Genomic DNA, 60,948 nt, shown 5'->3' with positions numbered 1-60,948 from the left:
TAGAGCCCCCGCAATCTCTTCCTTTGCCTCACACAGCAGTGTAGGGGCTGGGAAAGGGGGGAGGGGATGAAAGAACAAAAGGGAAGGTCTGTGATAGGATAGAAGGCAGGAGAGATTAAGAGACATTGAGAGACATTCAAGGCGGGAGGAGATGGTAATGGGACAGGATAAGAAACAAAGGATGGCTCTAGATGGAGTGTAAATTGCGCTGGCAGAATGAAAGACAGCTGCCCTGTGGGAGAGAAGAACAGAAGGCCAAACAAAAAGTGTGGATATAAAAATATATATATGATCGGGGCCGGGGCTATGGTCTGAAGTTGTTGAACACTGTGTTGAGTCCTGAAGCCTGTAAAGTGCCTATTCGAAAGATGAGGTGCTGTTCCTCAAGCTTATGCTGAGCTTCCATGAGCAGCCTATTCAGTCTCTGGTCACATTGCAGTGACCTTAGTTACGATACAACCAGCCAGCAGACAAAGTCAGAATTGCAAACCGTGGAAAATTTTATTGACTTATACAAATACCATGAACCAACAAATCCCACGCTGCCTTTCTCCAGTGATCTCTCTGCTCCTCTAGTGCTCCTACAAACTGCTCCGCCCGTGGATTCAGCATGGGGGGGCTGGAAGGCTCCTGTGACTCAGTCGGGGGGCTGGGGAGATGCTCATGGCCGGCGATCTCGAAGAGCTCGGGTGCGCGGGGGCCGGACCGCAGACTGCAGGGTCCCCGCTGCCGCCGGGGCAGTCGGTGGTCCAGGAGGTGGCGCGGGAGCAGACGCACCGCCGCCGTCGTTGACCCGGGGCTCGGCACTGCCCATGACCTGGGGGAGTGCGGACTGCAGGAGGTCGGTGACGCGACTGAAGCCCCGGTCGATGCGTCCCCCCAGCCTCTCCAAGCCGGAGGAGATGGTGCAGGCCAGAGCGTGAATGGCACTGGTTTGAGCCTCGACCAACGATGCCAGCGCTGGGGCCACGGGCTCCTGGACAGAGGGCTGGGCTGCAGCGTCCATAGAGCTGGCCACACGCTCCATCGTAGACTGCAGGGCGGTGATGCCTTGCCCCACAACGCCACACAATATGGAAGCGGACTCCTCCACGCTCTCCGACAGGGTGAGGCAGCTCCGAGACAGGCTGTCCAAAGCCTCGAGCAACTGATGATGCACATGGAAGATCTTCCTTTTGAAGGCTGGGCCGCTGTAATCCGCCTCACTGTGTTCCTCAGCATAGCTCGAATCTGAGCTTGCCCTCCGGCCATCGGTCTCCTCCACTGTCCTTTCCACCATGGCCAGCTCCTGCTCGCTGTTGTTGAACAATTCGCCCTGCGTAGATCCTTCTGTCTGGCCATGTCTCCCAGCGGAGCTGCCGACTCCTGGCCTGGTGTACTGGAAAGACGGAGCTGGTGAGGGCGCATCCTCGATAAAGTGGTCCTCCTCCATCTCTTGCCCAGTGAGGTCCAAGTAATGGGACAGACCTGGAACAAAAGGGAGAGGGACAAGGGTCAGCGAGCACTGGGAAGGGTAGGCCTCAGCAGCACAAGGCAGCTCCAGGGTGACCACGCGGCCTGTGCGCTGGCTTAAGAAGAGAGAGAGAGAGAGCAGATAAGAGAAATAGGAAGACACCCTGTGGTACTTGGCCCCCAGCCTCGCCATTCTCCATGCAGCTCCGGCTGTAGATCTCAACGATGTCCAGAGCTTCCTGCTCCATAGGGGTAGTGGATGGGAAGGAGGATGGCCGTTCCCCGCTACTGCTCGGATTCCTCGGCTTCTGCGCCAGCTTGTCCTGTAGAAAGAGTGGCAGCGAGTTAGCGAGTCTTGGTGTCAGCGGGTTTAATGGTAATGTTCGGGTTAGGGAGCGAGTTAGTGCCTGCTCACAGTACCGGGTCGTGCAGAGGTGGTGAGGCAGCTCCGTACAGTGCGGAGGCTGCAGGTTGCAAGCAGGAATATCCTTATTTCAGGAAGGATATACTTGCATCGGAGGCAGTTCAGAGATCATTCACTAGCTTAATTCCTGAGATGAAGGGGTTGAAATATGAGGAAAGGTTGAGCAGGTTGGCCCTATACTCATTGGAATTTAGAAGATTGGAGAGCTGATCTTATTGAAATATAAGATACTGAGGGGCCTCAACAGGGTAGATGTAGAGAGGATGTTTCCCCTCGTGGGGAAATCTAGAACTCGGGGGCACAGTCTCAGAATAAAGGGTCGCCCTTTTAGAACTGAGATGAGGAGGAATTTCTTCTCTCAGAGGGTCGTAAATCTGTGGAATTCTCTGCCCCAGAGAGCCGTGGAGGTTGGGTCATTAAATACATTTAAAGTGGAGATAGACAGACTTTTGCAAGATAAGGGAGTGAAGGGTTATGGGGAGCGGGCGGGGAAGTGGCTTTGAGCCCAGGATCAGCCATGATCTTATTGAATGGCGGAGCAGGCTCGAGGGGCCAAGTGGCCTATTCCTGCTCCGATTTCTTATATTCTTATTCCATTAGCCTTTTCAATTATTATTCGCACCTGTCAACTAACTTTCAGTGAATTATGCGCTGGGACACCTGCATTTCTCTGCTACCTCCACAGCTCCTAGCTTCTTGCCATTTTGGAGAATAATCTGATCCACCTTTCCGATGTTCAAAGTGGATGACCTCACTCACCCACACTGAACATCAACTCCCACAATTTTATCCGCTGACTTCACAGAAGCGTAGAAATTTACGGCACGGGAGGAGGCCATTCGGCCCATCGTGTCCGCGCCGGCCAACAAAGAGGCTCTCCAGCCTAATCCCACTTCCCAGCTCTCGCTCCGTAGCCCTGTAGGTTACGGCGCTTCAAGTGCATATCCAAGTACTTTTTAAATGTGGTGAGGGTCTCTGCCTCAACCACCCTTTCAGGCAGTGAGTTCCAGACCCCCACCACCCTCTGGGTGAAAAAGGTTCTCCTCAACTCCCATCTACCAATTACGTTAAATCTATGCCCCCTGGTTATTGACCTCACTGCCCAGGGAAATAGGTCCTTCCTGTCCACTCTATCCAGGCCCCTCACCATTTTATACACCTCAATTAAACCTCCCCTGAGCCTCCTCTGTTCCAAAGAAAACAACCCCAGCCTATCCAATCTTTCCTCACAGAAAAATTCTCCAGCCCAGGCAACATCCTCGTAAATCTCCTCTGCACCCTCTCTAGTGCAATCACACCCTTCCTGTAATGTGGTGACCAGAACTGCACGCAGTACTCTACCTGCGGCCTAACTAATGTTTTGTACAGCTCAAGCATAACCCCCCTGCTCTTATATTCTATACCTCGGCTAATAAAGGAAAGTATCCCGTGTGCCTTCTTAACCACCTTATCTACCTGGCCTGCTACCTTCAGGGATCTGTGGACATGCACTCCAAGGTTCCTCTACACTACTCAGTGTCCTACCATTTAATGTGTATTCCCTTTCCTTGTTAGCCCTCCCCAAATGCATTACCTCACACTTCTCCGGATTGAATTCCATTTGCCACTGTTCTGCCCACCTGACCAATTTATTGATATCTTCCTGCAGTCTGCAGCTTCCTTCTTCATCATCAACCACACGGCCAATTTTTGGACCAACAACAGCAACAACTTGTATTTATATAGCGCCTTTAACGTAGTAAAACGTCCCAAGGCGCTGCACAGGAATACTTCAAGACAATAAATTTGACCCCGATCCACATAGGGATAAATTAGGGCAGGTGACCAAAAGCTTGGTCAAAGAGGTCGGTTTTAAGGAGCGTCTTAAAGGAGGAGAGAGAGGTAGCGAGGCGGAGAGGTTCAGGCAGGGAATTCCAGAGCTTAGGGCCCAGGCAACAGAAGGCACGGCCGGCAGTGGTTGAGCGATTATAATCAGGGATGCTCAAGAGGGCAGAATCAGAGGAGCATGCTCGAGGGGCCGAATGGCCGACTCCCGCGCCTACGTCTCATGTTCAATTCGATGTGAGTGCAGCATGGTGTTAAAATCGAAGGTCATCGTACCCTTGCAGTCCGAGTGAGGTCGTTGAACTTCTTGCGACACTGCAGCCACGTCCGGGGCGTGATGCTTTTCATATTGACGTAGAGGGCCACCTCCCTCCAAGCCTGGCGCAGTGTCTGCCTGGGCATCTTCCTCCCGTCCGAGGGGAAAAGGACCTCTTTGTGTGCCCTCACCTGCTCCACCAGCACCTTCAGTGCTGCATCACTGAATCTGGGAGCTCTGGGCTCTGACATTCCTGGGGCCGGATTTTCAAGACTCCAGGTTCCCCCACACTCCCCCAAAAAATAATATTAATCTGCAATGGTATCCTTGCAGAGAACGGAGCGCTTTAAATCAGCGCCGGAAATCCCGCCCTCCACACCGGCGTAATGGGCGCGGCGTTAGATGCGCGCAGGTTGAGATAGGCGCCGCGACCGCCGGAAATCCCACCTTCCAAAACAGGCGCACCACGCCCTCCCCACTCTGCCGACCAATGAGAGTCAGAGGCGGCCCGTCCGTCACTGTGAGCGGGGCCAATCAGCGAGCCGCGGCGCTGGCTCCGCCCGAAGTGCGCCCGCCCGCAGTGAAATTGGCCGCTCGGCGCGGCAGAGGCAGCGAGAGATCGCGGAGCCGGAACCCCGGAGCGGCTCAGGCTCAGGGTCAGGCTCAGGTTCCCCTCTGCACAGGACAAGAGCGGAGCCGGGCTGGGACTTGGGCTGGAGCCGGGGATCACTGGATAGGAGTTAGAGCCTCTCTTCACAGGTCAGTGCAGGCTGGGCTCGTCCGCGACACCCGCAGAGCCCCGGAGCTCAGTGAAAGGGGAAGAGAGAGGGGAGAGAGGGCAGGGAGGGGGCAAGAGAGAGGGCAGGGAGGGGGCAAGAGAGAGGGCAGGGAGGGGGGCAAGAGAGAGGGCAGGGAGGGGGGCAAGAGAGAGGGCAGGGAGGGGGGCAAGAGAGAGGGCAGGGAGGGGGCAAGAGAGAGGGCAGGGAGGGGGCAAGAGAGAGGGCAGGGAGGGGGCAAGAGAGAGGGCAGGGAGGGGGGCAAGAGAGAGGGCAGGTAGGGGGGCAAGAGAGAGGGCAGGGAGGGGGCAAGAGAGAGGGCGGGGGGAAGAAAGAGGGCAGGGAGGTGGGGAAGAGAGAGGGCAGGGAGGGGGGGAAGAGAGAGGGCAGGGAGGGGGGGAAGAGTGAGGGCAGGGAGGGGGTGAGAGAGGGCAGGGAAGGGGTGAGAGAGGGCAGGGAGGGGGCAAGAGAGAGGGAAGGGAGGGGGAAGAGAGGGTAGAGAGGGGGCAAAAGAGAGGGGAGGGCGAAGAGTGAGGGCAGGGAGGGGGGAAGAGAGAGGGCAGGGAGGGGGGAAGAGAGAGATGGTAGGGAGGGGGCAACAGAGAGGGGAGGGAAGGGGGAAGAGAGAGGGCAGGGAGGGGGGAAGAGAGAGGGCAGGGAGGGGGGAAGAGAGAGGGCAGGGAGGAGGCGAGTTAGTTGGTAGGGAGGGGGCAACACAGAGGGCAGGGGGGGAAGAGAGAGGGCAGGGAGGGGGCAAGAGAGAGGGCAGGGAGGGGGCAAGAGAGAGGGCAGGTAGGGGGGAAGAGAGAGGGCAGGGACGGGGGGAAGAGAGAGGGCAGGGAGGGGGGCCAGTCAACTGGCCCTGGGACTCAGTGAAGTAACTACTAACACTACAAATGATAATCAACCCCAGGACAGTGACATCTCAGCACAAAGAATTCGGCCCAACACAATTATTACTAATCAAAAAGAAAAATATTTGACCTATTGGACAGAAATGACAAAAACCCAAAACAAACTCGATTGCTATTTGGCCCTAAACAGACAATACACCATGGCTGAATACCTGACCATGGTAAAAGATAGCAAACTGAGAAAAACCTTGACAGTGTACAGACTTAGTGAGCATAGCCTGGCCATCGAAAAAGGCAGACACAGGCAGACCTGGCTGCCCAGAGAGGACAGGATATGCTCCCACTGCAGTCAGGGAGTGGTGGAGACAGAGATGCACTGCCTCACAACTTGTGGAAACTATCAGGACATAAGGGGGAATTTCTGCCAAAATTCATAAAAATATGCCCTGAATTCAAAAATTTGAATGACGACCAAAAACTCCCATATCTATTAGGGGAACAGAGAAAATGTGTAACTTTAGCAGCAAACTATGTTACAGCTTGCCATAAGCAGAGGGACAGAGAGTGAGCATTAAATCTAAGAAAAGATTATATGTACATTATATGTGTGCATATTTATTTATACATGGGTATATTTGTCTGTACACTGTATGTCTAGACCTGCGTGTATGTGTTCAACCATACATGTTTTTCTGTGCGTTGGCAACATAAGGGCCCAGTAATTCGGGTCGGTGGCTTGCCGCGCGTGCAAGCCCCTGATATGCACTTACCCGACGCGCTGACATTTCACCTCCAGGGACGCCTGGAATTCGTGTTTGAAAAAGAAGAATCCCGGGCAGCGTCTGACGTCACGCCGCCCAGGAGTGCAGCCAGCGCGAAGCCTGTAGCGCGCTGTGCAAGTGAGACACGCCCCTTGAGGTCTCAGTTTAATAGGACACGCCCCCAATGTTTCTCACAAGCTGCTAAGCATTATTACATGCAAAGCAGCATTTTAAATAGGTTTTTGGTATTTTTATGAAGCTTTTGGTAACTTTTATAAACTTTTAAAAGCGTTTACATTATTTTGAAGAATCTGAAGTAGTTTTAAACAGAATTAAAGCAATTTAAAGACTTTTAAAAGCCCCAAATAAATTTTTTTAATTCCATTTATTTATTTACCAATGTCGTCGTCATACGTGTCTTCACACTGTTCCCTTTGGGGAACTGTATGAAGTGGTGGAAGGATTTATGGCCGTGATTAACACTCATTCCGTGACCGTAACCATCTGTGTACCAGCCATTAGGGCGGTTAGTCCTATGGCGAGAGGGTTTTACGGGCTCCCACAAGCTATACAAGGAGGGGGTGCCACCCACACCCACGGACGCAAATATCCCACTGGATGTCAACCCAGAATTTAGAGCCGGAGCTCCGACTCCACTTGCCGGGACTGTCTGGAGTGGGGTTCGAAACCCTACCCCGTCTGGCCCAGCGGCGGGGATCCTACCGCTACGCCAAAGGCCCAATCCGATTAGCAACGTGAAATGGCTGGAATGAGCACAATTCACAGCATTAAAAGAACTCACAATTGAACTGATGATGACCTCAGCAATCTCCTCAACGAGGTGGAGGCGCAGCGCCTGCTCATCATTGGTAATGAGAAGTCAAAGGCGCCGCAAAAAGGACAGATGATAGCTTGGTCTTTCAAGTGGCAGCATAGGGCTCCAGTCACGGGGAGGGAAAAGGCGCAGGAAGCGTATGGGTGTCACCTTTTGCGCGGAGTGGGCCTTTTGCGTAGCGGTAAGCATCCCCGCCGCTGGGCCAGAAGGAGTAGGGTTTCGAACCCCGCTCCAGACAGTCCCGGCAAGGGGAGTCGGAGCTCCAACTATAAATTCTGGGTGGACATCCAGCGGGATACTTGCGTCCGTGGGTGTGGGTGTGGGTGGCCCCCCCCCCCCCACCTCAGATGGTTTGTGGGAGCCCGTAAAACCCTCACGCCATAGGACTAACCACCCTAATGGCTGGTATGAAGATGGTTATGGTCACGGAAGGAGTGTTAACGTGGCCAGAAATCCTTTCACCACTTCATACAGTTCCCGAAAGGGAACAGTGTGAGGATACGTATGACGATGACCTCTTGCGCAATGCACCTCCTTGGACCCTCAGTCGCAGATGCGAGGGGGCAAATCGTGCAATTGTTAAATTTTTCATTTTATTGACATGTAAAATGTTGGCCCAGTAATTCCCTTCCAAACGTGCGAGTACGGTCGGGGTACTTACGCGTCTGTCCGGAGGAAATGCCGGTTTTCAGCATGCACAGCGCATGCGGGGAAAACCGGCATTTCCTGTCCTCTGAACGAAGGGGTTCAGAGGCAGAACGCGTGCGACTGTACAGGCAGCGCGTGCGCTGTAAAATTCGCCACTTTCATTCATGCTTTCAGTGAGGTCAAGTCCTTACAACTTACACATGAAAAAAGCATGAGTACAGTTGCTCCAGAGGCTGCGGTTGTTTGGGAAAGGGAGGAAAGGTATTTTAAGAAATGCTGAGGTAAGTTTTAAAGTTTATTTTTGTTTTTTAAAACGGGTTTTCAGTACTGTAGGTAGAAGGATCAATTATGGCTATGTGAATTGAATTTGCTGTGTTTATTAAATGTGAAAATGACTCCAACATTTTTAAGAAAGAAACTTTTCATCAGTAATATATTCTTTTAAGTAATTATGTATGTATGTCTGTATATATTCCTTTGCGTGTATGTATATATTCCTTTACTTATGTGTACGAATGTATGTATTTAATTATGACTTTCAGAGAAAGTAACTTATTGGAAAATCATAATTAAAAACATACATTCATACACATAAGTAAAGGAATATAAAACATACATACATATACGTAAAGGAATATATGCGGACATACATACATAATTACTTATTACTGATGAAAAGTTTATTTCTTAAAAGTGTTGGAAATGTTACATTACTCATTTTAGAACACTCATTCTCACTTTCAATTCACACAGCCACAATTGCTCCTTCTACCTACCGTACTGAAAACCCGTTTAAAAAAAAAAATTTAAACTTTAAAACTAACCTCAGCATTTCTTAAAATAACTTTCCTCACTTTCCCAAACAAAAATATTGCCTTTCAGAAACTCCACGATAAAATATATCTTCCTCCGCAGCCTTGGAACAACTTTACACATGCTTTTTTCAAGTGTAACTTGTAAGGACTTACCCTCACTGAATCCATGAATGAAATCGACGAAGTTCACTGCGCACGCGCTGCCTGTGCAGTCGCACGTGCTGTGCCTCTGAACCCCTTCGTTCAGAGGACCGGAAATGCCGGCGTTCTCCGCATGCACGGTATTTCCTGAACGCCGGCATTTCATCCGGCCAGATGCGTGAGTACCCAGACCGTACTCAGGCATTTGGACCCGAATTACTGGGCCATTATGTATCTTGTCATCATGCCAATAAAGCAATTTGAATTGAATTGAATTGAGGGGGCAGGGACGGGGTGAAGAGAGAGGGCAGGGAGGGGGGGAAGAGAGAGGGTAGGGACGGGGTGAAGAGAGAGGGCAGGGAGGGGGTGAAGAGAGAGGGTAGGGAGGGGGGAAGAGAGAGGGTAGGGAGGGGGGGAAGAGAGAGGGTAGGGAGGGGGGGAAGAGAGAGGGCAGGGAGGGGGCAAGAGGGAGGGCAGGGAGGGGGGAAGAGAGAGGGGAGGGAGGGGGGAAGAGAGAGGGCAGGGGGGGGGAAGAGAGAGGGGAGGGAGGGGGAAGAGAGAGAGCAGGGTAGGGGGGAAGAGAGAGGGCAGGGAGGGGGGAAGAGAGAGGGTAGGGAGGGGGGAAGAGAGAGGGCAGGGAGGGGGGAAGAGAGAGGGCAGGGAGGGGGCAAGAGGGAGGGCAGGGAGGGGGGAAGAGAGAGGGCAGGGAGGGGGCAAGAGAGAGGGCAGGGAGGGGGCAAGAGAGAGGGGAGGGAGGGGGGAAGAGAGAGGGGAGGGAGGGGGAAGAGAGAGGGGAGGGAGGGGGAAGAGAGAGAGCAGGGAAGGGGGGAAGAGAGAGGGCAGGGAGGGGGAAGAGGGAGGGGGGAAGAGAGAGGGCAGGGAGGGGGGGAAGAGAGAGGGCAGGGAGGGGGGAAGAGAGAGGGCAGGGATGGGGGGGAGAGAGAGGGCAGGGAGGGGGGAAGAGCGAGGGCAGGGAGGGGGGGAAGAGAGGGCAGGGAGGGGGCAAGAGAGAGATGGTAGGGAGGGGGGCAACAGAGAGGGGAGGGAGGGGGGATGAGAGAGGGGAGGAAGAGAGAGGGGGAAGAGAGAGGGCAGGGAGGGGGGGAGAGAGATGGTAGGGAGGGGGCAACAGAGAGGGGAGGGAAGGGGAACAGAGAGGGCAGGGAGGGGTGAAGAGAGAGGGCAGGGAGGTGGGTAGAGAGAGGGCAGGGAGGGGAGAGAGAGAGGGGAGGGAGGGGGGAAGAGAGAGAGCAGGGAAGGAGGGAAGAGAGGGGGCGAGAGAGGGGAGGGAGGGGGGAAGAGAGAGGGCAGGGAGGGGAGAGAGAGAGGGGAGGGGGGAAGAGGGAGGGCAGTGAGGGGGGAAGAGAGAGATGGTAGGGAGGGGGGCATCAGAGAGGGGAGGGAGGGGGAAGAGAGAGGGCAGGGAGGGGGGGAAGAGAGAGGGCAGGGAGGGGGAAGAGAGACGGCAGGGGGGTTGGGAAGAGAGAGGGCAGGGGGGGAAGAGAGAGGGCAGGGAGGGGGGAAGAGGGAGGGCAGGGAGGGGGCAAGAGAGAGGGCAGGGAGGGGGCAAGAGAGAGGGCAGGGAGGGGGAAGAGAGGGCAGGAAGGGGAAGAGAGGGCAGGGAGGGGGCAAGAGAGAGATGGTAGGGAGGGGGGCAACAGAGAGTGGAGGGAGGGTGGGAAGAGAGAAGGCGGGGAGGGGGGAGGAGAGGGCAGGGAGAGGGGGAGAGAGGGCAGGGAGGGGGGAGAGAGATGGTAGGGAGGTGGGCAACAGAGAGGGGAGGGAGGGGGGAACAGAGACGGCAGGGAGGGGGTGAAGCGAGAGATGGTGGGGGGGCAACAGAGAGGGGAGGGAAGGGGGGAAGAGAGAGGGCAGGGAGGGGGTAAGAGAGAGGGCTGGGAGGGGGAAAAGAGAGTGCAGGGAGGGGGGAAGAGAGAGGGCAGGGAGGGGGAAAAGAGAGTGCAGGGAGGGGGGAAGAGAGAGGGCAGGGAGGGAGGGGAAAGAGAGAGGGCTGGGAGGGGGCAAGAGAGAGATGGTAGGGAGGGGGGCAACAGAGAGGGCAGGGAGGGGGAGAGGAGAGAGGGCTGGGAGGGGGCAAGAGAGAGATGGTAGTGAGGGGGCAGGGAGAGGGCAGGGAGGGAGAAGAGAGAGGGCAGGGAGGGGGAAAAGAGAGTGCAGGGAGGGGGGAAGAGAGAGGGCAGGGAGGGAGGGGAAAGAGAGAGGGCTGGGAGGGGGCAAGAGAGAGATGGTAGGGAGGGGGGCAACAGAGAGGGGAGCGAGGTGGAAGAGAGAGGGCAGGGGGTTGGGAAGAGAGAGGGCAGGGAGGGGGGAAGAGAGAGGGCAGGGAGGGGGGGAAGAGAGAAGGCAGGGAGGGGGGAAGAGAGAGTGCAGGGAGGGGGCAAGAGAGAGGGCAGGGAGGGGGAAGAGAGGGCAGAGAGGGGGCAAGAGAGAGATGGTTGGGAGGGGGACAACAGAGAGGGCAGGGAGAGGGAGAAGAGAGAGGGCTGGGAGGGGGCAAGAGAGAGATGGTAGGGAGGGGGGCAACAGAGAATGGAGGGAGGGGGAAGAGAGAGGGCAGGGAGGGGGGAAGAGAGAGGGCAGGGAGCGGGGAGAGAGATGGTAGAGAGGGGGGCAACAGAGAGGGGAGGGAGGGGGAAGAGAGAGGGCAGGGAGGTGGCAAGAGAGGGGGCAGGGAGGGGGCAAGAGAGAGGGCAGGGAGGGGGCAAGAGAGAGGGCCGGGAGGGGGCAAGAGAGAGGGCAGGGAGGGGGCAAGAGAGAGGGGCAGGTAGGGGGAAGAGAGAGGGCAGGGACGGGGGGAAGAGAGAGGGCAGTGAGGGGTGTAGAGAGAGGGCAGGGAGGGAGGGAAGAGAGAGGGCAGTGAGGTGTGTGGAGAGAGGGCAGGGAGGGGGGCCAGCGAACTGGTCGTGGGACTCAATGAAGTAACTACTAACACTACAAATGATAATCAACCCCAGGACAGTGACATCCCAGCACAAAGCATTCGGCCCAACACAATTATTACTAATCAAAAAGAAAAATATTTGACCTATTGGACAGAAATGACAAAATCCCAAAACAAACTCGATTGCTATTTGGCCCTAAACAGACAATACACCATGGCTGAATACTTGACCATGGTAAAAGATAGCAAACTGAGAAAAACCTTGACAATGTACAGACTTAGTCAGCATAGCCTGGCCATCGAAAAAGGCAGACACAGGCAGACCTGGCTGCCCAGAGAGGACAGGATATACTCTCACTGCAGTCAGGGAGTGGTGGAGACAGAGATGCACTTCCTCACAGCTTGTGGAAACTATCAGGGCATCAGGGGGAATTTCTCCCAAAATTCATAAAAATATGCCCTGAATTCAAAAATTTGAATGACCACCAAAAACTCCCACATCTATTGGGGGAACAGAGAAAATGCGTAACTTTAGCGGCAAACTATGTTACAGCTTGCCATAAGCAGAGGGACAGAGAGTGAGCATTAAATCTAAGAAAAGATTACATGTATATTATATGTGTGCATATTTATTTATACATGGGTATATTTGTCTATACACTGTATGTCTAGATCTGCGTGTATGTGTTCAATCATACATGTGTTTCTGTGCGTTGGCAACATAAGATGTATCTTGTCATCATGCCAATAAAGCAATTTGAATTGAATTGAATTGAGGGGGCAGGGAGGGGGTGAAGAGAGAGGGCAGGGAGGGGGCAAGAGGGAGGGCAGGGAGGGGGGAAGAGAGAGGGCAGGGAGGGGGCAAGAGAGAGGGCAGGGAGGGGGAAGCGAGAGGGCAGGGAGGGGGGAAGCGAGATGGGAGGGAGGGGGGAAGAGAGGGCAGGGAGGGGGCAAGAGAGAGGGCAGGGAGGGGGAAGAGAGGGCAGGGAGGGGGCAAGAGAGAGATGGTAGGGAGGGGGGCAACAGAGAGTGGAGGGAGGGTGGGAAGAGAGAGGGCGGGGAGGGGGGAGGAGAGGGCAGGGAGAGGGGGAGAGAGGGCAGGGAGGGGGGGAGAGAGATGGTAGGGAGGTGGGCAACAGAGAGGGGAGGGAGGGGGGAACAGAGACAGCAGGGAGGGGGTGAAGCGAGAGATGGTGGGGGGGCAACAGAGAGGGGAGGGAAGGGGGGAAGAGAGAGGGCAGGGAGGGGGTAAGAGAGAGGGCAGGGAGGGGGTAAGAGAGAGGGCTGGGAGGGGGGAAAGAGAGAGTGCAGGGAGGGGGCAAGAGAGAGATGGTAGGGAGGGGGCAACAGAGAGGGCAGGGAGGGGGAGAAGAGAGAGATGGTAGTGAGGGGGCAGGGAGAGGGCAGGGAGGGAGAAGAGAGAGGGCAGGGAGGGGGCAAGAGAGAGATGGTAGGGAGGGGGGCAACAGAGAGGGGAGCGAGGTGGAAGAGAGAGGGCAGGGGGTTGGGAAGAGAGAGGGCAGGGAGGGGGGAAGAGAGAGGGCAGGGAGGGGGGAAGAGAGAGGGCAGGGAGGGGGGAAGAGAGAGGGCAGGGAGGGGTCAAGAGAGAGGGCAGGGAGGAGGAAGAGAGGGCAGGGAGGGGGCAAGAGAGAGATGGTTGGGAGGGGGCAAGGGAGAGATGGTAGGGAGGGGGGCAACAGAGAATGGAGGGAGGGGGAAGAGAGAGGGCAGGGAGGGGGGGAAGAGAGAGGGCTGGGAGGGGGGGAGAGAGATGTTAGAGAGGGGGCAAGAGAGAGGGCAGGGAGGGGGCAAGAGAGAGGGCAGGGAGGGGGCAAGAGAGAGGGCAGGGAGGGGGCAAGAGAGAGGGCAGGGAGGGGGCAAGATGGAGGGCAGGGAGGGGGCAGGGAGGGGCAAGAGAGAGGGCAGGGAGGGGCAAGAGAGAGGGCAGGGAGGGGGGAAGAGAGAGGGCAGGGAGGGAGGGAAGAGAGAGGGCAGTGAGGTGTGTAGAGAGAGGGCAGGGAGGGGGGCCAGTCAACTGGCCCTGGGACTCAATGAAGTAACTACTAACACTACTAATAATAATCAGCCCCAGGACAGTGACATCCTAGCACAAAGCATTCGGCCCAACACAAATATTACTAATCAAAAAGAAAAATATTTGACCTATTGGACAGAAACGACAAAAACCCAAAACAAACTCGATTGCTATTTGGCCCTAAACAGACAATACACCATGGCTGAATACCTGACCATGGTAAAAGATAGCAAACTGAGAAAAACCTTGACAATGTACAGATTTAGTGAGCATAGCCTTGCCATCGAAAAAGGCAGACACAGACAGACCTGGCCGCCCATAGAGGACAGAATATGCTCTCACTGCAGTCAGGGAGTGGTGGAGACAGAGATGCACTTCCTCACAACTTGTGGAAACTATCAGGATATAAGAGGGAATTTCTACCCCAAATTCATAAAAATATGCCCTGAATTCAAAAATTTGAATGACCGTCAAAAACTCCCATATCTGTAGGGGAACAGAGAGAATGCATAACTGTAGCGGCAAATTATGTTACAGCTTGCCATAAGCAGAGGGACAGAGAGTGAGCATTAAATCTAAGAAAAGATTATATTATATTATATGTGTGTATATATATTTATACATGGGTATATTTGTCTATACACTGTATGTCTAGATCTGCGTGTATGTGTTCAACCATACATGTTTTTCTGTGCTTTGGCAACATAACATGTATCTTGTCATGCCAATAAAGCAATTTGAATTGAATTGAATTGAGGGGGCAGTGAGGGGGGTGAAGAGAGAGGGCAGGGAGTGGGGGAAGAGAGAGGGCAGGGAGGGGGGGGAAGAGAGAGGGCAGGGAGGGGGGACGAGAGGCTGGGAGGGGGCAAGAGAGAGATTGTAGGGAGGGGGGCAACAGAGGGCAGAGATGGGGGAAGAGAGAGGGCATGGAGGGGGGAAGAGAGACGGCAGGGAGGGGGGAAGAGAGAGGGCAGGGAGGGGGGAAGGGAGAGGGCAGGGAGGGGGGGAAGAGAGACGGCAGGGAGGGGGGAAGAGAGAGGGCAGGGAGGGCGGAAGGGAGAGGGCAGGGAGGGGGGGAAGAGAGAGGGCAGGGAGGGGGGAAGAGAGAGGGCAGGGAGGGGGAAGAGAGAGGGCAGGGAGGGGGAAGAGAGAGGGCAGGGAGGGGGCAAGAGAGAGATGGTAGGAAGGGGGGCAACATAGAGGGGATGGAGGGTGAAGAGAGAGGGCAGGGAGGGGGGAAGAGAGAGGGCAGGGAGGGGGGAAGAGAGAGGGCAGTGATGGGAGAGAGAGAGGGGAGGGAGGGGGGAAGAGAGAGGGCAGGGAGGGAGGGAAGAGAGAGGGCAGGGAGGGGGGGAGGAGAGAGGGCAGGGAGGGGGAAGAGAGGGCAGGGAGGTGGAAGAGAGAGGGGAGGGATGGGGGAAAGAGAGAGGGGAGAGAGGGGGCGAAGAGAGAGGGCAGGGAGGGGGGAAGAAAGAGGGCAGGGAGGGGGGAAGAGAGAGGGCAGGGAGGGGGGGAAGAGAGAGGGCAGGGAGGGGGAAAGAGAGAAGGCAGGGAGGGGGAAGAGAGAGTGCAGGGAGGGGGGGAAGAGAGAGGGCAGGGAGGGGGAAGAGAGATGGCAGGGAGGGGGGGAAGAGAGAGGGCAGGGAGGGGGGGAAGTGAGAGGGCAGGGAGGGGGGGAAGAGAGAGGGCAGGGAGGGGGGAAGAGAGAGGGCAGGGAGGGGGGGAAGTGAGAGGGCAGGGAGGGGGGGAAGAGAGAGGGCAGGGAGGGGGGAAGAGAGAGGGCAGGGAGGGGGCAAGAGAGAGGGCAGGGAGCGGGCAAGAGAGAGGGCAGGGAGGGGGAAGAGAGGGAAGGGAGGGGGCAAGAGAGAGATGGTCGGTGTTGTGTCCGTCAGTAATAAGACACAAGACTGCAGGAGAACGGTACAACAGGTGTTTACTCAACGTGCCTCACTCTGGAACTGAACTGTACAGATTACTACTCAGTGCTATATACAGGCGTGGCCACTGCCGGTACTGCAGTATACATGAGCTGTAAAAGTATTTCCCCCCTTAAAGGTATATACATTCTAGATATACATTACAATTCCTCCCCTTTTAGATTAACAGTACCATAACAGTCATTTAACAATTAAATATCAAACTAATTACAATTAACACTTTTAACATACAACGTTATCTGAAAATAGTCCATTTATATATTCAGTCTTTGGGGAGGCTTCCTGATCCTTTCTGGATGACGCCTTTCCCGAGTGTCTCGCTCTTGGTGCGGAGGCGATTCTGGCACCCTGTCGTCGGTTGGGTCATCAGCTTCCGATGCTACTGTTTCTGAGGTAGATGCGACCTGTACGTCGGGTTCCTCACCAGGTACGTATGGGCGAGACATGGGGTTGACTTGTTCCTGTGACTCTAGGATCTGGTCAGCATGGCGTCTCACGATGCTATCCCCAACGTCCACTGTGTACATTAGTGGGCCCTGCCGTGTGCATATCGTTCCTGGCTGCCATTTTTCTGTTCAGTAGTCGCGGGCCAAGACTGGTTGCCCTACATTGAAGCTCCTTGTTGGCTTCTCATGGATGTGCTGGAATTGCTTACTCTCAACATCTCTTCGTATGTTTGGTCTGAGCAAATCCAGGTGAGATCTTAACCTTCGGTTAAAGAACATCATGGCCGGGGCCTGGTTGGTGACTGCATGTGTCGCATTCCGGTAGGCGAACAGGAAATTGTCCACCTTATGCTGCAGTGGAATGTCGTCATCGCACATGGCCTTTATTGCCTTCTTAAAGGTTTGTACGAACCTCTCAGCCAACCCATTTGTGGCTGGATGATACGGGGCGGATGTGTAATGCCTTACCCCATTCTTCTTCATAAACCTCTGGAACTCTTCGGACACAAACTGTGGTCTGTTATCGGGGCAAATCTGTTCTGGCAAGCCGTTCCTGGCAAAAATGGTCCATAGGACTGCAATAGTCTTCTCCGTGGTGGTGGAGGACATTTTGATGACCTCAGGCCATTTCGAGTGCGCATCCACGGCTATTAAAAACATTGAGTCCATGAATGGACCAGCAAAATCAATATGCACCCGTTGCCATGGAGATGAGGGCCACTCCCATGGGTGTAGAGGGGCATGTGGTGGTGCATTTTGGACTTTCTGGCATCCTGAGCAGCTCTTGGTCAGGTCCTCGATTTGTTTATCGATTCCCGGCCACCACACATAAGCCCTGGCAAGGCTTTTCATTTTTACCCCTCCCAGATGACCCTCATGAAGCTCATTGAGCACTCTATCCCTTAACTTGGGTGGAATTACCACTCGGGATCCACACATCAAGGTCCCCCGGCACACTGACAGCTGTTCTCTTCTTGTTGAGAATGCTGGCAACAGTGAGTCACCATGTGTTGGCCATCCCTTCACCGTCAAATCATATACCCGAGACAGTGTCGGGTCATTTCGGGTCTCCTTTTCTATACGAGCGTTAGTCACTGGTAGGTATTCAACTATAGTCGAATGAAATATTTTGACAGGATCCACTGCTGGTGCTTCCTCCACAGTAGGCAGTGGCAGACGTGATAGCCCATCAGCATTTCCATGCTGTTTCGTGCCCTTATATTCAATCTCATAGTGGTGCGCCCCTAGAAAGAGTGACCATCTTTGTAGTCGTTGCGCAGTCATTACTGGAACGCCCTTCTTCGGATTAAAAATGGAGCCAAGAGGCTGGTGGTCAGTCAGCAAGGTGAATTTCTGCCCGTGCAGATAGTGATTGAACTTTTTCATTCCCCACACTAGGCTGAGGGGCTCCCTGTCAATCTGGGCATAGTTATGCTCGGCTGAGGTTAGTGATCGTGACGCAAAGGCTATTGGCCTCTCTGAGCCTTCCGAGAATTTGTGCGACAGCACCGCTCCATTGCCGTAGGGTGACGCATCACACGCCAACCGAATTGGTAGTGCTGGGTTGAAATGGGCCAATACCTCTTTCGATGTGATTAGTGTTTTGCTCTTCTGGAAAGCTCGTTTACATTCGTCACTCCACTTCCATGGCACTCCAGTTTGCAGTAGGGTGTTCAGTGGGTGTAGTATTGTGGACAAATTTGGCAAGAACTTATGGCAGTAGTTTACCAGCCCGAGGAACGACCTCAGTTGTGACACATTTTCCGGTGCTGGGGCCTTGACTACTGCCTCAATGTTTTCTGGGGACTAATGTAACCCCTCTTTATCGATAACGTGGCCACAATACGAGATCTGTTTTTTTTTAAACTCACATTTGGGGCGGTTAGCTCGGAGCCCATATTCCTTCAATCTAGTGAGCACCTACTCCAGGTTGGCGAGGTGATCACTGTCATTTTCGCCCGTGACCAGGATGTCATCCAAATAACACTGGGTCCCTGGGATCCCTTGCAGGACTTGTTCCATTGCCCTTTGCCAAATAGCCGGAGCTGATGCTACCCCGAATACCAGCCGGTTGTATTGGTAGAGACCTTTATGGGTGTTGATTGTGAGGTATTTTTTTGATGCTTCTTCTACCTCCATTTGCAGATACGCCTGGGCCAGATCAATCTTAGTGAAGCGTTTCCCTCCAGATAGCGAGGCGAAAATATCTTCAATCCGCGGAAGTGGATATTGTACGGTGTGAAGGACCGGGTTCACTGTTACCTTAAAGTCCCCACAGAGGCGAACCTTCCTTGGTTCCCCAGGCGTGCTGCTCAACGACTTTTTCATCACGGACGATGGGCGTAGCCCACTCGCTCCAGTCTACCTTGGACAGTACTCCTGAACGTTCCAAACTCTCCAGCTCTGCTTCGACGGCTGGGCGGATCGCATAAGGTGTGGCCTTAAAAAATTTTGGGCTTGCGTTTTCTTCGATTTTAATTGTTGCTGTCATGCCTTTTAGTGTTCCGAGTCCTTGCTGGAACACTTCTTGCACGTCGGTTAGGATCTTTGACAGTCGCCCAGGTGTGACGTCGTCATCCTTTTTGGCAGCCACAGTCAGTGCTTGTATGGAATGCCAATCTAGCTGTATTCTCCGGATCCATTCACGTCCCAGTAATGGTGGTCCTCCATCTTGCAATACATACAGGTCTAGTTTTGGTGTTTCCTTACCGTTATATATAATGGTCACCCTTATTTTTCCTTTGGGGTAGACTTTTTGCCCCGTGTACATCTTCAAAATAATTTTTGTGTCTCTCAAGGGTATGTGTGGGAATAGCCGCTCGTAGCCCCGTCGGTTTATGACTGTTAGGGCTGATCCTGTGTCCAATTCCATTTTTACCTGGACTCCTGCTATCTTGAGAGTGACCCAAATGGTTCGGTGATCCTCCGTTTTGATCACATTATATAGTTTCAGACAACTCAGCTCCCTGTTTTCGGAGTCGGTATCACTCTTTTGTTCATCTGAACTATTCTCCATCACCTTATGTACCTTCTTGTACTTTTCTTTTGGAGATTTCTTATTGCTGGTTTTCTTTCCCGACCTGCAGACTCGTGCTATGTGTCCTACTTTTCCACACTGCCTGCACACTTTGTCTTTGAACCAGCAATCATTGTGGTCGTGTGTTGTTCTGCCGCAGCGATAGCACTTCTCTGTTCTGTATGACATTTCGTTTGTGCCATATTCTTGCGGTCTCTGTTGTATCTCTGCAGCGCCCCGTGCTGCTGCTTCATATGATACCGCAATGCTGAAAGCCTTGTCCAGCGTAAGGTCCTTTTCAGATAAAAGCCGTTTCTGGGTTCCTTCACTTTGAAGCCCACATACAAACTTGTCCCTTAAGGTATCTGCCAGTCCCGTTCCAAACTGGCAGTGTTTCGATAGTTTGCGCAATTCTGTTAAATATTCAGCATTGTTTTCATCCTTATGCTGGTTCCGTTTGTGAAACTTGAATCTTTCTGCTATCAGCAGCGGTGTGGGGTTTAAATGTTCCTGTAATATCGTTACTATGTCTCCAAAACTCTCTTCCACTGGCTTCGCTAGGGTTACTCGATTTCGTAATAAGCCATACGTCTTCGCACCCATTAAATTTAACAATACCAGCGCTTTCTTGTCATCTGACACCTCATTTGCCTTGCAGTACACCTCTATTCATTCGACATATGTAGTCCAACCTTCGGCTTCATTGTCAAATGCGGTGATACTGCCACTCTTCGGCATTTTGGGTGTGGTTTAAAATGGCGTCTCCCGCGCTTTCCTTCCTTCCCCGCTGCTGCCAACGCCGCTCTCGGCGGTCCTCGTGGCAATGGCAGCAGCCTGTAGGTTTCGCGCGCTTCTCCTGCGCTGCTGCCAACGCCGCTCTCGGCGGTCCTCATGGCAATGGCGGCACCTCGTGGGTTTCTGCGCGTCTCCCTCCCTCTCCTCGACGCTGCTTGGACCCTGAACACCGGCTGCATCCTGTGCATTCTGCCCTCTCTCTCGCTCTCCCATCGACGCTGCTCAGCCCTTTGCTGTGCCGCTCGGTCGGGCTCTAGCCCGCCGCTGTCCAGGAAGGGTCTGCGCACTACCTGTTGCCAGCCCGTTTCGCTGGACCACCGCGACTGGAAAGCCAAGCCTGGCTCTCAACAGCTTCCCCCGCAATTCTCGAGCCTGTGCTGGATGACTGGCCGGTTGCCTGTGGTCGACGCCCGTGTCTCTGGCCTTGACCTCCAATCTACTGGTCTCCAGGAACGAATCCCTGGGAGGTGATGCAGAGTTGCAGGTAGGATCGAATTTGCCTCGTCGCCAATGTTGTGTCCATCAGTAGTAAGACACAGACTGCAGGAGAACGGTACAACAGGTGTTTACTCAACGTGGTTCACTCTGGAACTGAACTGTACAGATTACTACTCAGTGCTATATACAGGTGTGGTCACTGCCAGTACTACAGTATACATGAGCTGTAAAAGTAGTTCCCCCCTTAAAGGTATATACATTACAACATCCTCTCTGCATCTACCTTGTCGAGCCCCCTGAGAATCTGATATGTTTCAATAAGATCGCCTCTCATTCTTCTAAACTCCAATGAGTATAGGCCCAACCTGCTCAACCTTTCCTCATAAGTCAACCCCCCTGATCTCAGGAATCCACCTAGTGAATCATCTCTGAACTGCCTCCAATGCAAGTATATCCTTCCTGAAATAAGGATATTCCTGCCCCAGAGACCAGGTAAGGCCTCACAGCATCGGCGGGAATCTCGAGCGGCAGAGCGGGGCTATAAAAGCCCCAGAGACCAGGTAAGGCCTCACAGCGTCGGCGGGAATCTCGAGCGGCAAAGCGGGGCTATAAAAGCCCCAGAGACCAGGTAAGGCCTCAGTGCGTCGGCGGGAATCCTGAGCGGCAGAGCGGGGCTATAAAAGCCCCAGAGACCAGGTAAGGCCTCACAGCGTCGGCGGGAATCCTGAGCGGCAGAGCGGGGCTATAAAAGTCCCAGAGACCAGGTAAGGCCTCACAGCGTCGGCGGGAATCCTGAGCGGCAGAGCGGGGCTATAAAAGTCCCCAGAGACCAGGTAAGGTGAACCAATCTCCAGTCTGGGAACTCGGAGGGAAGGAGAGAGGTAAAAAGTAATCCAAGTGTGACGTCACCAGAAAGCGGGTCAGTGATTGGTTGGTAAGTATTTCTCCCTTTTTAAGCTTAAATCTCTTTGGTTTATAGTTTCCAAGGTGTGATATTCACCATCTAGAATCGGGGCAGAGGGTATTTAAGAATAATATTAATAAATTTAATTAATTACATAGAATGGGAGATCAGGTGATGTGTTGCTGCTGCAATATGTGGGAGCTGGTGGACACCATTGATGCTCACGTTGATCACATTTGCAGTAAGTGTTGGCTGCTCGAGGAATTCCGGCTCCATGTTGAAGAGCTGGAGTCTGAGCTTCAAACACTGAGACACATCAGGGAGGGGGAGAGTTACCTGGACTCTGTGTATCACGAGGTATTCACACCAATTAGATTAATTAATTCAGATGTAGTCCGTGGCCAGGGTCAGGATGGTGTGACTAGAAGTGAGGCAGGTACGGGGATCCAGGAGGTAGTGTTGGAGGAGCCGCAGCCCTTGCACTTGTCCAACAGGTTCGAGGCTCTTACTCCCTGTGAGGATGGGAACAGGGACTGCGGGGAGGATGAGCAACCTGGCCACAGCACCGTGGAGCAGGGGGCCATTCAAGTGGGGGGAGTTAAAAGAAATGTTGTAGTGGTAGGGGATAGTATCATTAGGGGGATAGATAGAGTTCTTTGCAGCCGAGAGCAAGAGTCCCGAAGGTTGTGTTGCCTGCCCGGTGCCAGGGTTGAGGACATCTCCTCTGGACTGGAGAGAAACTTGGAGTGGGAGGGGGAGGATCCAGTTGTCGTGGTCCATGTTGGTACCAACAACATAGATAGGACAAGGAAGGAGGTTCTGCTGAGGGAGTTTGAGCAGCTAGGGGCCAAATTAAAAAGCAGAACCACAAGGGTAATAATCTCTGGATTATTACCTGAGCCACGAGCGAATTTGGCTAGGACAAATAAAATTAGAGAGTTAAATGCGTGGCTCAAAGACTGGTGTGGGAGAAATGGGTTTTGCTTCCTGGGACACTGGCACCAGTACTGGGGCAGGAGGGAGCTGTTCCATTGGGACGGGCTTCACTTGGCCAGTGCTGGGACTAGAGTCCTGGCGGATCATATAACTAGGGCTGTAGAGAGGGCTTTAAACTAACTAGCCGGGGGGAGGTTCCTAGAGAGCAAATAATAAAAATGACAACAGAGAAGGTCATAGACTTAGGTAGCAGTGGGGAAATTAAAAACCAGAGTGTGTCAGGAAGGGGCAGAAGGTATGGAGTAAAAGGTAAAGTAATAAAAAGGACAGAAGCAAGAACTAAGTGTCACAAAAACATATTTGAAAGTTCTCTATCTGAATGCATGTAGCATTCGTAACAAAATAGACAAGTTAATGGCACAAATAACTACATATGGGTATGATCTTGTGGCCATTACAGAAACATGGCTGCAGGGTGACAATGCCTGGGAATTAAACATACCAGGTTATTTAACGATCAGGAAGGACAGGCAGGAAGGAAGGGGAGGTGGGGTGGCTATGTTAATAAAGGAAGGAATCACTGTAATACAGAGAAATGATATTGGGTCAAAAGATCAGGATAATTAAACAGTTTGGGTGGAGGTAAGGAATAATAAGGGGAAAAAAACACTAGTGGGCGTAGTCTATAGGCCTCCGAACTGTGGCAACTCTGTTGGATGGAGTATCAATCAGGAAATAGTTGAGGCTTGTAATAAGGGAACATCTATAATTATGGGGGATTTTAACTATCATATTAATTGGACAAATCAAATTGGGCAGGGCTGCCTTGAGGATGAGTTCATTGAGTGTATTAGGGATGGGTTTCTTGAGCAGTATGTAACTGAACCGACCAGGGGGCAAGCAACCTTAGATCTGGTCCTGTGTAACGAGACAGGATTAATTAAAAATGTCCTAGTAAAGGATCCCCTTGGAATGAGTGACCATGGTTGAATTCCATATTCAATTAGAGGGTGAGAAGGTTGGATCTCAAACAAGCGTGCTAAGCTTGAATAAAGGAGACTATGAAGGTATGAGAGCGGAATTAATAGAGTGGATTGAGAAAATAGATTAAAGGGTAAGACGATACATGATCAGTGGTGTACATTTAAGGAGTTATTTTACAACTTCCAAAAAATATATATTCCACTGAGAAGAAAGGGGTGTAAAAGAAAAGACAGCCATCCGTGGCTAAGTAAAGAAATTAAGGATAGTATTCGACTAAAAACAAGGGCATATAAGGTAGCCAAATCTAGTGGGAGGATAGAGGATTGGGAAAACTTTAAAAGACAGCAAAAAATAACAAAAAGATTGATTAAGAAAGGGAAGATAGATTATGAAAGTAAATTAGCAAAAAATATAAAAACAGATAGTAAGAGTTTTTATAGTTATATAAAAAGAAAAAGGGTGGCTAAACTAAATGTTGGTACCTTAGAGGATGAGACCGGGAAATTAATGGTGGGAAATATGGAGATGGCAAAAACACTGAATGAATATTTTATATCAGTCTTTACAGTAGAAGACACTAAGAATATCCCAACACTGGACAAACAGGGGGCTAAAGGGGGGGAGGAGCTAAACACGATCAAAATCACTAAGGAAGTGGTACTCGGTAAAATAATGGGACTCAAGGCGGATAAATCACCTGGACCTGATGGCTTACATCCTAGGGTCTTGAGGGAAGTGGCGGTAGGGATTGTGGATGCATTGGTAATAATTTTCCAAAACTCCCTGGACTCGGCAAAGGTCCTGGCAGACTGGAAAACTGCTAATGTAACACCCTTATTTAAAAAGGGCAGTAGACAGAAGGCTGGAAACTATAGATCGGTTAGCCTAACATCTGTGGTAGGTAAAATTTTGGAGTCCATTATTAAGGAGACAGTAACAGGACATTTGGATAATCATAATTTAATAGGACAAAGTCAGCATGGTTTTATGAAGGGGAAGTCATGTTTGACAAATTTGCTGGAGTTCTTTGAGGAAGTAACATATAGGGTGGATAAAGGGGAACCAGTGGACGTAGTGTATTTAGACTTCCAAAAGGCATTTGACAAGGTTCCACACAAAAGATTATTGCTTAAGATAAAAAATCACGGGATTGGGGGTAATATTCTGGCATGGATAGAGGATTGGCTATCTAACAGAAGGCAGAGAGTTGGGATAAATGGTTCATTCTCAGACTGGCAATCAGTAACTAGTGGTGTTCCGCAGGGGTCAGTGCTGGGTCCCCAACTCTTTACAATCTATATTAACGATTTGGAGGAGGGGACCGAGTGTAACATATCAAAGTTTGCAGATGATACTAAGATGGGAGGGAAAGTAGTGAGTGAGGAGGACATAAAAAACCTGTAAGGGGACATAGACAGGCTAAGTAAGTGGGCAGAGATTTGGTAGATGGAATACAATACTGGAAAGTGTGAAGTTATGCACTTTGGCAGGAAAAATCGTAGAGCAAGTTATTATCTTAATGGCAAGAAACTGGAAAGTACTGAAGTACAAAGGGATCTGGGGGTCCTGGTGCACGAAACTCAAAAGGTTAGTATGCAGGTGCAGCAAGTGATTAAGAAGGCCAATGGAATGTTGGCTTTCATTGCTAGGGGGATAGAATATAAAAATAGGGAGGTATTGCTTCAGTTGTACAAGGTATTGGTGAGACCGCACCTGGAATACTGCGTACAGTTTTGGTGTCCATACTTAAGAAAGGACATACTTGCTCTCAAGTCAGTACAAAGAAGGTTCACTCGGTTAATCCCGGGGATGAGGGGATGGACGTATGAGGAGAGGTTGAGTAGATTGGGACTCTACTCATTGGAGTTCAGAAGAATGAGAGGCGATCTTATTGAAACATATAAGATTGTGAAGGGGTTGGATCGGGTGGATGCGGGGAGGATGTTCCCGATGATGGGTGAAACTAGAACTGGGGGCATAGTCTTAGAATAAAGGGCTGCTCTTTCAAAACTGAGATGAGGAGGAACTACTTCACTCAGAGGTTGGTAGGCCCATGGAATATGCTGCCCCAAAAAGCTGTAGAAACTACATCATTACATAAATTTAAAACAGAAATAGACAGTTTCCTAGAAGTAAAGGGAATTAAGGGTTACGGGGAGCGGGCAGGAATTTGGACATGAGTCTTGGTTCGGATTGGTCATGGCTCTATGGGTAGCGGAGCGGGCCCAGGGGCCATGTAGCCTGATCCTGCTCCTATTTCGTGTGTCTAATTCTGTTAGATTCAGGAGATGGTTCTGTGATAGTGGATTGGCGGTTAGGATCAGATCAGCCATGATCTGATTGAATGGTGGAGCAGGCTCGAGGGGCCGATTGGCCTACTCCTGCTCCTAATTCTTATGTTCTTATGTTCTTATGTTCTTATGCAACCTGCAGCCTCCGCACTGTACGGAGCTGCCTCACCACCTCTGCACGACCCGGTACTGTGAGCAGGCATTAACTCGCTCCCTAACCCGAACATTATCATTAAACCCGCTGACACCAAGACTCGCTAACTCACTGCCACTCTTTCTACAGGACAAGCTGGCGCAGAAGCCGAGGAATCCGAGCAGTAGCGGGGAACGGCCATCCTCCTTCCCATCCACTACCCCTATGGAGCAGGAAGCTCTGGGCATCGTTGAGATCTACAGCCGGAGCTGCATGGAGAATGGCGAGGCTGGGGGCCAAGTACCACAGGGTGTCTTCCTATTTCTCTTAGCTGCTCTCTATCTCTCTTCTTCTTAAGCCAGTGCACAGGCCATGTGGTCACCCTGGAGCTGCCTTGTACTGCTGAGGCCTACCGTTCCCAGTGCTCGCTGGCCCTTGTCCCTCTCCCTTTTTTCCAGGTCTGTCCCATTACTTGGACCTCACTGGGCAAGAGGTGGAGGAGGACCACTTTATCGAGGATGCACCTTCACCAGCTCTGTCCTTCCAGTACACCAGCCCAGGAATCGGCAGCTCCGCTGGAAGAGATGGCCAGACAGAAGGATCTACGCAGGGTGAATTGTTCAGCAACAGCGAGCAGGAGCTGGCCATGGTGCAAAGGACAGTGGAGGAGACCGATGGCCGGAGGGCAAGCTCAGATTCGAGCTGTGCTGAGGAACACAGTGAGGCAGATTACAGCGGCCCAGCCTTCAAAAGGAAGATCTTCCATGTGCATCATCAGTTGCTCGAGGCTTTGGACATCCTGTCTCGGAGCTGTCTCACCCTATCGGAGAGCGTGGAGGAGTCCGCTTCCATATTGTGTGACATTGTGGCACAAGGCCTCACGGCCCTGCAGTCTACGATGGAGCGTGTGGCCAGCTCTATGGACGCTGCAGCCCAGCCCTCTGTCCAGGAGCCCGTGGCCCCAGCACTGGGATCGTTGGTCGAGGCTCAAACCAGTGCCATTCACGCTCTGGCCTGCACCATCTCCTCTGGCTTGGAGAGGCTGGAGGAACGCATCGACCGGGGCTTCAGTCACGTCACCGACCTCCTGCAGTCCGCTCTCCCCCAGGTCAGGGGCAGTGCCGAGCCTCGGGTCCACGGCGACGGCGCGGCGGGAGCGACACACACTGCCCTCTCTCGGGACGGCGGCGGTGCGTCTGCTCCCGCACCACGTCCTGGACCACCGAATGCCCCGGTGGCAGCGGGGACCCTGCAGTCTGCGGTCCGGCCCCCTCGCACCCGAGCTCTTCGAGATCGTCGGCCATGAGCATCTCCCCAGCCCCCCGACTGAGTCACAGGAGCCTTCCAGCACCCCCATGCTGAATCCACGGGCGGAGCAGCTTGTAGGAGCACTAGAGGAGCAGAGCGATCACTGAAGAAAGGCAGCGCGGGATGGCACCTAGGTGATCACGTTGGTTCATGGTATTTGTATAAGTCAATAAAATTTTCCACGGTTTGCAATTCTGACTTTGTCTGCTGGCTGGTTGTATTGTAACTGAGGTCACTGCAATGTGACCAGAGACTGAATAGGCTGCTCACGGAAACTCAGCATAAGCTCGAGGAACAGCACCTCATCTTTCGAATAGGCACTTTACAGGCTTCAGGACCCAACACAGTGTTCAACAATTTCAGACCATAGCCCCGGCCCCGATCATATATATATTTATATCCACACTTTTTGTTTCGCCTTCTGTTCTTCTCTCCCACAGGGCAGCTGTCTTTCACTCTGCCAGCGCAATTTACACTTCATCTTGAGCCATCCTTTGTTTCTTAACCTGGCCTATTACCATCTCCTCCCGCCTTGAATATCTCTTAATGTCTCTCAATGTCTCTCAATCTCTCCTGCCTTCTATCCTATCACAGGCCTTCCCTTTTGTTCTTTCATCCCCTCCCCCCTTTCCCAGCTCCCACACTTGCTTAAAAACCTGTTCCATTTCCTGCTTTTTTCCAGTTCTGACGAAAGGTCATCGACCTGAAACACTAACTCTGTTTCTCTCTTCACAGATGCTGCCTGACCTGCTGAGTATCTCCAGCATTTTAGAAACATAGAAACATAGGAGATAGGAGCAGGAGTAGGCCATTCGGCCCCTCGAGCCTGCTCCGCCATTCAATGAGATCATGGCTGATCATCCAAATTCAGTACCCTGTCCCTGCTTTCTCCCCATAATCCTTGATCCCTTTAGCCTTAAGAAATATATCCAACACCTTCTTGAATATATTTAATGAATTGGCCCCCACTGCCTTCTGTGGTAGAGAATTCCACAGGTTCACCACTCTCTGGGTGAAGAAATTCCTCCTCATCTCTGTCCTAAATGGCTTACCCCTTATCCTTAGACTGTGACCCCTGGTTCTAGACTCCCCGCCATCAGGAACAGCCTTCCTGCATCTAGTCTGTCTAGTCCTGTTAGAATTTTATAAGTTTCAGTGAGATCCCCTCTCATTCTTCTAAACTCCAGCGAGTATAAGCCCAATCTACCCAACCTCTCCTCATACGTCATTCCTGCCATCCCAGGTATCAGTCTGGTGAATCTTCGCTGCACTCCCTCCATGGCAAGAACATCCTTCCTCAGATAAGGCGACCAAAACTGCACACAATACTCAAGGTGTGGTCTCACCAAGGCCCTGTACAACTGCAGCAAGACATCCTTGTTCCTGTAATAACAACAGAAAATGCTGGAAAAATTCAGCAGGTCAGGCAACATCCGTGGAGAGAAATTTGAGTTGACGTTTCGGGTTGAACCCTTTTTCAAAACTGGAAAGAAAAGAAAATAGATCGAAGGCAGGGCCGACCCGAAACGTCAACTCAAATTTCTCTCCACGGATGTTGCCTGACCTGCTGAATTTTTCCAGCATTTTATATTGCCTGCTAGCTTACTCTCATATTCTATTTTCCCCCTCTTAATTAATCCCTTTGTCCTCCTTTGCTGAATCCTAAATTGCTCCCAATCCTCAGGTTTGCTGCTTTTTTTTGGCCAATTTATATGCCCTCTCTTTGGATCTTATGTTATCCCTAATTTCCCTTGTTAGCCACGGTTGAGTAACCTTTTTTGATTTAATTTTATGCCAAACTGGGATAAACAAATTCTGTAGTTCATCCATGTGATCTTTGAATGTTTGCCATTGCCTATCCACCGTCAACCCTTTGAGTGACATTACCCAATCAATCCTACCCAACCTGCATCTCATACCATCATAGTTCCCTTTATTTAAATTCAGGACCTTAGTCTCTGAGTCAACTATTTCATTCTCCATCTTAATGAAGAATTCGATCATATTATGATCGCTCCGACCCAAGGGGCCTCGCACAACAAGATTGCTAATTAATCCTTTCTCATTGCATAATACCCAGTCTAAGATGGCCTGATCCCTAGTTGGTTCCTCGACATATTGGTCCAGGAAACCATCCCGTATACACACCAGGAATTCCTCCTCCACAGTATTGTTACTAATTTGGTTAGCCCAATCTATATGTAGATTAAAGTCACCCATGATGACTGCTGTGCCCTTATTGCACGCTTCTCTAATTTCCCTTTTAATGCCATCCCCAACCTTTGCATTACTGTTTGGGGGTCTATATACCACTCCCACTAATGTTTTCTGCCCTTTGGTATTTCTCAGTTCTACCCATACAGATTCCGCATCATCAGAGCTAATACCTTTCCTTACAATTGTGTTAATCCCCTCATTAACCAGTAATGCTACCCCACTTCCTTTTCCTTTTTGCCTGTCTTTCCTGAACATTGAATGCCCCTGGATGTTGAGTTCCCAGCCTTGGTCCCCCTGGAGCCATGTTTCCGTAATTCCAATCATATCACATCTATTTGCGCTGCTAATTCATCCACCTTATTACGAATGCTCCTTGCATTAAGACACAAAGCCTTCAGGCTTGTTTTTTTAACGCTCTTAGACCTTTTAGAATTATTATTTACTGTGGCCATGTTTGTTTTAAACCCTTGATTTATCCGATTGCCACCTTTGTTATTCTCCTTCCTGTCTTTTGCTTCTATCCTTGTTTCCCTTTCCTTTGTCTCCCTGCTCAGGTTCCCAACCCCCTGCCATTTTAGTTTAAACCCTTCCCCACAGCACTAGCCAACACTCCCCCAAGGACATTGGTCCCGGTCCTGCCCAGGTGCAGACTGTCCAGTTTGTACTGGTCCCACCTCCCCCAGAACCGGTTCCAATGTCCCAGGAATTTGAATCCCTCCCCCTGCACTATCTGCCTGTGCCTACTACTCTGCCTGTTGGTCACCCGCTCCCTCTCTGCCTGTGCAACCTTTACCTGCGGTGTGACCAACTGTTTGAATGTGATATCCACGACGTCCTCAGCCTCGCAAATGCTCCAGTATGTATCCATTCGCAGCTCCAACGCCGCAATGCGGTCTGCCAGTAGCTGCAGCTGGATACACTTCCTGCACACATGGTCGTCAGGGACCCAGGAAGTGTCCCTGAGTTCCCACATAGTGCAGGAGGAGCATACCACGGCACCGGGCTGTCCTGCCGTGACTTACCCTTTAATTAATTGCAATTAAATTAAACAAATGAATCCCACCAATTTCACTACAGTTAAATGATATATTTAAGGGCCCTGGTTTACAAACTGTCCCCGCTACACCACAGAGACCTTAAAAACTATAAACCACAGAGTTAAAGTTTTAAAAAGAGAGAAATACTCCAACCAATCACTTACCTGTTTTGTGGTGACATCACACCTCGATTACTTTTTACTTCTCTACTTCCCTGAGATTGGAGATTGGTACCTGAGCCTCTGGGGCCTTCTGTAGTCGCTCCGCCGCTCCAAGATTCCTCCCGCCGCCGCCGCTGACGCACTGAGGCCTACCTGAGCCTCTAGGGGCTTTTGTAGTCGCTCCGCCGCTCTGAGATTCCTCCCGCCGCTGACGCACTGAGGCCTACCTGAGCCTCTAGGGCCTTTTGTAGTCGCTCTGCCGCTCCGCGATTCCTCCCGCCGCCGCTGAAGCACTGAGGCCTACCTGAGCCTCTGGGACCTTTTGTAGTCGCTCCGCTGCTCCCAGATTCCTCCCGCCGCCGCTGACGCATTGAGGCCTACCTGAGCCTCTAGGGCCTTTTGTAGTCGCTCCGCCGCTCCGAGATTCCTCCCGCCGCTGACGCACTGAGGCCTACCTGAGCCTCTAGGGCCTTTCGTAGTCTTAACTTTACACGCTAATCTCTTATGCGGGACCTTATCGAAAGCCTTCTGAAAGTCCAAATACACCACATCCACTGGTTCTCCCTTATCTATTTTACCAGTTACATCCACAAAAAATTCCAGTAGATTAGTCAAGCACAATTTACCTTTTGTAAATCCATGTTGACTTTGTCCGATCCTGTCACTGTTTTCCAAGTGCTCTGCTATTACATCTTTTATAATGGACTCTAGCATTTTCCCCACTACCGATGTCAGGCTTACCGGTCTATAATTCCCCATTTTCTCTCTGCCACCTTTTTTGAACAGTGGGGTAACATTAGCTACCCTCCAATCCATGGGAACTGTTCCAGAGTCTATCGAATTTTGGAAGATGACCAGCAATGCATTTACTATTTCTACGGCCACTTCCTTAAGTACCCTGGGATGTAGGTTAGCAGGCCCTGGGGATTTATTGGCCTTCAATCCCATCAATTTCCCTAACACCATTTCCCTACAAATACTGATTTCTTTCAGTTCCTCCCTCTCATTAGACCCTATGTTCCCCGACATCTCTGGGAGGTTATTTGTGTCCTCCTTTGTGAAGACAGAACCAAAGTATGTATTTAATTGGTCTGCCATTTCTTTGTTCCACATTATAAATTCCCCTGATTCTGACTGCAAGGGACCTATGCTTGACTTCACCAATCTTTTTCTCTTCACATATCTATAAAAGCTTTTACAGTCAGTTTTTATGTTCCTTGATAGCTTACTCTCATACTCTATTTTCCCCCTCTTAATTAATCCCTTTATCCTCCTTTGCTGAATCCTAAACTGCTCCCAATCCTCAGGTTTACTGCTTTTTCTGGCCAATTTGTATGTCCTCTCTTTGGATCTTATGCTATCCCTAATTTCCCTTGTTAGCCACGGTTGAGTCACCTTTTTTGTTTTATTGTTATGCCGAACAGGGATGAACAAATTTTGTAGTTCATCCATGCGATCTTTGAATGATTGCCATTGCCTATCCATTGTCAACCCTTTGAGTAACGTTCCCCAATCAATCCTACCCAACTCGTTCCTCATACCATCGTAGTTTCCTTTATTTAAATTCAGGACCCTAGTCTCTGAGTCAACTACTTCACTCTCCATCTTAATGAAGAATTCTATCATATTATGATCGCTCCGACCCAAGGGGCCTCGCACAACAAGATTGCTAATTAATCCTTTCTCATTACATAATACCCAGTCTAAGATGGCCTGATCTCTAGTTGGTTCCTTGACATATTGGTCCAGGAAACCATCCCGTATACACTCCAGGAATTCCTCCTCCACAGTATTGTTACTAATTTGGTTAGCCCAATCTATATGTAGATTAAAGTCACCCATGATAACTCTGTGCCCTTATTGCGCGCGTCTCTAATTTCCCGTTAAATGCCATCTCCAACCTCCGCATTACTGTTTGGAGGTCTATATATATACCACTCCCACTAACGTTTTCTGCCCCTTGGTATTTCTCAGTTCTACCCATACAGATTCCACATCATCAGAGCTAATATCCTTCCTTTCAATTGTGTTAATCCCCTCTTTAACCAGCAGCTACCCCACCTCCCTTTCCTTTTTGCCTATCTTTCCTGAATATTGAATACCCCTGGATGTTGAGTTCCCAGCCTTGGTCACCCTGGAGCCATGTTTCCGTAATGCCAATCATATCATATCCATTTACCTCTATTTGCACAGCTACGAATGCTCCTAGCATTAAGACACAAGACCTTCAGGCTTGTTTTTTTTAACACTCTTACACCTTTTAGAATTATTATTTACTGTGGCCATGTTCGATTTAAACCCTTGATTTCTCTGACTACCTTTGTTTTTCTCCTTCCTGTCTTTTGCTTCTATCCTTGTTTCTGTAGTGTATGTACCTTTAAGAGGAACTATGTTTTTGAAGCCCTGTATACTGTAGTACCAGTAGTGACCACTCGGGTATATAAGCCTGTGTAGCGTCTTGTGTAGTTAGTTCACCTCCAGACTTTGTTCAGTAAACGCTTGTTAAATCAACTCCTGCATTCCGTGTCTCCATTAACACACGGATCTAACAGTGGCGACGAGTTAGAAATGAACTTACCTACAATTCGGCAGCCCGTCAAGGGGATCGATTCCTCAGACGAAGGTCGAAGCCAGAAGCAAGAAAAAAAACCTGTGGTTTCACCAGCTAAACGGGCTGGTGGCAGGTAGTGCACTGATCCTTCCTGGGCTGCGGCGGGCTAGAGCTCGATCGGGTGGCTCTGCAACGGGGCCGGGCAGCGAGTCGGGAAGCAGAAGCAAAGAGAGAGAGAGGGTGGAGCACTCAGGGCGCGGCCGGTGCTGCAAAGCAGGTCAGCGTTCGGACTGAGCAGAGGGAGGGGAAAGTCCCAGAGGGTCCGCTCCACAACGGGAACGGTTCTCCAAGTAACGGAGAAACTATTGAAGCGATATATAAAAATAAATATAAAAAATCGAAATACCGCGAAAAGCTGCAGGTCACAACGGGAACCGTGGAGAACAGCGTTGGCAGCAGCGGCAGTGGCGGGAAAGCATGGGAGGCGCCATCTTAACTCGGCGGGGAAGAAAGAAAAGCACGGGAGGCGCCATTTTGATCCAACGGGGACGGAGGAAAAGTGCGGGAAGCGCCATTTTAGATTTTCAAGATGCCGAAGACTGGCAATATTACTGCTTTCGATAGTGATATAGAAGATTGGACGACATATGTGGAAAGAGTGGAGGTATATTGCAAGGCGAATGAAGTAGCGGATGATAAAAAGGCATCGGTACTTCTAAATCTGATGGGTGCATGGACATACGGGCTGTTACGAAACTTGATCACTCCAGCCAAACCGATGGACAAGAATTTTAAGGCGATTGTTGATACCTTACAGGAGCACTTAAACCCAACACCACTGCTGATAGCGGAATGATTCAAATTCTTCAGGAGGAATCAGCACAAGAATGAAAGTAACGCTGATTACCTCACCGAATTACGAAAGCTGTCAAAGCACTGCCAATTTGGGGCAGGACTGGCAGATTCTCTACGAGACAAATTCGTCTGCAGTCTCCTAAGCGAAGGAACACAGAAAAGACTACTTTCTGAGAAAGATTTGACATTGGACAAGGCTTTCAGTGTGGCTGTATCATACGAAGCAGCAGCAAGAGGAGCTGCAGAGATACAGCAAAAGCCACAGGACTTCGGCACCCATGAAATGACACGGGGTTTCGAGAGATGTTATTGCTGCGGCAGATCCACCCATGACCAGAAGGACTGCTGGTTCAAGGACAAAGCATGCAGGCAATGCGGAAAGATGGGACACATTGCACGTGTATGCAGATCTGGAAAGAAATCCGCTGACAGTAAAAAGGTCAATAAGGAAAAGTACAGAAAGGTACAAATGATGACAGACAGTAGCTCCGAAGACCAGAAGAGCGATAGCGACTCCGGAAACAAGAGACTAAGCTGTCTCAAATTACATAATGTAATTGCCAATGAAGATTACCAGACCATTTGGGTTACCCTCACGATAGCGGGGTCCCCAGTCAAAATGGAGCTAGATACAGGATCAGCTCTGACCGTCATAAGTCGACGGGATTACGAGCGGCTATTTCCGCATATACCTTTGAAAGACACATCCATTATCTTGAAGACATATACGGGGCAGAAAGTATACCCCAGAGGGAAAATAAGGGTGCCTGTTGTATACAACGGCAAGGAAATACAGAAGTTCTATTTATACGTTCTGCAAGATGGTGGTCCACCGTTGTTGGGACATGAATGGATCAGAAAGATACGTTTAGACTGGCACTCCATTCAGGCACTGGCGGTGACCAGTAAGAAAAAAAACGATGATGACGTCATACCTGGACGATTAAAATAAGTCTTGGCTAACGCCAAAGAAGTGTTTCAACAGGAACTAGGAACCCTGAAATGCGCCACCGCCTCAATAAAAGTGGAAGATGCGGCAATTCCCAAGTTTTTTAAGGCAAGGCCGGTGCCATACGCAATTCGTCCAGCCGTCGAGGCAAAGCTGGAGAATTTGGAAAAAGCAGGCGTGTTATCCGAGGTAGATTGGAGCGAGTGGGCAACACCCATCGTCCCAGTCATGAAGAAAACGTTGAATAATGATAAATCTGAAGAACAGAGAAAAGTTCGCATCTGTGGGGATTTCAAGGTGACTGTAAACCCGGTTCTTCACACGGTACAGTATCCTCTTCCGAGGATAGAAGATATTTTCGCCTCACTATCCGGAGGGAAACGTTTCACCAAAATTGACTTAGCACAGGCATATCTACAGATGGAGGTTGAGGAGGCCTCTAAAAAGTATCTCACGATAAACACACACAAAGGCCTGTACCAGTACAATCGACTGGTTTTCGGAGTGGCATCAGCTCCGGCTATCTGGCAAAGAGCTATGGAGCAAGTCCTGCAAGGGATTCCGGGGACTCAATGCTACCTAAACGACATCCTTGTAACAGGAGAAAATGACAACGAGCACCTTGCCAACTTGGAGCAGGTGCTCACGAGGCTGAGAGAACGGGGCCTACGAGCAAATCGCCCCAAGTGCGAATTTTTCCAGAAACAAATATCATATTGTGGCCATGTCATTAACGAAGAAGGGTTGCATAAGTCACCTGAAAAAATTGAAGCGGTCGTAAAGGCCCCAGCGCCTGAAAATGTCTCACAATTAAGGTCGTTCCTGGGATTAGTAAATTACTATCATAAATTTTTACCAAACTTGTCGACGGTTCTGCACCCTCTTAACGCACTGCTACAAACAGGAGTAGTTTGGAAATGGAGCGAAGACTGTAAACGTGCCTTCCATAAATGCAAAGGCTTGATCACGTCCAGGGAAGTATTGGCTCATTACAACCCATCACTGCCAATCAGACTGGCGTGCGATGCATCCCCTTACCGTGTGGGAGCGGTATTATCGCATAGATTCCCTGATGGCTCGGAGCGGCCGATAGCTTTTGCATCACGCTCATTGAACTCAGCTGAGCGTAACTATGCCCAGATCGACAGGGAGGCACTCAGCCTGGTGTGGGGGGTGAAGAAATTCAACCATTACCTACACGGACAAAAATTTACCTTGTTGACTGACTATCAACCCCTCGTCTCCATATTCAACCCTAAAAAAGGGCGTTCCCATTATGACAGCGCAAAGGCTACAGAGGTGGTCCTTTTTCCTAGGGGCACACCAATATGACATAGAATACAAAGGAACAAAACAGCATGGGAATGCTGACGGGTTATCGCGCCTACCGTTGCCAACAGTGGAAGAGGCGCCTACAGTGGACCCAGTGGAGATGTTCCACTCGACCATAGTGGAATGTCTACCGGTGACAAATTCTACCATTGAAAAGGAAACGCGAAATGACCCGACTCTCTCACGAGTCTACGATTTAACGGTGAAGGGATGGCCAGCACATGGCGAACCACTGTTGCCAGCATTCTCGCAAAGAAGGGAACAGCTGTCAGTGTGCCGAGGAACCTTGATGTGTGGATCCAGAGTGGTGATTCCACCCAAACTCAAGGATAGAGTGCTAAAGGAGCTTCACGAGGGGCATCTGGGTGAAGTGAAAATGAAGAACTTAGCCAGAGCGTTTGTGTGGTGGCCAGGTATTGATGGAGACATCGAAGAAATGACCAAGAGCTGTCTAGGATGCCAGAAGGTCCAAAACGCCCCACCACAAGCCCCTCTATATCCATGGGAGTTGCCCTCATCTCCATGGCAAAGGGTACATATCGACTTTGCTGGTCCATTTATGGACTCAATGTTCTTAATCGCGGTGGATGCACACTCCAAGTGGCCGGAGGTAATAAAGATGTCCTCCACCACCACGGAAAAAACCATCACAGTATTAAGGACCATATTCGCCAGGAATGGGCTGCCTGAACAGATCTGTTCTGATAATGGACCACAATTTGTATCCGAAGAATTCAGGAAGTTCTTAAAAAACAATGGGGTTAAGCACTACACGTCCGCCCCATACCATCCCGCCACCAATGGATTGGCTGAAAGGTTTGTCCAGACCTTCAAGAAGGCCATAAAGGCCATGGGTAATGAAGACATAAATCTACAACATAAGGTAGATAACTTCTTGTTTGCGTACAGGAATGCAACACATGTGGTTACAAACCAAACCCCCGCCATGATGTTTTTCAATAGAAGACTAAGATGCCGGCTGGATTTGGTCAAGCCAAACGTCAGAAGGGACGTAGAGAACCGGCAATTTCAAAGCATGAATGAAAGGCCAACTAGAACCTTCCAGATAGGTCAACCAGTTTTGGCCCGGGACTACCGTACCGAGAAATGGCAGCCTGGAACTATTTGCACACGACTAGGACCGCTGATGTATACCGTGGACATTGGAGAAAGCATAATAAGGTGCCATGCTGACCAGATCATAGAGTCATCCGAAAAAGGACAACCTACACCACAACTCTATACGCCTAGTGATGAAGCAAAGATACCCATAGTATCTACCTCCGATCCGGTGATACTGGAACCAGATGAACCCGACAGTGGCATTGAAGCCGAATCGACCTTGCCAAAAGAACCTACTACACCACCGAGGCATTATCCGGACCGAGTCAGGAAGCCTCCAGAGAGACTGAATTTTTAATTGATTAACTTCAGCAAATGTGTATATTATTGTTCTTGTAAAAATGTTATTTAATGATTACTTAAAATGTTATGTACTATTTATCTAAAAGGGGAGGAATTGTAGTGTATGTACCTTTAAGAGGAACTATGTTTTTGAAGCCCCTGTATACTGTAGTACCAGTAGTGACCACTCGGGTATATAAGCCTGTGTAGCGTCTTGTGTTGTTAGTTCACCTCCAGACTTTGTTCAGTAAACACTTGTTAAATCAACTCCTGCATTCCGTGTCTCCATTAACACACGGATCTAACAGTTTCCCTTTCCTCTGTCTCCCTGCTCAGGTTCCCAACCCCCTGCCATTTTAGTTTAAACCCTCCCCCACAGCACTAGCAAACACTCCCCCAAGGACATCGGTCCCGGTCCCGCCCAGGTGCAAACCGTCAGGTTTGTACTGGTCCCACCTCCCCCAGAACCGGTTCCAATGCCACAGGAATTTGAATCCCTCCCCCTTGCACCATTCCTCTAGCCACGTATTCATCTGAAATATCCTTCTATTTCTACTCTGACTAGCACGTCGCACTGGTAGCAATCCTGAGATTACTACCTTTGAGGTCCTATTTTTTAATTTACCTCCTAACTCCCTATATTCAGCTTTTAGGACCTCATCCCGTTTTTTACCTATATCATTGGTACCTATATGCACCACGACAACTGGCTGTTCACCCTCCCCTTCCAAAATGTTCTGCAGCCACTCTGAGAAATCCTTGACCCTTGCACCAGGGAGGCAACATACCATCCTGAAGTCTCATTTGCGGCAGCAGAAATGCCTATCTATTCCCCTTACAATAGAATCCCCTATCACTATAGCTCTCCCACTCCTTTTCCTCCTGTCCTGTGCAGCAGAACCACCCACGGTGCCAGGAAGTTGGCTGCTGCTGCCTTCCTCTGATAAGCCACCCCCCCCAACAATATCCAAAGTGGTATATCTGTTTGAGAGGGGGATGGTCACAGGGGACCCCTGCACTATCTGCCTGCGCCTACTACTCTGCCTGGTGGTCACCCATTCTCTTCCTGCCTGTGCAGCCTTTACCTGCGGTGTGACCAACTCCCTAAATGTGCTAGCCACAACGTCCTCAGCATTGCGAATGCTCCAGTATGTATCCACTCACAGCTCCAGCACCGCAATGTGGTCTGTCAGTAGCTGCAGCTGGATACACTTCCCACACACATGGTCGTCAGGGACACAGGAAGTGTCCCTGATTTCCCACATAGTGCAGGAGGAGCATACCATGGCACAGAGCTCTCCTGCCATGATGTACCCTTTAATTAATTCAAATTAAATTAAATCAAATTAATCCCACCAATTACACTACAATTAAATGATATACTGAAGGGCCCTTGTTTACCAGCAGTCCCCGCTGCACCACAGACACCCTATAAACTATAAACCACAAAATTTAAGTTTGGAAAAAAGGAGAAAGAAATAGCTCTTTGTTGGCCGGCGCGGACACGATGGGCCGAAATGGCCTCCTTCCGTGCTGTAACTTTCTATGATTCTATGAATGTCAGCTGTCATGTACGTCAGTGTTGGTCTGTGCTTGGAAGTATGTTATTGGAGGGTTGAAGGACCAGTAGAGGTGATCTTCAGGACTGTTAATGGTGGGGCTGTAAAATTCCCCAGTTCAGGTAGACTATCCTTTATCTGCACTTCCAAAAACCGAAAACCTCTAAAAACCGAAAGTTTTTTCGTGGAGCGTAAGTCGTGCGCACGACATGACCCGAGTGGCGCCAAACATGACAGGAGTGGTCCGGGACCTCTGCCTTTCCCTGTGAGCAGGGCAGGGGGTCACAGAGTTCCCTCCTGGGTAGGAGATTGCAGGCCGAGCCAGGCAGTGTGAAGGAGGTACCGGGAGAGTGAACCCAACAATACAGCGGCCCGTCCGATAGCTGCAGCGGCCCGTCCGATAGTCTTTTCTACTCCCCCCCACCCAACCTGATTTGCGGGCCAGCTTAGTGTAGGAGTCAGCCGATATCCGGCTTTCCCACAACTGGCGGCGGCAGTCGAGCCCCAGACCCCCGCTAAGTCAAGGAATTCAGATACGGAGCAGGGGGAGCTGGAAACCTTGATCTAACGGCAGAAATCAGCAGCCGTTTCGTTAGGTTTTTTTTCTTCCCCTAGCATTTTTTTAAACAGTCAGGCTGTGGAAAGAGTCTCTGTAGCTTAGCAACAGCTTCAGAGATGCTTCCAAGGCAGGGCCCAAGTGTTTACAAGCAACAGTGTTTGTTGTCAGATACGGAGATGAAAACTTCTGAAATCCGAAAAATTCCCAAAACCAAAACACAGCTGGTCCCAAGGTTTTCGGATAAAGGATAGATAGTCTACCTGTACTCACCAACCAATCACTTACCTGCTTTCTGGTGACGTCACACTTCGATTACTTTTTACGTCTCTCTCCCTCTCTCGGAGCTCTGAGATTGGTAAGCCTACCTGCGCCTCGGGCTCTCCTTTTATCGCTGCCGCCTCGCCGCTCCTCACAGGTCCGCCGCCGCTGTGGGGCCTACCTGCTCTGCCGCCTCGCATTAAATCACCGCCTGTTTCTGTTTTTATTACTGAATAGGCTGGGTCTGTTTTCCTTGGAACAGAGGAGGCTGAGGGGAGACCTTATTGAGGTGTATAAAATTATGAGGTGCATAGATAAAGTGGATAGAAAGGACCTGTTTCCCTTCGCAGAGGGGTCAAAAACCAGGGGGCACAGATTTAAAGCAATTGGGGGAAGGTTTAGAGGGGATTTGAGGGGAAATTTCTTCACCCAGAGGGTGGTGGGGGTCTGGAACTCACTGCCTGAAAGGGTGGTAGAGGCAGGAACCCGAACCACATTTAAAAAGTACTTGGATGTGCACTTGGGATGCTCCAACCTGCAGGGCTACGGACCGAGAGCTGGGAAGTGGGATTAGGCCGGAGAGCTCTTTGTTGGCCGGCGTGGACACGATGGGCCGAAATGGCCTCCTTCCGTGCTGTAACTTTCTATGATTCTATGAATGTCAGCTGTCATGTACGTCAGTGTTGGTCTGTGCTTGGAAGTACGTTATTGGAGGGTTGAAGGACCAGTAGAGGTGATCTTCAGGACTGTTAATGGGTGGGGCTGTAAAATTCCCCAGTTCAGGGCCAAGGAGCAAGGGAGGCCTCTCGTTTTTTTTTGCTAAAGAATCTTATTTGACAGTCAGACGTGACGGTTTTAGCAGAATGAAAATATTACCTTTCCACACCACCTCATCCTGGCCTACATAAGAAATAGGAGCAGGAATAGGCCACTTGGCCCCTCGAGCCTGCTCCGCCATTCAATAAGATCATGGCTGATCTTGGGCTCAAAGCCACTTCCCTGCCCGCTCCCCATAACCCTTCACTCCCTTATCCTGTAATGACCCAGTTTTATAGACAGTAGCTGCAAAACTAACAGGAGCTCTCGAACGGTATACCTTAGGAAAGTGGCCTTTCTTACCAACAGCAGCTCTTGACTGGCATACCTTAGCAAAGTGACCTTTCTTGCTGCAATGATTGCAGGCCGCGTTACGAGCAGGATAAAATTTCCTACAATGGAATGCACCTCCGCAGAAGAAACACTTCCTTCCGGATTGCCAAGATGCCGCTCGGGCAGGGTCGTCATCAGTGTAGGTTTCTAGGGTAGGGTTGTCATCAGCCAGGTTGGAGTCATCATCCGTGAGGGCTTCTGCCCGAGGCCTATCGAAGGAGTCACTAAAAGTGATAGCAGCAGCCCATGCACGTGGCAAAAGATAGGTATCTGCATTCCTCTTTGCTAAGTCCAGAGAACATGCCTGGTCATAGGTAGCCTGTAACTTGAGGGTTTTATTCTCCAACAGATGCTGACGTATGAAGGGAGATGCAATCCCAATAATAAAGGAATCACAAATTAACTCCTCCTGGTAATGCTCAGCTGTAACAGCTTTAAGATTACAATCCTTGCTGAGCCTGCGAAGTTTCTGAAGGAATTCATCAAGTGATTCCCCAGGTTGTTGTCAAGTTGTGGCCAGTAGATGCCGAGCAAAAATGTCATTTGGGGACTTGACATATAGCTGCTGTAGTATTTGGATAGCGGCCTCATAGTCTACACAGTCTTCAATATAGTCAAACACATGAGGGGATACATAATTAGCAAGTATCTCTAATTTATCAGGAACATTCTCACCACACACCTTGAGGAAGTTGCTGAAAGTACGATACCAGTGTTTCCATACCTTAGCAGCTGTAAGTGAATTCAGGTCCAGGTCGAGACGGGTGGGTCTGAGTAGTTTCTCCATGATGGATCGATTACTTGTCTGAGTTCCCTTCTATGGTTCGAGTCGTAGCTGGCTGTTCCTGAAATCACCCAAAGTGTGGAGTCGATATCAAGTTGATTAAATTGACGAAATAAAACTCACTACGCACTTGGTTTGAGCATAAAGCAAGGCTTTAATCAACTTGTTTCAGGACATGGATGTCTAGTTGTACTTCACTAGTTCCCTGTCTTACAAAATGTCCCTGACCAAGCTGGGCCCACGCCCGAGTATTGATACTCCTTGGACGGCGCCATCAGCTGGCCATCCAGTGTTATTTCATGAGTAGTTTCTTGATGATGATGAGATTTATAACACTACTATCTATTGGAAAGGAGAGGACCAAAACGGTTCTGCTCTAAGAACATAAGAAACAGGAGCAGGACTCGGCCATTCGGCCCATCGAGCCTGCTCCAACATTCAATAAGATCGTGGCTGATCTGATCTTGACCTCAACTCCACTTCCCCGCCCGCTCCCCATAACCCATCACTCTCCTATTGTTCAAATATCTCTCAATCTCCACCTTAAATATATTTAATGACCCAGCCTCCACAGCTCTCTGGGGTAGAGAATTCCACGGATTTACGACCCTCTGAGAGAAGAAATTCCTCCCCATCTCCGTCTTAAATGGGCGACCCCTTATTCTGAAACTACCACCCCCAGTTCTAGATCCCCCCACGAGGGGAAACATCTTCTCTGCATCTACCCTATTACGCTTTGGGATTGCTGTCAAGGTTAGGTTGAACACCGGTTCTGGAGGAGCTGGGGCATTAGGACTAAGTCAGGGGCAGAGTCAGGACAATTACTACAAGAGGGAGATGCCTTCACCCGTCCTGTCAAAATATGGTCAGCGCCAGGACTCGGAGATTCCACTTTCCATTTGTAAATCATGTTTCAATTGTGAGTTGTTTAAACTAGCTGCCGTAATAAAACTCACTACGCACTTGGTTCCAGTATAAAGCAAGGCTTTAATCAACTTGTTTCAAAATGTGGAGGTCTAGTTGTACTTCACTAGTTCCTGTCTTACAAAATGTCCCTAGCCAAGCTGGGCCCACGCCCAAGTATTTATATTCCTTGGACGGCGCCACCAGCTGGCTGTCCAGTGTTATTTCATGAGTCGTTTCTTCATGATGATGAGATTTATAACACTACCCAATAACCATTTCTCTGAATTCAATGTATTAGACAAAAAAAATCTTACTTGTTTGTTAAATGACTGTAACTGATGCTAATTATGATTTAACCGGATAGACTCCCCGGATGATTGAGGTGTGTATAAATATCGGTTCCCTTCCACTGCGCCAGTCAGAGTCCTTCATCTCCGACAGAGTTCCTTCATTCTCCCAGAAAATAGGGCAACTGACCATTCTGCTGATCAAAAACATTTACGACCCGATTCTCGCAGGCTTCGCTGTGCCCGGTGAGCCACTGTAACCTGTTTGTTGTTAGTCGCTGTCACTGTCTCTCTGTTCTTCAAGAAAGACTGGCATTTATATAGCGCCTTTCATGACCACCGGACGTCTCAAAGCGCTTTACGGCCAATGGAGTGCTTTTTGAAGTGTAGTCACTGTTGTAATGTGGGAAACGCAGCAGTCAATTTGCGCACAGCAAGCTCCCACAAACAGCAATGTGATAATGACCAGATCATCTGTTATTGTTATGTTGGTTGAGGGATAAATATTGGTCAGGACACCGGGGATAACTCCCCCCTGCTCTTCTTTGAAATAGTGCCATGGGATCTTTTACGTCCACCTGAGAGAGCAGACGGGGCCTCAGATTAACGTATCATCCGAAAGACGGCCCCTCCGACAGTGCAGCGCTCCCTCAGTACTGCCCCTCCGACAGTGATGAGCTCCCTCAGTACTGCCACTCCGACAGTGCGGCGCTCCCTCAGTACTGCCCCTCCGACAGTGTGGCGCTCCCTCAGTACTGCCCCTCTGACAATGCGGCGCTCCTTCAGTGCTGCCCCTTCGACAATGCGGCGCTCCCTCAGTACGGCCCCTCCCACAGTGCGGCGCTCCCTCTGTACTGCCCCTCCCACAGTGCGGCGCTCCCTCAGTACCGCCCCTCCGACAGTGCGGCGCTCCCTCAGTACTGCCCCTCCGACAGTGCGGCAGTCCCTCAGTACCGCCCCTCCGACAGTGCGGTGCTCCCTCAGTACTGCCCCTCCGACAGTGCGGCGCTCCCTCAGCACCGCCCCTCCGACAGTGTGGCGCTCCCTCAGTACCGCCCCTCCGACAGTGTGGCGCTCCCTCAGTACCGCCCCTCCGACAGTGTGGCGCTCCCTCAGTACCACCCCTCCGACTGTGTGGCACTCCCTCAGTACCGCCCCTCTGACAGTGCGGCGTTCCCTCAGTACTGCCCCTCCGACTGTGCGGCGCTCCCTCAGTACTGCGCTCTGACAGTGCGGCGTTCCCTCAGTACCGCCCCTCCGACAGTGCGGCGCTCCCTCAGTACCGCCCCTTCGACAGTGCGGCGCTCCCTCAGTACCGCCCCTTCGACAGTGCAGCGCTCCCTCAGTACCGCCCCTGCGACAGTGCGGCGCTCCCTCAGTACCGCCCCTTCGACAGTGCAGCGCTCCCTCAGTACCGCCCCTTCGACAGTGCAGCACTCCCCGAGCACTGCACTGGAGTGTCAGCCTAGCTTTATGTGCTCAAGTCCCGGGAGTGGGACTTGAACCCACAACCTTCTGACTCAGAGGCGAGTGTGCTACCCACCGAGACACAGCTGAGGAATGGTGGATACCGATAAAGTGTTACCGGAACCAACTCGTAAACTGCGTGTCCGAGCTTTGCGTTTCCCCTTCAATCTGATAACCTCACCGATGTTACAATATTGGCTGAAACTCCAACACGTCAATTTTCGGAGCGTCTATTCACCCTGTGCAGGGTGAGCGCTGCGGCAACTCAGGATCATGTGTGGGTAGGTGTCCCGGTAATTGCTCCAATACTATTCCTGTTGGCACACCGCAAGTGGAGCTCTCAACACCCGTCCTGTCAGAATAGGGTTGGCAGCAGTACTGGGAGATGTTGCTAATCACAGTGAAGGTGATCTCATTGAAACATACAAGATTCTGAGGGGCATTGACAGGGTAGATGCTGAGAGGCTATTTCCCCCCTGACTGGAGAGTCCAGAACCAGGGGTCACAGTCTCAGGATAAGGGGTCGGCCATTTCGGACTGAGATGAGGAGGAATTTCTTCACTCAGAGGGCGGTGAATCTTTGGAATTCTCTACCCCAGAGGGCTGTGGAGGCTCAGTCGTTGAGTATATTCAAGGCTGAGATCGATAGATTTTTGGAATCTAGGGGAATCAAGGGATATGGAAATCAGGGGAAAATGGGGTTGAGGTTGATGAAGGACAGGATAAATCGTCATTTAGAAAGACACAGATTAATCAAGGATAGTCAGCACGGATTTGTTAAGGGAAGGTCATGCCTGACAAACTTGATCGAATTTTTTGAGCAGGTAACAAGGAGGGTAGATGAGGGTAGTGCGTTTGATGTGGTACGTATGGACTTTAGCAAGGCTTTTGATAAGGTTCCACATGGCAGACTGGTCACAAAGTTAATAGCCCATGGGATCCAGGGCAAAGTGTCAAGTTGGATGCAAAACTGGCTCGGAGACAGGAAGCAGAGGGTAATGGTTGATGGGTGCTTTTGTGACTGGAAGGCTATTTCCAGTGGGGTTCTGCAGGGCTCAGTACTAGGTCCATTGTTTTTTGTGGCATATATAGGTAGACTATCCTTTATCCGAACTTCCGAAAACCGAAAAACTCTGAAACCGAAAGTTTTTTCGTTCAGCGTAAGTCGTGCGCACGACATGACCCAAGTGGCACAAAACATGACAGGAGTGGTCCTCCGGGGCCCAGAACAAGAATTCCTGCAGATTGTCGACACGCCGGCCTTCGCTCTCGATGTTAAGTGTGATTGAGGGAGCTCTGCCTTTCCCTGTGAGCAGGGCAGAGGGTCACAGAATTCCCTCCTGGGTAGGAGATTGCAGGCCGAGCCGGGCAGTGTGAAGGAGATACCGGGAGAGTGAACCTAACAATACAGCGGCCTGTCCGATAGCTGCAGCGGCCCGTCCGATATTCTTTTCTCCCCCCCCCCGCCGCGACCTGATTTGCGGGCCAGCTTAGTGTAGGAGTCAGCCGATATCCGGCTTTCCCACAACTGGCGGCGGCAGTCAAGCCCCAGACCCCCGCTAAGTCAAGGAATTCAGAGAAGCAGGAAGGGGACTGAGACACGGAGCAGGGGGAGCTGTAAACAGACTGGGAGCAGCAGCACAGAGAAGCAGGAAGGGGAATGAGACACGGAGCAGGGGGAGCTGTAAACAGACTGTGAGCGGCAGCACAGAGAAGCAGGAAGGGGAATGAGACACGGAACAGTCGCAAGAGGTAGCCTGAACTTTTAAAATTTATATTAAATACAAATACTAATTACCAAATTAATTTAATGTTCAGAGTTTCCAGTCTGAAATAATACCTTCTGAAATCCGAAAATTTCCGAAAACCGAAACACAGCTGGTCCCAAGGTTTTCGGATAAGGGATAGTCAACCTGTATCAACGATCTAGACTTGAATATAGGGGGCATGATTAAGAAGTTTGCAGATGAAACTAAAATCGGCCGTGTGGTTGATACTGAAGAAGGAAGCTGTAAACTGCAGGAAGATATCAATGGACTGGTGAGGTGGGCAGAACAGTGGCAAATGGAATTCAATCCGGAGAAGTGTGAGGTAATGTATTTGGGAAGGGCTAACAAGGAAAGGGAATACACATTAAATGGTAGGACACTGAGTAGTGTAGAGGAACAAAGGGACCTTGGAGTGCAGGTCCACAGATCCCTGAAGGTAGCAGGCCAGGTAGATAAGGTGGTTAAGAAGGCATACGGAATGCTTGCCTTTATTAGCCGTGGCATAGAATACAAGAGCAGGGGGGTTATGCTTCAACTGTATAAAACACTAGTTAGGCCTCAGCTAGAGTACTATGTGCAGTTCTGGTCACCACATTACAGGAAGGATGTGATTGCACTAGAGAGGGTACAGAGGAGATTTACAAGGATGTGGCCGGGAGTAGAGAATCTTAGCGATGAGGAAAGACTGGATAGGCTGGGTTTGTTTTCCTTGGAACAGAGGAGGCTGAGGGGAGACCTTATTGAGGTGTATAAAATTGTGAGGGGCCTGGATAAAGTGGATAGAAAGGATGTATTTCCCTTAGCAGAGGGGTCAAAAACCAGGGGTCACAGATTTAAAGTAATTGGTGGAAGGTTTAGAGGGGATTTGAGGGGAAATTTCTTCACCCAGAGGGTTGTGGGGGTCTGGAACTCACTGCCTGAAAGGGTGGTCGAGGCAGGAACCCGAACCACATTTAAACAGTACTTGGATGTGCCCTTGGGATACTGTAACCTGCAGGGCTACGGAGCAAGAGCTGGGAAGTGGGATTAGGCCGGAGAGCTCTTTGTTGGCCGGCGCGGACACGATGGGCCGAAATGGCCTCCTCCCGTGCTGTAACTTTCGATGATTCTATGATTCTACGATCAGCCATGATCTTATTGAATGGCAGAGCAGGCTCAAGTATGGTCCCCCGAGGATCGGGAGTACCGGCAAAAGAGCCCGGCACCCAAGAGGAGTGCCGGGCTCTCGGAGCGCAGCCGGCACTCCGCGGGTCGGGGGGGGGTTCAGGAGGCCGGGGACGGGAGCGCAGGCAGGTGCTGGCAGGCGGCCAACAACAACAATGGCCGCCCCGCGCCTCGCCTTTAATTTGCGCCTCCCCGACCGCAGGTAGGCCCCCCTGAACCCGTTGGACATAGCGTCTGGCAGTAAATCAGGGTCGCTGCCAAATATCACGGCCGGGGCGTCAGCGGGGCGCTGCGCACACCGATGCCATCATCGGTAGCGGCGCAGCACTAACGGTTAGCGCCACCACTAACGTCCCGCGGAATTTAGCGGGAGGCGTGGGCAGTGCCACACTCGGGCACCAGTTGGCTTGCAACCCACTTAGCGCCCTCTTAAAGTGCTAACGGGTGGCGCAACCTACTGTATTTCTCCCCCATAGAGTTATACAGCACAGAAAGAGGCCCTTCGGCCCATCGTGTCCGCGCCGGCCATCGAGCCCTGTCTATTCTAATCCCATTTTCCAGCACTTGGTCCGTAGCCTTGTATGCTATGGCGTTTCAAGTGCTCATCTAAATGCTTCTTGAATGTTGTGAGGGTTCCTGCCTCTACCACCCTTTCAGGCAGTGAGTTACAGATTCCAACCACCCTCTGGGTGAAAAAGTTTGTCCTCAAATCCCCTCTAAACCTCCTGCCCCTTACCTTGAAACTATGCCCCCTGGTTATTGACCCCTCTACTAAGGGGAAAAGTTCCTTTCTATCTACCCTATCTATGCCCCTCATAATTTTGTACACCTCAATCAGGTCCCTCCTCAGCCTTCTCTGCTCTTAGGAAAATAACCCCAGCCTGTCCAGTCTCTCTTCACCGAGAGAACTGCGGTCGCAGTTATGACAACGCTCTCTGTACTGATCTTCTTAAAGAACATGCCCTTGTTGTTTGCCTATGAACATCAGCAAGTCATTAACAAGGTGCAGCGGGGCTGCCTGTCAAGTGTGGCTATTTTTCTCTCGCCCCCCAGGTGCAGGGTGTTGTGGAGTATTTTAAACCAACATTCGACACAAGGTTTTAGATCGATAGTCAAGTTGGCTTTATTACACCGGTGGGGAGACAGTCTGCTCTGTCTTAGCCAGACTTTTCCAAATTGTTACAGCAAGCCCTACATTTTTATACATTACAACACACATGGCAGCCTCGTGCACAATTCATTCCCACCACCTGATTGGATCTTGGCCCACATGCACCTTCACGGATTGGTTACGAATCTTAATATAAACATGTATAAGCTGCCTCCTCAATCAATCACTCAAACTGCTGAATGCTGATTTAAAGATACCTTGGAATGTAACCTAGGTAATAAAGTTCTTACGGGCAGTTGAAACTCCAGACACTCTGTCTCCACTTAATTGTTTTATATTTCTCCAAAGGCCAGCTATCTTTGACCGCATCTTTATGGATGTACTCTTTCATGTTAGCCCCTGTCCTTACCCTATTCAGTGAAACTGCCAGCGATGTCATTTTAACTCTTTCCCCACTGCACAGGGTTCCTCTGGTTTCACAGTGCCTGGGCCGTCTGCCTGCCTTTCACCTCAATTGCCTTGTTTAATTCTCTTGACAATCCGATGTATTCTCCTGGCGAGCAGTGCCCGCAGAGGACTTGTGCTCACCAAGGCTGAGAATCAGAGTGATCCCGAGATGGAGAGCCGGAGGAAGTCTATCATTTTACTCTTTGCATGTAAATGCATTGGAAGCAGTTCAGAGAAGGTTTGCAAGACTAATACCTGGAATGGGCGGGTTGCCTTATGAGGAAAGGTTGGACAGGCTAGGCTTGTATCCGCTGGAGTCTAGAAGAATAAGAGGTGATTGATTGAAACATATAGGATCCTGAGGGGTCTTGACAGAATGATTTGGACAGGTTGGGTGATTGAGCAGATGCATGGCAGATGCAGTATAATGTGGATAAATGCGAGGTTATCCACTTTGGTGACAAAAACAGGAAGGCAGGTTATTATCTGAACAGCAATAGATTGGGAAAAGGGGAAGTGCAACGAGACCTGGGTGTCCTTGTGCGCCAGTCGCTGAAGGTAAGCATGCAGGTGCAGCAGGCGGTTAAGCAGGCAAATGATATGTTGGCCTTCATAGCGAGAGGATTCGAGTACAGGAGCAAGGATGTCTTGCTGCAGTTGTACAGGGCCTTGGTGAGACCACACCTTGAGTATTGTGTGCAGTTTTGGTCGCCTTATCTGAGGAAGGATGTTCTTGCCATGGAGGGAGTGCAGCGAAGATTCACCAGACTGATACCTGGGATGGCAGGAATGACGTATGAGGAGAGATTGGGTCGATTGTGCTTGTATTCGCTGGAGTTTAGAAGAATGAGAGGGGATCTCATTGAAACTTATAAAATTCTAACAGGACTAGACAGACTAAATGCAGGAAGGATGTTCCCGATGGCGGGGGAGTCCAGAACCAGGGGTCACAGTCTAAGGATAAGGGGTAAACCATTTAGGACTGAGATGAGGAGGAATTTCTTCACCCAGAGAGTGGTGAACCTGTGGAATTCTCTACCACAGAAGGCAGTTGAGGCCAATTCATTAAATATATTCAAGAAGGAGTTAGATATATTTCTTAAAGCTAAAGGGATCAAGGGATATGGGGAGAAGGCAGGGACAGAGTACTGAATTTGGATGATCAGCCATGATCTCATTGAATGGCGGAGCAGGCTCGAGGGGCCGAATGGCCTACTCCTGCTCCTATCTTCTATGTTTCTATGTTTCTATGACAGGGTGAATGTGGAGAGGATGTTTCCTCTCGTGGGAGAATCTAGAACTGGGGGTCACTGTTTACAGATAAGGGGTCGCCCAGTTAAGACAGAGATGAGGAGAAATCTTTTCTCACAGAGGGTGGTGAGTCTTTGTAACTCTCTTCATCAGAGGGCGGTGGAAGCAGAGTCTTTGAATATTTTTAAGGCAGAGGTAGATAGATTCTTGATGAGCAAAGGGGGTGAAAGGTTATCGGGGGTGGGCGGGAATGTGGAGCAATCGGATCAGCCATGATCTTATTGAATGGCGGAGCAGGCTCGAGGGGCCGAGTGGCCTACTCCTGCTCCTAGTCCGTATGTTCGGACGTTTGCTGTTGTATCGGGCAGTTTTATACTGTTGTGGCTGACAGCGGTGGTGAGCTTTGCCGCTACCAGACTGACAAACTCCAATTATTACCGAGGCGGCCGCCCAGACCCCGGATACATCGCCGCTGAAACCGCAGCCACGCTGAAGCTCTTCAGCTCCTGCCCCTACACCTTGTATTGATGCAGCGACCCAGAGGGAAATCAGGGAAGAGCTGAAGAAGGTGCTGAAATCCCCCTGGACGCTGACTCTAAGGCTGGTTAAAAAGGAAAGAAAGAGGAACTAGCCAGGAAATTGGGACAGTGGAATCTGCTCTCGCTCATAGTCCAACTTAGGCTGCGGGGGGGGGGGGGGGCTCCCTCCTTACAGCTACATCATCAGAACATAAGAACATAAGAAATAGGAGCAGGAGTCGACCATTTGGCCCCTCAAGCCTGCTCCGCCATTCAATAAGATCATGGCTGATCTTCTACCTCATTTCCATTTTCCTGCACTATCCCCATATCCCGCGATTCCCTTAATATTCAAAAATCTATTGATCTTTGTCTTGAATATACTCGACGACTGAGCCTCCACAGCCCTCTGGGGTGGAGAATTCCAAAGATTCACCGCCCTCTGAGTGAAGAAATTCCTCCTCATCTCAGTCCTAAATGGTCGACCCCTTATCCTGAGACTGTGACCCCTGGTTCTAGACTCTCCAGCCAGGGGGAAACATCCTCTCTGCATCTACTTTACAATCTATATTAACGATTTGGAGGAAGGGACCGAGTGCAACATATCCAAGTGTGCCGACGATACAAAGATGGGAGGGAAAGCAATGAGTGAGGAGGACATGAAAAACCTGCAAAAGGACATAGACAGGCTAAGTGAGTGGGCAGAGATTTGGCAGATGCAATATAATGTTGGAAAGTGTGAGGTTATGCACTTTGGCAGAAAAAATCAAAGAGCAAGTTAGTATCTAAATGGAGAGAAACGGCAAAGTGCTACAGTACAAAGGGATCTGGGGGTCCTGGTGCATGAAACACAAAAAGTTAGTATGCAGGTGCAGCAGGTGATCAGGAAGGCCAATGGAATCTTGGCTTTTATTGCAAGGGGGATGGAGTATAAAAACAGGGAAGTCTTGCTGCAGTTATACAGGGTATTGGTGAGGCCACACCTGGAATACTGCGTACAGTTTTGGTTTCCATATTTAAGAAAAGATATACTTGCTCTCGAGGCAGTTCAGAGAAGGTTCACTCGGTTGATTCCAAAGATGAGGGTGTTGACGTATGAGGAAAGGTTGAGTAGGTTGGGACTCTACTCATTGGAGTTCAGAAGAATGAGAGGCGATCTTTTCGAAACATATAAGATTGTGAGGGGGCTTGATTGGGTGGATGTGGCGAGGATGTTTCCACTGATGGGTGAGACTAGAACTAGGGGGCATAATCTTAGAATAAGGGGCTGCCCTTTCAAAACTGAGATGAGGAGAAACTTCTTCACTCAGAGGGTAGTAAATCTATGGAATTTGCTACCCCAGAGAGCTGTGGAAGCTGCAACATTAAATAAATTTAAAATGGAGATAGACATTTTCCTAGCAGTTAAGGGAATTAGGGGTTACGGGGAGAGGGCAGGGAAGTGGACGTGAGTCTAGATTCGGATCAGCCATGATCCTATTGAATGGTGGAGCAGGCCCGAGGGGCCGTATGGCCTACTCCTGCTCCTACTTCTTATGTTCTTATGTTCTTATGTGCCCTGTCAATCCCCCTCAGAATCTTATATGTTTCAATGAGATCACCTCTCATTCTTCGAAACTCCAGAGAATATAGACCTAGTCTACTCAAGCAAGATGGTACTTCTTGTAAAAAATTCATCCACAGGATGTGGGCATCGCTGGCAAGGCCAGCTTTTATTGCCCATCCCTGATGACTCTCGAGAAGGTGGTGGTAAGCCACCATCTTGAGTACAACTGAGTGTCTTGATCGGCCATTTCAGAGGGCAGTTCAAAGTCAACCACATTGCTGTGGGTCTGGAGTCACATATCGGCTAGACCAGGTAAGGACTGCAGATTTCCTTCCCTAAAGGACATTCGTGAACCAGATGGGATTTTACAATAGTTTCATGGTCGCCATTACTGATACTAGTGTTTTATTCCACATTTATTTAATTAACTGAATTTACATTCCCCAGCTGCTGTGTTGGGATTTGACTTCATGGCCCTGGATCATATTTGTGCCCCCTTGTGGTATTTAACACCAACAGTGATTGTGTGTTTCCACAGTTAGTTAAGTGCTGACAAATAAGGACATTCCGCATCAAGTCTGAAAAGGTTATATATGGGCCAGAAATTCGGGTCCCCACGGGTGGGTACGCGCTGGGTACTCATGCGTAGGGCCAACGGAAGTGCCAGTTTCGTGCATGCACTGCGCATGCGTGGGAAACCGGAACTTCCGTTCCCTTAAAGGAAGGGGTTCACTGGTCGAACGCATGCGCCGGAGAGGCAGCGCATACACCTGGAACTTACTTTTTTTTTGCAGGTTTCTCCGGGAGGGTAAGTCTTCAGGAGCTACGCTTTTAAAAAGCAGTCGCAAGGCCTGCTTTTAATAAGGTAAGTGGTGAATTAATTAAAATTAAAACATTTTTTCCACAGGTTTATTATTTTTAAATACTTTAAAGAAAGGTAAGTTTATTTTTAGCCCCGTTAAAAACTGAAATTAAATTTTTCAAAAATTTTAATTACTGTTTAAAATAGTTATTTTATGTAATTTATAGTTATTTTAAAAATGTAGGCCTAGAAATTCGGTAGGCTTAGCGCCGCTTTTGAGGCGCTAGAGGGCCTAGCGCCGGAGTTATGGCCAGTTTGGAAATTGAGTGGGTCCCTAAATCGGCGTTAGGCCGTTAGCGCTGCGCCGGCACCGATGACGTCATCGGTGTGCGCAGCGTCCCGGTTGCCATGGTAACCCGCCCGAACTCCGAAATTGACTTGCGGCCGCCTCGCCCGTGGCAGCCGCAAGCAACGTTCTGGCAGAGGTGCCTTACTGGACTTTGCGCCGGCGCATTAAAGGCCCCGCGGCGGCCGGCCGCTTTCCCGCCGGCCGCCTGGCCGCAGCACCCTCCCCGGACTTCTCCCCCCCCCCCCCCCCGGGACAGATGCAAGCCCGGCACTTGTCCGAGGTGCCGGGCTCATTTTTACAATGATTTTCGCGGGCCGTGGCCGGGTGCAGGCAGCTCCTCCTTAAGGGAAGGAGGAGGCCTGCACTTCCTGAACCTGCCGCACCACAGCGGGCGCCGCAGCGCCGGAATAGCGCCGCAATTCAGCAAGTAGCGCCAGTTTTCAGGCGCAAACAGCCTTCAGTAGCGCCGGCAGCCGTTTGGGCGCAGAACTAGTGAATTTTTGGCGCGCACAGCGCGACTTAGCACCGGCGCTAAATTTCCGGCGTTAAGCCCCGGCGCAGTGCAAACTCAATTTCTAGGCCGTAATTTAAAAAAAAATTATTTGAGGTTTTGGTTAGGCTTTGGGGCCGATTTGTATTCATAGATTTGACAGGTCTTCCTGTCAAATCTATGAATAGAGATTCCCTGCTACCATTGGCTCTCCATGGCCCACGTGATCCCAGGGGACGCTTCGAACTAACTGCGCCCCTGGGATACACAAGCACTGCGCGCCGGCAGTTGGAGGAGGCCCAGGATTGGAATCCCACGGGGGCCCACAGCTCAATGGCCGGCACACAAGGTCAGTGCAGGTCGGGGGCTTGCACCCGCGGGAAGCCTCTGACCCGAATTTCTGGCCCATAAAATAGGAGCAGGAGTCGGTCATTCGGCCCTTTGAGCCTGCTCCGCCATTCAGTGAGACCATGGCTGATCTTCTATCTCAACTCCATTCACTGGCCCTATCGCCATATCCCTTGATGCCCTTACTAGTCAGAAATCTATCAACTTCTGATTTGAATAGACCCAATGACTGAGCCGCCACAGCCCTCTGGGGTAGAGAATTCCAATGATTCACCGCCCTCTGTGTGAAGAAATTTCTTCTCATCTCAGTCCTGAATGGCCTCCCCTTTATCCTGAGGCTGTGGCCCTTGGTTCTTGACACCCCAGCCAAGAGAAACATTCTCCCAGCATCCATCCCATCAACCCCTGTAATAATTTTGTATGCTTCAATGAGATCCCCTCACATTCTTCTGAATTCAAGAGAACACAGGCCTAGTTTACTCAATTTCTTCTCATACGACAGTCCCGCCATCCCAGGAACCAGTCTGGTGAACCTTCGTTGCACTCCCTCTATGGCAAGTATATCCTTCCTTAGGTAAGGAGACCAAAATTGTACACAGTACTCCAGGTGTGGTCTCACCAAGGCCCTATATAATTGGAGTGAGACTTCTTTACTCCTGTACTCAAATCCTCTTATAATGAAGGCCAGCATACCATTTGCCTTCCGAATGGCTTGCTGCACCTGCACATTCACTTTCAGTGACTCGTGTACAAGGACACCCAGGTCCCTTTGAGCATCTGCATTCCCAAATCTTTCACCATTTAGGAAGTACTCTGCCTTTCTGTTTTTTCTACCAAAGTGGATTACTTCACATTTATCCACATTATGCTCCATCTGCCATGTTCTCGCCCACTCACTGAGCCTGTCGAGATCCCCTTGAAGCCTCTTCACACCGTCTTCGCCACTGACACTGCCACCTAGCTTTGTATCATCAGCAAATTTGGAAATGTTACATTTAGTCCCCTCATCCAAATCATTGATATAGATTGTGAATAGCTGGGGCCCAAGCACCGATCCTTGCGGTACCCCACTAGTCACAGCCTGCCATCCTGAAAAAGACCCGTTATCCCTACTCTTTGTTTTCTGTCTGTTAACCAATTCTCAATCCATGCTAGTATATTACCCCCAAATCCACGTGCCCTAATTTTGTTCAGCATCCTCTTGTGTGGGACCTTATCGAAGGCCTTCTGAAAATCCAGATACACCACATCTACCGGTTCCCCTTTGGGACCAGCGGGAGCAGTGAGGAGGAGCTCGGGAGAAAACCCGGCGACCAGCGAGACCCGAGACCAGTCGGGAGCAGTGAGTCGGAGCCCGGTATAAAAACCGGAGAGAGGCGAGGCCCGAGACCAGTCGGGACCAGCGGGAGCAGCGAGGAGGAGCTCGGGAGAAAACCCGGCGACCAGCGAGGCCCGAGACCAGTCGGGAGCAGTGAGTTGGAGCCCGGTATAAAAACCGGAGAGAGGCGAGGCCCGAGACCAGTCGGGACCAGCGGGAGCAGCGAGGAAGAGCTCGGGAGAAAACCCGGCGACCAGCGAGGCCCGAGACCAGTCGGGAGCAGTGAGTCGGAGCCCGGTATAAAAACCGGAGAGAGGCGAGGCCCGAGACCAGTCGGGACCAGCGGGAGCAGCGAGGAGGAGCTCGGGAGAAAACCCGGCGACCAGCGAGGCCCGAGACCAGTCGGGAGCAGTGAGTCGGAGCCTGGTATAAAAACCAGAGAGAGGCGAGGCCCGAGACCAGTCGGGACCAGCGGGAGCAGCGAGGAGGAGCTCGGGAGAAAACCCGGCGACCAGCGAGGCCCGAGACCAGTCGGGAGCAGTGAGTCGGAGCCCGGTATAAAAACCGGAGAGAGGCGAGGCCCGAGACCACAGCTGGGGCAGTCGGGAGAGCAGGAGGCCAGTAACTGGTGAGTTTAAAAGCTCACCTTTCGCGGGCTTTTTCTTTCACAGCTGGGGCAGTCGGGAGAGCAGGAGGCCAGTAACTGGTGAGTTTAAAAGCTCACCTTTCGCGGGCTTTTTCTTTCACAGCTGGGCAGTCGGGAGAGCAGGAGGCCAGTAACTGGTGAGTTTAAAAGCTCACCTTTCGCGGGCTTTTTCTTTCACAGCTGGTGCAGTCGGGAGAGCAGGAGGCCAGTAACTCTTATATAGGTGGAGCTGTTGCTAAACCCGAAACACTACAGTGTAGTGTCTCCCACCCTTCCACCTCCTCTAACCTTTTAGGGGTTAGGGGAAGTTGAAAAGGTAGGTTCAATTTATTTTATTTCAGGAGCCTAACCTAGGTGGAAAAGGTTCCAGGACAGGAGGTGGCAGTGAAAATACAACACCAGAAAACAGGTAGGTGACTGGTTGGTGAGTACTTTCACAAACTTATTCTAAGTAGAATTCAATAATTAAGCTAAATCGTAGTAAATAAAAGGGTATTGTAAGGGTTAAGTCATGGAAGGGCAGCTCGGACCCGTGTCATGCTCCTCCTGTGCCATGTGGGAAATCAGGGACACTGTCCCTGACAACTATGTGTGCAGGAAGTGTGTCCAGCTGCAGCTCCTAGCGGACCGCATGGCGGCGCTGGAGCTGCGAATGGACTCACTCTGGAGCATACGCGATGCTGAGCATGTTGTGGATAGAACATTCAGTGAGTTGGTCACACCGCAGGTAAAGGCTAGCTCAGACAGTAAATGGGTGACCAAAAGGCAGGGTAAAGGCAGGAAGGTAGTGCAGGAGTCACCTGCGGTCATCTCCCTCCAAAACAGGTTTACCGTTTTGGGTACTGTTGGGGGAGATGACTTATCAGGGGAAGGCACCAGCAGCCAGGTTCAGGGCACCATGACTTGCTCTGCTGCACAGAAGGGCGGGAAAAAGAGGGATAGGGCTATAGTGATAGGGGATTCAATTGTAAGGGGGATAGATAGGAGTTTCTGTGGCCGAGACCGAGACTCCAAGATGGTATGTTGCCTCCCTGGTGCAAGGGTCAATGATGTCTCGGAGCGGGTGCAGAGCATTCTGAAGGGGGAGGGGGATCAGCCAGTTGTCGTGGTACATGTAGGTACCAACGATGTAGGTAAAAAGAGGGAGGAGGTCCTACAAGCTGAATTTAGGGAGTTAGGAGCTAAATTGAAAAGTAGGACCTCAAAGGTAGTAATCTCTGGATTGCTACCAGTGCCACGAGCTAATAAGTTTAGAGAGAGTAAGATAGATAAGCTAAATACGTGGCTTGAGCAGTGGTGCAAGGGAGAGGGATTTAAATTCTTGAGGCATTGGAACCAGTTCTTGGGGAGGAGTGACCTGTACCAAGGGGACGGTCTACACCTGAACTGTGAGGGAGCCGATGTCCTCGGGGTAATATTTTCTAGGGCGGTTCGGGAGGATTTAAACTAATTTGGCAGGGGGATGGGAACCTAGGTAGTGGAAAAGAGGGAAGTCATATGAAGTCAGAAATAGATGGTAGAAAGGTGAGAAGCAATAAGCAAAGGAGAGAAACACAAAGGGCCAAACTAATTCATAATGAGAGTGTGAAAAAAGCAAGCCTGAAGGCTTTGTATCTTAATGCTAGAAGCATTAGGAACAAGGTGGATGAATTAGTTGTGGAAATAGAGGTAAACAAGTATGATTTGATTGGGATTACAGAAACGTGGCTGCAGGGTGGGCAAGGCTGGGAACTTAACATCCAGGGATATACAATATTTAGGAAGGATCGGCAAAAAGGTAGGGGAGGTGGGGTAGCATTGCTGGTAAAGGAGGGGATTAATGCAATGGAAAGGAAGGATATTAACTCGGATGAAACGGAATCTGTATGGGTAGAAATGAGAAATAGCAAGGGGAGGAAAACGTTAGTGGGTGTGATATATAGGCCTCCAAATAGTAATATGGAGGTGAGGGAAGGCATAAAAAGGGAAATTAGAGAAGCGTGCGATAAGAGCACAGCTGTCATCATGGGTGACTTTAATTTACATATTGATTGGACTACCCAAATTAGTAAAAATTCTGAGGAGGAGGAATTCCTGGAATGTTTTCGGGACGGTTATCTGGACCAATATGTCGAGGAGCCGACTCGAGATCAGGCCATTTTAGACTGGGTATTGTGCAATGAGAAGGGACTTATCAGCAATCTTCTTGTACGAGGCCCCTTGGGTCAGAGCGATCATAATATGATCGAGCTCTCAGTCGAGATGGAGAGTGAGGAAATTGAATCAGAAACTAAGGTCCAGAACTTAAATAAAGGGAATTACGAGGGTATGAGACGGGAATTGGGTAAGATTGATTGGGTGGTGTTTCTGGGGGGATTGACAGTGGATAGACAATGGCAAGCATTCAAAGATAGAATGGAAGAATTCCAGAACATGTTTATACCGGTTTGGCATAAAAATAAACCTAAAAAGGTGACTCAACCGTGGATAACGAGGGAAATTAGGGGCAGCATAAAATCAAAAAAAAGGGCATATCAACTGGCAAAAAAAAGCACCAGACCGGAAGATTGGGGGCAGTACAGGATACAGCAAAAGAGGACAAAGGGATTAATCAGGAAGGGGAAAATAGAATACGAAAGTAAACTTGCAGCAAACATAAAGACAGACTGCAAAAGCTTTTATCGGTATATCAGGAGGAAAAGACTGGTAAAATCCCAAGTCGGTCCCTTGCAGTCCGATTCGGGAGAATATATAATGGAGAATAAGGAAATGGCAGACCAATTAAACTCATACTTTGGTTCTGTATTCACAAAGGAGGACACAAATAACCTCCCAGGAATATCGGCAAACATAGGGACTAATGAGAGGGAGGAGCTGACAGAAATTAGTATCTCTAGGGATATGGTGTTGGGTAAGTTGAGGGGACTGAAGGCCGACAAATCCCCGGGGCCTGATAAACTACATCCTAGGGTACTTAAGGAGGTGGCCCTGGAGATAGCAGATGCTCTAAGGATCATCTTCCGGAACTCCATTGACTCGGGAACAGTACCCGTGGATTGGAGGGTAGCTAATGTTACCCCAATATTTAAAAAGGGGGGTAGAGAGAAAGCAGGGAATTATAGACCAGTAAGCCTTACATCGGTTGTGGGCAAAATGCTAGAGTCCATTATTAAGGATAAAATAGCGGAGCACTTGACAAATGGGGAAAGGATCGGACAGAGTCAACATGGATTTACAAAGGGTAAATCGTGTTTGACTAATCTGCTGGAATTTTTTGAGGAAGTAACTGGTAAAATAGATGGGGGAGAGCCAGTGGATGTGGTGTACCTTGACTTCCAGAAAGCCTTCGATAAGGTTCCACACAAAAGATTATCATGCAAAATTAAGGCTCATGGGATTGGGGGCAAAGTATTAACGTGGATAGAGAACTGGCTGGCGGATAGAAAACAGAGAGTTGGAATAAACGGCTCGTTTTCGGAGTGGCAGGCAGTGACCAGCGGGGTGCCGCAAGGATCTGTCCTGGGACCCCAGCTGTTCACAATATATATAAATGATCTGGATCAGGGAATTGGATGCAATATTTCCAAATTCGCTGACGACACTAAACTAGGAGGAGGGGTGGGCTCTGATGAGGATGTCAGGAGGCTACAGTGCGATTTGGACAGGTTGGGGGAATGGGCGGATACGTGGCAGATGCACTATAATGTGGATAAATGCGAGGTTATCCACTTTGGGGGTAAAAACAGGAGGGTAGATTATTATCTAAATGGCAATAGATTGGGAGATGGGGAAGTGCAGAGGGACCTGGGTGTTCTTGTGTACCAGTCACTGAAGGAGAGCATGCAGGTGCAACAGGCGATTAAGAAGGCAAATGGTATGTTGGCCTTCATATCAAGGGGGTTCGAGTATAGGAATAGGGATACCTTACTACAGCTGTACAAGGTGCTGGTGAGACCGCATCTGGAGTATTGTGTACAGTTTTGGTCGCCCCATCTGCGGAAGGATGTTCTTGCCATGGAAAGAGTGCAACGGCGATTCACCAGGCTGATACCTGGAATGGCGGGAATGACCTACGAAGAGAGATTAAATAGTTTGGGCTTGTACTCACTGGAGTTTAGAAGATTGAGAGGGGATCTCATCGAAACATATAAAATTATGGCAGGCCTGGACAGGCTGAATTCAGAGAGAATGTTTCCAATGGCCGGGGAGCACAGAACCAGGGGCCACAGTCTAAAAATAGCGGGCAAATCATTTAAAACAGAGATGAGGAAGAATTTCTTCACTCAAAGAGTGGTGAGCCTGTGGAATTCCCTGCCACAGAGGGCTGTGAAGGCTAATTCAATAAATATTTTCAAGAGAGAATTGGATATATTTCTGAAGGCTAAGGGGATTAAGGGTTACGGAGAAAAGGCGGGGACGGGGTACTGAACTGGTAAGATCAGCTATGATCTCAGACGAAGATCAGCCATGATCTCATTGAATGGCGGAGCAGGCTCGAAGGGCCGAATGGCCTACTCCTGTTCCTATCTCTATGTTTCTATGTTTTCTATGTCTACTCCACTAGTTACATCCTCAAAGAACTCCAATAGGTTTGTCAAGCAGGATTTCCCTTTCATAAATCCATGTTGACTCTGCCCAATCTTACTATTAGTTTCTAAGTGTCCAGTTATTGCATCCTTTATAATAGATTCCAGCATTTTCCCAACTACTGATGTGAGGCTAACAGGTCTGTCGTTCCCCGTTTTCTCTCTACCTCCTTTCTTAAACAGCGGGGTTACATTTGCTACCTCCAATCTGCAGGAACCGTTCCAGAACCTATAGAAA

The 60,948-nt window shown here is 50.2% G+C and overlaps 2 protein-coding genes across 2 annotated transcripts; one reads left to right on the top strand and one right to left on the bottom strand.

Annotated features, from left to right (window-relative positions):
- Nucleotides 1-476: 476 nt before the first annotated feature.
- On the bottom strand, nucleotides 477-4,320 carry LOC147086873 (uncharacterized). Its single transcript, XM_085978385.1, has 3 exons — nucleotides 3,977-4,320; nucleotides 1,616-1,775; nucleotides 477-1,467 (listed from the first exon to the last, which is right to left on the bottom strand). The coding sequence occupies exons 1-3, from the start codon at nucleotides 4,205-4,207 to the stop codon at nucleotides 662-664; spliced, it is 1,197 nt and encodes a 398-aa protein (XP_085834511.1). The 5' UTR covers nucleotides 4,208-4,320; the 3' UTR covers nucleotides 477-661.
- A 21,508-nt stretch (nucleotides 4,321-25,828) lies between these two features.
- LOC147086872 (uncharacterized) lies at nucleotides 25,829-27,088 on the top strand. The gene is made up of 2 exons (XM_085978343.1): nucleotides 25,829-25,913; nucleotides 26,011-27,088. Exons 1-2 carry the CDS (start codon nucleotides 25,829-25,831, stop codon nucleotides 26,907-26,909), a joined length of 984 nt encoding a protein of 327 aa, XP_085834469.1. The 3' UTR covers nucleotides 26,910-27,088.
- The last annotated feature ends 33,860 nt before the right edge of the window (nucleotides 27,089-60,948 follow it).

This window comes from Somniosus microcephalus, unplaced genomic scaffold (genome assembly GCF_052327205.1).
Source record: "Somniosus microcephalus isolate GS21.2 unplaced genomic scaffold, FLI_Smic_1.0 unresolved_chr7, whole genome shotgun sequence".
Taxonomy (NCBI): domain Eukaryota; kingdom Metazoa; phylum Chordata; class Chondrichthyes; order Squaliformes; family Somniosidae; genus Somniosus; species Somniosus microcephalus.
This window is presented reverse-complemented; position numbering and strand designations above follow the sequence as displayed.

Bases quoted from the DNA above. Each gene is read 5' to 3' on its own strand.
- LOC147086872 (XM_085978343.1), top strand. From the start codon at position 25,829: ATGGAGCAGGAAGCTCTGGGCATCGTTGAGATCTACAGCCGGAGCTGC. The intron at 25,914-26,010 runs GTGTCTTCCTAT...TGTACTGCTGAG, and splicing joins TGGGGGCCAAGTACCACAGG to GCCTACCGTTCCCAGTGCTC.
- LOC147086873 (XM_085978385.1), bottom strand. From the start codon at position 4,207: ATGTCAGAGCCCAGAGCTCCCAGATTCAGTGATGCAGCACTGAAGGTG. The intron at 1,776-3,976 runs GTACGATGACCT...CTCTTTCTACAG, and splicing joins ACCTCACTCGGACTGCAAGG to GACAAGCTGGCGCAGAAGCC. The intron at 1,468-1,615 runs GTGTCTTCCTAT...CTTTTGTTCCAG, and splicing joins TGGGGGCCAAGTACCACAGG to GTCTGTCCCATTACTTGGAC.